The sequence below is a fragment of the Cervus elaphus genome, chromosome 27, assembly GCF_910594005.1.
Source record: "Cervus elaphus chromosome 27, mCerEla1.1, whole genome shotgun sequence".
NCBI classification, from domain to species: Eukaryota; Metazoa; Chordata; class Mammalia; order Artiodactyla; family Cervidae; genus Cervus; species Cervus elaphus.
Window position 1 is genome coordinate 63,895,025 of NC_057841.1, and position 61,097 is coordinate 63,956,121.

The window sequence follows — 61,097 nt, forward strand, 5'->3', positions numbered from 1 at the left end:
ACTTAGATCCATGAAATATTTTCAATATAATTTCATGTTTTACTGAAAGTGTTTGTCCCTGATTTTTCTCATGCGTTAAAATTTATTTTTCTTACTTTTTAATTAGACTTTTAAAAAGCTTTACTGAGAACATATCTTTTCTTTCTGTTTTGACACAAAAAGTATGTTAACAAAAGAAAGCAAGGAATAAAAAAATTTCTCAAGTTGAAATGTACCATAAGTAAGTAAATAGGCTTCAGTCTTCCCTGGACTTTGACATCCTTAAGTTTGCTGTTTAGGATTTAAAGACCTTCATAAGTATTTGATTCATGCTAACTTGAAAATTATAAATTAATTCCATATCTGTGTATTATTTTTATAAGTACTTTTGTAGTTTTAGTGAAATAAAAGATTAATTTAAAGTTAAGTTTCTGTATGATTTAAAAAGAATTTTCCTTCGTTGCTGTATCTGCATAGTGGCATACTGGGGAGCACCATGCTGATACCTTCTTCTGTAGCTTGATGTAATTAATTTTCCTCTTCAGTTTAGTTATTTAACTGGGACCCAAATCATTGGGCATTTGTTGATGGCTTGTTTACATTTAATTATTTTTTTGTGTGTTTAATTTTTTTAAAAAGTTGCTGGAAGAAGAAATTATAGGAGAAAGAAAATCAGTTTTGGTAGCATGCTAATTTTTTAATACTAATTCTATGTCATCTGACAGAAATTTAGGGTGAAAAACAAGTAATTCAGCCATATATATTGGTACTTATTTGCCAGTATGATTCAGTCTTTGTATCAGATGAGAGGAATGAAACTTACTTTCATTGCTGGAAACTACAAAGAACTTGCATAGAGAAAAAAAAAAAAAAGCTGTGATGTGCAGTGGAACATACTTCTTGGCATTTATTTTCATAGAGTATGAACATGTCTGTACGAGAATATTTAACTGTATGTTACCTAGAGCAGTTTATCATTTTAAAAGCTATTGCTTGAGAATGACTAGATCTAAGAAGTTCTTGGCTGATGTTTCTCTGTAATGATTATTTATCTAGTATGGTTTCTCTGCCATAGACTTCACCTAAGCCTTAAAAATATGTACTTAATTGTTTGAATGAACACATTCCTGTGTAGCTTCTCTTCTCTTCAATACGACAACAGTTTTGTGAAAAGTCAAGAGGATGACTAAAAAATTAGAAAATAAAATTTTGTGATTGTTGCTTTTTTAGAAAGTGATTTAAAGAATAATTTTTAAAAACACGAAACGTCTCTTTCTCACCCGGGGGTAAAATAGTAAAAGTTGCATTTATAAAACAACAAGAACAGTTGGGACTTGACTGAGGAAAAATGTACTGAAGAGTGTGTTTTTGTATTTTGGATTATGAAACTACCAAATAGCTTTCAGACCCCCAATGGACCACTCAGGTAGGTCCCCCAACAGGGTTTGTATAAATATGTTAATGTGCCTACAATGCTTTATTAAATGTAATTTCCTCTGTAAATATTTAGAAAGAATTATTATGGTTTTGCTTTTGAAGTTACTATCCTAAGAGTGACTAATTTCATTTCAATACTATGATTTTTTGGCAACCAACATGAAGTGTTGAAAATTATTTGAAGAGAGAGAATGTAACACATAATTTTTCTTCCTGAAATATAGTCCCTTGAATAGACTGTCTAATGTAAAATTTGCTTTACTGTAACAACACTTCTGGGGCTTCCACGGCAGCTCAGTGGCAAAGAACATGCCCGCCAATGCAGGAGACATGGGTTCCAACCCTGGGTTGGGAATATCTCCCAGAGAAGGAAATGGCAGCCCACTCCAGTGTCCTTGCCTGGGAAATCCCATGGACAGAGGAGACTGGCGGGCTACAGCCCAGGGGTTCACAGAGAGTCATACATGACTTAGTGACTGAACAACAACAGCAACACAGCATTTCTGCTATATTTCAACCTAGAAATCTGGAGATTTGAGAAATAGTAGGCCCCATAAATGTGTTTGCTTGGGACTCAAGACAGAATTATCAAAGATCACTGAAGCTGGAAATTCCACCTCCAGGAACAGTGAGACTCTGCCCTGGATGTGAGTATGAGGGCACAGGCAGAAATATGGAAACATCGTGCTAAAGAAGAGCAATGTTTTTTAAAAAAGATACCATAATATTGTTGCCAGAAGAGAGTCTTAGAGCTTTGATAGCAAGAATACTTGGCCAAAAAATTTTTTTCTTTTTGTTGTGAGTTATTTGATAGTTACATCCAAGGTTGAAGAATGAAGCCTCAGATTTAAAAAATTAAAGAATGTAAAAATTATATGTAGACAGCCATGTGTAAAACAGACAGCTAGTGGGAAGCTCCTGGACAGAACGGGAGCTCAGCTTGGTGTCTGGTGATAACCTGGAGGGGTGGGCCAGGGTGGGGGGGAAGGAGACTCAGGAGGGAGGGGATATATGTATACCTACAGCTGATTCAGGGCTTCTCAGGTGGCGCTAGTGGTAAAGAACCCCCCCCCTGCCAATGCAGGAGACATAAGAGACACAGGTTTGATCCCTGGGTCAGGAAGATCCCCTGCAGGAGGGCATGGCAACCCACTCCAGTATTCTTGCCTGGAGAATCCCATGCACAGAGCCTGGCAGGCTACAGTCCATGGGGTCGCAAAGAGTTGGACATGACTGAAATGACTTAGCATGCACTTTATTGTACAGTGGAAACTAACACAACTTTGTAAGGTAAATATACTCTAATTGAAAAAAGAAACTCTGTAATATCCACAGAAAACGTACTTGGAGCTCTTTCTTTTCTCCCTCTCTAGCCTGTACTCCATTTCACCATGGCCTTCCTCGCTGCCGCAGATGCAGACTTTTGCTTCAACCTGTTCAGAGAGATGGACAGCAATCAAGGAAGTGAAAATGTGTTCTTTTCCTCTCTGAGCCTCTTCACTGCCCTGGCCCTGGTTCGTTTGGGTGCAAGGGGTGACTGTGCTTCTCAGATTGATAAGGTCAGTCTTGATTGCATCACCAGCCATGACTTTTGTAATCGATCATCAGGGCGAACAGTTTTTCCCAAGAGAATATTGCACTGCAATGGTCTCATGTAAAGGAAGACCTCTCAGTGGATCCCGTCCAGGGGGATGAAATAACACAGCTTGCAACCCCTGCTCTTTAAGCTGGAACATTTCCAGAACTGCAGCTTTGATCCTGTGCCTTAGTGTGGGTCTTGAAGTGTGTTTCCCATGCCAGCTTCACCTGGAGATATCAGTAGGAATTCAAAATCTTCAGCTCCAACTCAGACCTACTGAATCAGAAACTATGGGGATGGGGCCCAGCACTTGAGCTTTGATGGACATTCCAGGTGCACACGGAAGTAGAGAGCCTCAGCCTGAGTGATGGCGGCTCAGTGGTAAAGAACCTGCTGCCAATGCAGGAGACCCAAGAGACCTGGGTTAATCCCTGGGTCGGGAAGATCCCCTGGAGAACAGAATGGCAACCCACTCCAGTGTTCTTGCCTGGAAAATCACACGGACAGAGGAGCCTGGTGGGCTACAGTCCATGGGGTTGCAAGGAGTCAGACAGGACCAAGTGACTGAGCATGCACGCATACCTGAGTAATATGGATGAGAAGGAAGAGCCAGAAAGAAATGCCAGTGAAGTCCTAGCTTAGGCCCTGGTGACCTGCCCACAAATGACATAATAGTACAGTCTGGATGATGGCAGCCCACCAGGATGCTTGTCACACTGTCGCCAGTATAACCTTCCCCACCACATTTAGAAAGAGCTTATTAACTCACTCCTGTCCACTACCCTGAGTGAGACCACAGGGAAGCGAAAAGGTCATGGTTTCTCTCCCTCCTCTCAGGAACTTGCCTTCGAAATTCAGTGGGTCAGCAGCAGGTGAGATACCAGGGCCGAGCTGCATGTTGAAACTTCGATGCCCAACCTTCTGCCCACTGATTCCTCCCATTATTTTAATTCATAAACCAGTGCAAGAGGGAATGATCCCTGCCGTAACCTTTCACACTTAGGTACGTGTCGAAGGTTATTTGTGCAGTCACGGAAGCTGGAAAGACTTGTTTCACTCTCTGGACTGCTCCACCAGTGACTGATGCTAGGGAATAACCAGAGTCTAAGAATGCTGCTGTCCTAGAGCTGGGGTGGTTTCTAAGCTGGTGTGCTGAGCACGTCATGCTAACGCAATGATAACAGCCAGCTGGGAACGTCATCAGGGTCAGGCTCTGGGATAAGCTCCCCATGCATCTTATTTGATGCTTACAATAACCCTGGAGTTGGCATCATTTCCGCGGTTTTATGCAGGGGTTGTCACACCATCTCTGTGCTAGTAAACTCAGGAAGGTCTTATTCTAAAGCAGTTTTTCAACCTTGGCTCTACTGACCTTCTGGGTCAGAGAATTCTTTGTTGTGAGGGGCTGTTCCGTGCTTTATAGAAGGGTTTGCAGCACTCCCCCGCCCCTTCCTGTTGGATATCATCAGCACACCTCTCCCCCATCGTGAAAATAAAAGGTGTCCCTAGAAGCCACCAAATATCCCCAAGAGGAAGAGCTGTCTGCCCTAAGTCAGCAAACTGAAAGGTAGCTCAAAGTACATTATCATAAAGCTTCAATTATCTTGAAGCCAATATTTTGATAAATACGGGTATTGACTTTGGAAAAATCAATCTAGCAACTAATAAAAAAGATTTCCATTCATTATTTAAAATGCATAATGTTTTAGAAGCAAGTGAGTCTGTTTCTGGTACATCCACATATTCTCAAATAGCTGATCTATCTAGTGGTGATCTTGGGGAATTTTTTTTTTAAAAAACAGCTGCAGGAATTTAAAAAGTTAGTCTGACAGAAATTTTGGTCAAAAAGAAGAGAAGATTCCTTTCTCCTTGCTAAGCTTCAGTTAATTAAGTTAATTACTAGGGTGTTTTTATGAGGTAGTGAGGAAAAGGTTTAGAACTCAGAGGAGCAGACACCATTCAAAATGTTTTTTCACAAAGCCATATATATTTTACTAAAGATAGCATTACATAACAATCAATATGACTTCCAGAGTTTTACCAGCCTTCTCTTGGTTAAATCTTTCTCAAAGATGACAGAAATGGACCCTCCAACTTCCAGGCCTTATTTTAGAAAGGAAATGTGTAATGGGGCCGCCCAAGTTCAAGTTCAGTGAACAAAAGCTGGTTAGTGCTTCCCTCCACTGAGGTGACTGAAGATACAGACTTTTCTTTGCAACTTTTCCTTTTTCAGTTCTGGGGGTACTGAGGGGTAAACTTTTAACATGAATGTTACAAATCAGTAAGAATTAAAAAAACCTCTTCTTGGTGACCCGATGGACTGTAGCCCACCAGGTACTTCTGTACATGGGGATTTTCCAGGCAAAAACACTGGAGTGGGTGGCCTTTCCCTTCTCCAGGGGATCTTCCCAACCCAGGGATCGAATCCAGGTCTCCTGCATTGCAGGCAGATTCGTTACCATCTGAGCCACCAGGGAAGCCCTATAATAACATAATCCAAGTAATACAACTCATGCTTTTGTTTCCTCTCCTTGTGATTACAAAATAAACTCCATGGGAAGGAGGGTCCTTGTTGAACCTTCCTTTCTTAGCGACAAATTAGCAATTTCTTTTTTTTTTTTTTTGAGATTTTTTTTTTGCTTGATGTGGACCTTTTGTAAAGTCTTTATTGAATGTGTTACAATATTGCTTCTATTTTATGTGTTTTGGCCACACAAGAGGCATGTGGGATTGTAGTTTCTGGACCAGGGATGGAATCTGCAGCTCCTGCATTGGAAGGGGGCGTCTTAACCACTGGACAGTTAGGGAAGTCCCTTAAATTAGTAATTTCAGTGTTCTGTTGATGAATCATAGTCACAATGAAACTGACCACAAAACTGTGAGGCAAAATTACGAACCCTGGAATATTCTAGTCAACTTGATCAGCTGGGAAGAGGTAACCACAATATCCTTGAAGGCACTGAAGGATGAGAAAGGGCGTTGATGCTCTTCCTGCTCCACAACTGCCTAGAACTAGGGGAAAATGACACCCAGGCTTCCAGGCATAGTCCTCGATGTCTGCAAAGACCCCATTTGTGCTTTTTTAATTTACAGTAGAATGAATGTATATATCAGATTTGCCTTGTAGACTTTGCCTTGTCTCTCATTCCATCTCATATTATCACCCTAGATTAAGAGGAGGTAGAAATTGAGGTTAGGTTCCAATTCTTTGTGGCATTTAAAGACTAACAATGATACTAATAGTCTTTATAAGTTTTCATATCCCTTTCTGAGCTGTTCCATTCTCCCCAAGCCAATAAGATGGTGCTAGAACTAGGGGTCTGAGGCTTTGAAGTAGAAATCCCTCACAGAGGCCCTGATAGCAACATTGGTTTAGTTAAATTCCCATATGTGTCTCTTTACCCTGCGTCAGAACAGTCCTCCCAACCTTCTCCCTACTCCCACTCCTCACACACGAACACAGCCTGAAAGGTCCCTTAAGGCAAAGCTACATCTTTTTACAGAAAATTCAACCAATGATATTCTGAGTCACAAACTGAGACAATAGAACAAATCCACCATTGCCTGGCAGCTGTTTAGATCTTTCAGATGACTGGTTGGGGGAATATAAGATAAACGCTACTCCCATCGCTGTCCATCCATGCCCAGGAGGCAGGATGCACTCTTCCCCAGACAGCTGCATTAGTGATTCTCATACGCATGGTACATTTTCCTACTTCCTATTAATGGAGCTGTTTTGCATTTCAGATCCCAGAGACAGAGGGCCTGGAAAAAGACAGATAAAGTGTAGTAAGAAATCAAGATGGGCATAGGAGCAATTATTAGAATAATGGGGTTACTGAGAGCCATGCTGAAAAAGGAAAACCCCAAACTGCTCAATTTCAAGTAATTTTTTTGTTTGTTTAGTCACTCAGTCATGTCCAACTCTGTCACTCCATGGACTGTAGCCTTCCAGGCTCTTCTGTCCATGGGATTTCCCAAGCAAGAATATTGGAGTGGGTTGCCATTTCCTTCTCCAGGGTATCTTCCAACCCAGGGATCAAACCCATGTCTCTTATGTCTCCTGTGTTGGCAGGAAGATTCTTTACCACTGAGCCACCAGGGAAGCCTCTCAAATAATTGTAGGTTCAAAAATTATATCTATCAAATCCCAATTTTTCTTCCTATTTAATATTTGCTAGATACTCAGTAACTAGTTTTCCCTTTTATGTCTTAAAAAATTATTTATTAATTGGTGGCACCAGGCCTTAGTTGTGGCACCCGGGATCTAGTTCCTTGATCAGGACTCAAACCTGGGACTCCTGGCATTGGAGGTACAGAGTCTTGGCCACTGGACCACCAGGGAAATCACTTACGTCTTGGTGCATATGTAGTTAGCCCCAATCTTGCCTCCTGTTTCATTAAACAAAGTTTCCATTTTTTTATGAGACTATTTTTGATTCTGGTTCAGGTTTAATCAGTGAGTAATTATTAAATTGATCCCCAAGAATGAGCAAACCAAAATTATTAAACATATTTCACTTTGTAGCCATTTATTTATGAATTCTCCCAGTTTGTGATACTTTCCCCAATGAATAGTCTTGTTCTAAACACATCAATAGGACAGTTGCACAGTTCATTGCCGCCCTATGTGCCAACAAACAAATACACAAACACAACCGCCAACAGTGAAACCTCCACTTGTTTTTATTAGCTCTCTTCTTGTTTGCCACTGCTTGCTGACTGCTTTCCTTGCTGCTCTTTACAGGTGCTTCACTTTAATACCTTCTCAGGACACGGGCACTCTGCTGATACTCAGGTAAAGACAATATGTTCTTCTAGAGAAAGAGACTGTAAGAATCGATTTAGAAAAATCCCCATCTCACTAATATATCATGTGTCATTCAGATTTCTGTATTGTGGGTATTCCAGATACAATTTTTGATAATTTATTTGTAAATTATCAAGTAAGCCAATATTTTACTTACGTGTTAGCTAAAATTTGGCAAGATAGTGTGGAACTAAATGTTTGCGTTTTATCCTTTGATATTCACAGTCAACTTACATTGGTAAAATGAATTATTTAGTACATGCATTAGACAAATTCATTATCTTCTGTTAATAGTTTTATTTTAAGGTTATTTATTTATTTCACTAACTCCTTTAATTAACTTTGATCACAGACACTATTTTGAGAAAGGGTGAAAAATTTTAGATGTATATGACACTGTTTCCTGCTTTAATAAGCATCATTGCTTTAAATTCTTTTATGATAATATTATACATGTTTTATTTCATGTGTAAAAAGAGTAGACATATCTTTGCAGCCCAAGAATAATTTTTTATAAATCTTTTTAACAGCAGCCAGGACTCCAATCTCAACTGAAAGGAGTTCTGTCTGATATAAACACATCCCACAAGGATTATGAACTCAGCATTGCCAATGGACTTTTTGCAGAAAAAGTATTTGATATTCGAAAGGTAAGTGCAGGCTCCTATGTTAGATGGTTATTTCTGTTATGAACCTGAGTCTTGTTCAATTCATCATCTGAATAAAGGCTTGTACCTTTCCATGGGGCCATACCAAGGTGATATTTTTTTTTCCTGTCACTATTAATTAGGTTTCCAGATGCTTCTCAATATTATCACTTTATTTCCAAAGTACAACTTTTCTTCACCTGAGTGATCACATATTCAGGGTCACTAGACTGACATGCTCCAAGACAGAGAGAGCTTGTCCACTGGCAGCCATGTCCGCTGGAGTTAGAATTGGGGTGGGAGGAGCAGACAATGCATTTACGGTTGTCTATGGGCAGCAGAGAAAAAGCCTATCCACCTTTCCTTTGAGTTTTCCATCTTCTAGGACAGTTCTTCATCCCCAGTGCTGAGTTCACCTCCCTTTTTTCCTCAGCTATGCCCTTCCATCTCTCCTCCCAGCAGTTACTTATCTTTTCAATAAGATCACTCATAAAAGGGGGCTTCCCCAATGGCTCAGCTTGGAAGGAATCCACTTACAATGCAGCAGACACAGGAGACATGGGTTCAATCTATGGGTCAGGAAGATCCCTGGAGTAGGGAATGGCTACCCACTGCAATTTTCTTACCTAATCCCATGGACAGAGGAGTCTGGTGGGTACAGACATGGTGTTGCAAAGAGTTGGGCATGACTGAGCACGTGGCACACACTTATAAAAGAGTTCTTGGTAAGAGACATAGTCGTATAAGACTGGCCAATGGTAGAATTGCAGCTAAGACAACACAGGAGGTGAATAACTTGAGGACAGCAGCCTGATTTTTGGTACTACTACATGGTGTTTGAATTACCAATTCACTCATCATGGAATTCTCCTCATTCAAAGACGAGCAAGTCCCAGAACGCACTCTTGCATTCTGGTGTGCCTGACCCATCATTGCTATGACAACCAGAAGCTGGTAGCACTGTTCAAGCAGACAGTGGCCACGATTCTCTGGGGGAAGTCTGTTCTCCCTTTTAATTCTCCACGTCTCACACAACTATAAAAACTCCACCCCGTGACATCTTTGGGCTGGTCTCCGCTTGCATCTTCTCCAGCTCTCTGTGTCCCGCCCAGCCATTAATGCTTCGTGTGTCTGTCACCCACTCAGATTCTTTGCCCTTTCCAGCACCACTCCTGAATTGTCTGGCAACTTGTCAATTATGAAGCATTAGGTCACTCTGCTTTTAATCCTCCCAAAGGTATCCTACACAAGTTTCACAGGAGCCACCGTGATGTTCAGCCCACAGTTTGAGTCTCAGTGCCCACGATGCTGTTGTGTTCCTGAGGGACCCTCAGCCATAGCCTGCATGCTGACGTGTCTATCACGGTGCTGTTTACAGCGGCTTGTGTCCATGTTCCTTTTTCTGACTCTCTTTGCAATGTGCCCAGAAGCACAGGAAAGGTGAGATCTAATCAAGAACAGTGAAAACAAGACAGCCAGTTTTTTTCCTCCCAAACATTTAAAAGTATAATAAGTTATTCTAAAAACTACTTTTGATTTAAATGTACCTATCATCAAATTTCAATCAGATAGATCAGTACAAAGATAGATAATCTCCAAGCTTCTTACATTTCTTCTTATAACACTTTTTAACTCACATTTGAGTATGGGTTCAAATAAGAGGATACATATTCTACTAGAATTGATAAAGATAATATTGTGTAAATAGTCTCTGTGAAAATATGGTATTATAGAAGACCCAACCACTATCTCTGATCCCATGTTCTCCCTCCTCCCCCAATCCTTGCTAAATGTGCCTTGCTTAGGACCGCTGTACATGTTATTCCATGCCTGATTCTGCCACTGTTTCGAATAAACTTAGTGTCCCTATGGATGATTCAGCTTCCACAGTTTCCTGACCTTCTCTTTACACCATTATAGATACCTGAGCCACACCCTGAAACTCATCAGCAACCTGAAGTCCACAACTCCAGTTTCCCAGCATAGTCACACCGTCGCGTGCCTCTCATTCTTTCATCCCCACTCTACCTGTTCTGCAGCTGCACTGAGTCATCCGCTCTCTTGATCTCCCGACTTTCTCTCAGCAAATCAGCTCTCCCGGCCTAGCTTTACTCCTGCACTGAACTACTCTCGGCTATTCCTTCCCTATTCTCTGCCCCCAGCAAAGCCCTGAATCAGGATCAGTGCTGTGACTTCACTCATAGCTGTGCCTGGGCTACAAAAGAATGCGTGTGGGGAGCCTGGACGTGTGCACTTACCACCACCACCGCGACGTGGCGGTCTCCCTGCCGTCCCAGTCAGATGTTCTTCGTGGTGTCCAACAGCCAGCTTTGGTGTTTCATTCCTGACAGCAGTTTCTGAAAACTCTCCTACTTCTCTCAGTTTCCCGACAACCCCTTACTACCACCATCAGTTTCAATTGAAGTTCTTGTCTTCTACTTGACAAAGAGAATAGAGGCAGGACTCATATCCCAACCTATTTGCTGATCTTTCCCCCTCTTTCCATCAATTTCAGAGGGAACAGTTTTCCTAAACGGTCAATTCCTCCACTGCTTTCTTGCCTCCTACACCCTTCCTTGGTGTTATCATTTCATCAATATTCTTTATTGGGCTTTTACTACACTACCTTCTTCTTTCTCATAGCATATAAATATATGTACAAGGTACCTTTTTTTCTAAAGTTTTTCTTTAGAAGCTGCTTAATGATTCTCCTTCCCATCTTATTGTTTCTCACTCTGAAAATGTAAGCTTGAAAAGTCCAGCTTAATGAAAGAATAATATGTACTCTCGGAGTCCATTCCCCCCGCCCCCCTTTTACTCCTCAATCCATTGCAATCTGGCTTCTATGTTAAATGCTCCCCTGAAATCCTTTTTATGAAGTTGACTGCTGCCTTCCATGTGGACACCCAAGCTATGAACACTTTGCAGTTTTTATCTTATTTGCCTCTTCATAGTATTCAACATGAATGATGTTCACTGAAACTCTCCCCTCTCATTGTTTTTATGGTATTGATTTCTCCTGGTTTTCTACTCAGTCTCTTTATTTCATCTCAGTCTCTTTTGTTTATATTTGTTCCTCCAGGCATCCCTAAAGTACTAGTGTTCTTTAAACTTTCTGTCCTCAGCCATCTTCCATTTTCAGTTGACTTTCTTACCCAGGGAGAGATTGCATGTTCAAACAGTGTGTAGTTCTTTAGCCTTGTTCTCCCTGCCTCCTGCCAGTCCTCAGACGGGCACCTCCAGACTCTCATGTGCCATCCCTTCTGTCCTCTGATTTCTCTTTCTTCTGTGTTCTCTCTCAGTGAATTATCCACCAAGTATTTGGGTCAAATTTGTCTTCTCCTTTTCCTTAAGCTTCACAGTCCCTTAGTGAAGAAGACTTATTAGGTCTTCCTTCTACTTTTCAAAAGAAAGGCTATATTGAAATAATCTGAAACTTACAGAAAAGTTGCAAGTATTATAGAGAAGAAAAAATTTTTTTCCTGAACCATTGGAGATCCCTAATCATATTTGAAGTCTTGGTGTAATCCTACAAACAATGAGATTCTCCTACATAAGCACAGTGCAACCATCATAATCAGGAAATTCACACTGTTATATCATTATCAGCTAATCTTTAGATCTGTTTGAATCTAAGCAATCATCACTACATCATCCCATAGCAAAATAGTTTACTTCAGAATCATGCATTGTGTTTTGTTGGTATGTATCTTTAGTATCTTTCAATTTGGAACAGTTTCCTAGCCTTTTTTTGACTTTAAGGATCTTGACACTTTTAATGATTATTCATAATGTCCAGTTTTAGACTAGTTATATTTTAGAATGTCCTTCAGTGTGAATCTGTTTGATGTTTCTTCATAATTAGAGTCATATTTTTTCCAGCTCTATTGAGACATAATTAACATATAACACTGTGTAAGTCTAAGGTGTACAAAAAGTTGATCTGATACTCTTATATGTCATAAAAGTCTTCCCTGGTGCTCAGACAGTAAAAAATCTACCTGCAGTGTGGAAGACTGGTGTTTGATCCCTGGGTCGGGAAGATCCCCTGGAGAAGGGAATGACAACTCACTCCAGTATTCTTGCCTGGAGAATCCCATGGACAGAGGAGCCTGGCGGGCTACAGTCCATGGGGTTGCAAAGAGTTGGACACGACTGAGCAACTAACACACATATGTTGCAAATGGTTATCACCATTTCTTTAGATCACTCCTCCATCTGATTTGATAGAAAACATCACAGGTATTGTTTTATTTTCATCATATTATCCTTATTGCTCCTCTGGCAGGATTTTGATTAATCCTATTGCTGACAGTGTTATCTTTGATCACTTGATTGAGGTGATATCTGCTAGGTTTCTTGAACAGTTTTTCAGTAGAATGAGGATGACACAAACAAGGGGCAAGAGGTAGGAGGCTCCTGAAATATTTACGGTGAGAAAGCAGTGGTGAAGCTGAGGGGGTGCGTATTAGCCATAACCTGTGTTGGTCTCAATGCATTTCAGTGTGCTTGCTATGCAAATTCAACTTCAAGTTCTCTGGTCCTCCCTCCCAGCCATAGTTCTTCACCTTTGAGGCAGGATGTAGTCCTTGAGTAAGGTAGTGGAAATGAGGGGACAATTTCAAATGTATATTTCTTATGGTGCTTAGTTGGTGGTGATTTGTAAGTACAAGAACTATGTTTATTACTTATAAAGCTGCATATCATTTATATTTATAGGACTATATTGAGTGTGCTAAGAAATTATATAATGCCAAAGTGGAAAGAGTTGACTTTACAAATGATGTGGAAGACACCAGATATAAAATTAACAAATGGATTGAAAATGAGACCCATGGTGAGTGCAAAGCCCTGTTTTTCTGCAAGATTGTCAGTTACATGTGACTATTAAGAACTCCCAATGTTAAAGTTGGGAGTCTTTTGTATATATGAGAAACTGTGCCTGCTTATCAGAAGTAATGATTGCTGTTATTTAAAAATTGCTCAAGGTTTTGTCCAGGGAATTCCCAGGTGGCACAATGGTAAAGAATTCACCTGCCAATGCAGGAGACACATCTTCCCTGGGTTGGGAAGATCCCCTGCAGGAGGAGATGGCAACTCATTCCAGTATTCTTGCCAGGAAAATCCCATAAACAGCAGAGCCTGGTCGGCTATAGTCCATGGGTCTCAAAGAATTGGACACAACTGAGCATACACACACATAGGTTTTTATGACACTCTGTTGAAAAAATAAATTTAATTTTAAATTCTCTTCATTTATCAAAATTATATATCTGGCAATGGTGGTTCCTTTCATAAAAAAGAATATTTCTTTATTGACAAGTCTCTTTCCAACTAAAAATGAAATTCAGCTAATGGTCTGGTTTAGTACCAAACAAATAAAGAAATCTATTTATTGTTTTCTTAGTCAATGATTCCAAAGCTTGTCATTTCTTTACCTAAGAAATGGCCTTAATTTATACTCTGAACAATATATATATTTTCTGAGTTTGGTTCCATTTCAAAAATATGAGACATGTAACTTGCACCCTTAAGTACAAACATTCAAAAGCATATAATTATTCCAGAAAGTAAGAATACAGTGGCTCAGTTTTGCTTTTGCTCATTCATTCATCATTACTTCAGTAGAGCTAATTTGACCATTAGCTACCATGTATTTCAAATATACTCTTCATAAATCAAAAAACTATGCAATTAGTTTTCTAATGTTGTTCAGTTGCTCAGTCGTGTCTGACTCTTTGCAACCCTAAAGCATGCCAGGCTTCCTTGTCCTTCACCATCTCCTGGAGTTTGCTCAAATTCATGTCCATTGAGTTGGTGATGCCATCCAACCATCTCATCTTCTGTCATCCCCTTTCCTCTTGCCTTCCGCTTAGTGTTAAAGTATTTTGGCACATCAAATTACTACTACCTTTCTTTATTTGGAGCAGTAATTTATTTTCCCTTCTTCCTTTCTCACGCAAATCTATGTATAATTATTCTCACTGTGATGAGGGCATGGACTCAATACTTATTTAGAGGAACACTTCAAAATGATGTCAATATTCCAATAAACCTACCTTGGTCTTATTAGGTTTTATTCCTCCTCCTCCCACCACCCTCCACTCCCTCTTCAATCCTACACACACTGCCAAAGTCATCCTTTATAAAGGCAAATCTGATCCATCATGACCATGCCCTTTTTCGTGTTTCAGTGAATCTTGAACAATGCTTTTCCATCGCCTTCAAGATAATAAAAAATTCATATCAGACGTTCCAAGCTCAATTATCTGGCTCCTGCCACCAACCTTTCCAATCTTACTCTTCCTATTGAATCAGAATAAGTTAGGATTTTCCCAAATACAGTTAGCTCTCCAAAGCTTCCAAGTTTTGAATAAAGAGTCCCAACGTTTTGGAAATTCTCCCTGGCGCTCACCTTGCCCTCAGCTCAAGCAGGTGGCCTGGCCATAGACACTGTGTTTCCACCCCACACTGAGCACAGGGCTGTGACCCCAGGATGCTGCAACTGCATTAAGGTGGTGCCCCACTACACTGGACTTGTTAATGAACGTTCATGAGGCCAACACACAGTGAAGCCAAACAAACTGAACCATCAGAGTTTGGAAGCAGAGAAAGGTTTACTGCAGGACCAAGTAAGTGGTCCCTGTGGTGGACCCAAAAAGCCCTGAGCTCCTGGAAGAGTTTCAGCAAAGCATTTTTAAAAGCCAGGGGAGGTGGGGAGTTGCAGAGTTTGTGATCAGCTCGTGAAGAATTCTCTGGTTAATGCTGAGGCACCAGGGTGGTGTCACAGAGGTTCACGTTCTCAGTCCTTAGGCTCCAAGAGGCTTGAGGCTATGGGCTCTGGTGTTAGGCAGTTAACATCCTCCATTTGGTACGGGGGAGGTTTTTCATATATGCAAGACAACTCAGGAAATGTGGGAATGCTAAGTCCCTTCAGTTGTGTCTGGCTCTTTGTGACCCCACGGATGGTAGTCCACCAGGCTCCTCTATCCATGGAATTCTCCAGGCAAGAATACTGGAGTGGGTTGCCATTTCCTCCTCCAGGGGAGCTTCCCGACCCAGAGACCGAACCCAGATCTCCTGCATTGCTGGCAGATTCTTCACCATCTGAGCCACTGGGGAAACCCATTATATTCCTGAGTCTCCTGCTTCTCTTACATTGGCAGGCAAATTCTTTGTAACTAGTGCCACCAGCAAATGTGTATCAAATACTATTATCTAGGCACTTCAGAGAGGAGCTAAAGGAGAGGGTATGTGGGAAGGCCTGCACAGGGAAGGCCCCATAGGATCCTGTTCAGTATCCAGAATAGTGCAAGGCATTTAGCAAAAATCTCATGAACATGGAATGTAGGAATTAACCCATTCAATGAAATGGCATTAAACTATACTTGGAATGCTATGGCCTCATCAATGGAATAAATGAAGGCAGTTTGGTGTCTATGAGTAGGGAAGGTCTCTGAGAATTGTCTTCTTGGGCCAGAATCCTGTTTTATGTGACTTTGTACAAATTACTTTTCTATGCCCTAGATTTCTCAGCAGGCAACAGAAATAATAGTAGTGCCTTCCCTACAGGGATTTTGTGAGAATTAAACCAAATATTGCACATAAAGCATTGCACATGGAAAGTGCTGGACAAAATAATTGATCACAGATTATTACTGATATCATGATCATTTAAATTATGTGATAAGAAAAATATTCATCTTGTCTTTAGCTTTTTAAAATTTGCATTTTTTTCTCAATTTATTTTTCAAAAGGCAAAATCAGGGATGTCTTTCATGAAGGTACCATAAGCTCATCTGCTGTGATGGTGCTGGTGAACGCTGTATACTTCAAAGGCAAGTGGGAGTCAGCCTTCACCAAGAGCCAGACACAAAATTGCCATTTCAGATCCCCCAAGGTATGGAATTCTGTTTAATTTAGAAAGGTTTTTGCCAATAATATGCCTTTACAGGGCTTCCCCAGTGACTCAGATAGTAAAGAAACCACCTGCAATGCAGGAGACCTAGGTTCAATCCCTGGATTGGGAAGACCCCCTGGAGAAGGGCACAGCAATCCACTCCAGTATTCTGGCCTGGAGAATCCCATGGACAGAGGAGCCTGGTGGGCTACAGTCCATGGAGTCGCAGAGTTGGACATGACTGAGAGACTAATACTTTCATTTTCACACAATAATCTTAGTAAAGTAGAAACATCAAAGACTTTGTAGTCAGACATGCCACGTTAGGGTCCTTACCTTGCTTCATAGGAGTTACCTTGTCTTAGCACATGAACCTTAAACCCATAGTCTTTCTCACAAGTAAAACCAAGTTATTCCATTAGTTCACCTAGAACATTCCTTTCAATACTTTGGTCACCTGATGCCAAGAGCTGACTCATTGGAAAATACCCTGATGCTGGGAAAGATTGAGGGCAGGAGAAGAGGATTACAGAGGATGAGATGGTTAGATATCATCACCAACTCAATGGACATAAATCTGAGCAAACTCTGGAGATTAAGAAGGACAGGGAAGACTGGACTGTTGCATTCCATGGCGTACAAAGAGCTAGACATGACTTTGTGACTGAACAACAACAACAAGTTCCTTTCAATCCTCAGTCTTTCATGTTGAAGCATAGAAATTCAGATTTAATGTTTAAACATAGTTTTATTTTTAAGTGGAAAATGCTATTGAAACGTTCTTTCTGCACCTTTCTATATCAGAAGTTTTAGACACGAGTGCAGAGAGCTCGTGGAAATCGAAAATGACTGAGGAGTGAGGAGATGGGCAGTAAGAGGTTGCCTAGCAGGCTGTGTCTGTGGGGAGAGGAGCGCTTTGGGAGGACGGAGAAGAAACTTGAGCAGAGTAGATCAGACGCCAGGAGGACTTGGAGTTTGGTGGCCTTTAGCACCTGCATGGAGGCCGGCCAGTCCTGCTGTGTGCCCTTAGCTGCAGGGTCCCAAGGAGAGCCCAACTCAGGAGCAAGTCTATAATGTAGGTGCCTCTATGAGAACATAGAGAGGAGCATAGAAGTATTTTGAAAATCCTAAGTGAAAAAACTGAAACCTAATAAATCCTAGTAAACCATAACTCTGTCTGATAGAGATGTTAGCTGTGTAATTGCAAGATGAAGCATATTAGACAGTCCCAGAATTGTAATGGGGCTTCCCAGGTGGCGCTAGTGGTAAAGAATCCACCTGCCAATGCAGGAGATGCAGGAGACTCAGGTTTGATCCCTGGGTAGGGAAGATCCCCTGGAGGAGAGCATGGCAATCCACACCAGTATTCTTGCCTGGAAAATTCCGTGGACAGAGGAGCCTGGCGGACTACAGTCCATGGGATTGCAAAGAGTTGAACATGACCAAGTGCACACACACAGAATTTTAATGACTGAGGCTGACAGTGTTAATGGTATTTGGAAATGAGCTTTTATTTCCCACTCTTTCCTTCAACTCCTCTGATAGACTGCATTTGTTAACTCATTTCCATAAATGAAAATGAAGCATGACTCTTTCCTGCACTGTCTGTGGGGTTTTGTTTGTTTGTATTTTGCTCCTAAATAATGGCTTATTTAAATAAATATGAGTATGTGCAAATAAAATATCTGTAAGTATTAACATAAAGTATAATAACATTGCTTAAAATAATCTTCCTGACTATATCCCTTATAATAGAGTTCTAATATATAACTCATAATATAACATGCTGTAGAATCTATATCACTTGACAGCTTTGGTTCCATCCAAAACTGGTGAAGTCATCCCTTCGTTAAGAAGTCTGGTTTCCACCTTTCTCCAGCATAACGCAACTGTGGGAATTGTCCCTGCCCTAGCTTGGAAATGAGACTTTGCGGCTCGGCCCCCGTGGTTCCAGAGTCAGGGAGAAGGCACCTGCCTGTCTCACTAGGAAGGCGCCTTCTTTTCTTTACTGCATCACGTGTGCTCTTTCTGGGGTTTGGATTCTTGGTCACAAAGGACAATCTTTCTGGAGGAGGAAGAACCCATGATTCAAGCGTAAGATTTACCCGTCCTCCTCCGTAGGATCTTCTTTCGTAAAGGGAACTTTTATACAAATACTGAAAAACTTGCAGAATCACAATATCTTTTAGAAAGACAGTTTATTATCTCTCTATTATGTTTCTAAATCTAGAAGTGGTATCCTAAAGATAAGAGCTACAGTGTTTCCCTCAAGTTAATTTGTCAAATATTTCGCAGGAATTTAAAAACAGCTTTACAACACCCCATTATTAAATTGTAATTTTTATAACACTTGCCTGTATTTTACTTCTATAGAGAAAAATCTATAGCAATCACTTGAAATTATAATGCTATTTAATAATTATTCATGACATGATATAGACATTTTCAGATAAAACACTAAATGCAAGACAATGTTCCAAGTGCTAGCTATAGTAAGGCACATAATCTTTAAAACAATCCTATGCAATAGAGACTGTGTTTACCTCCATTACAGAGATGAGGTGTAGAGACATAGAGAGGCGAAGTAACTTTCCCAAGGTCACACAGTTGGTGAGTTTTAAGCTCAGGTAGTTACTCTCAAAATCTGTGGTTTTACTCGAGATGTGGACCAATAGGACCACCACTGGCAGCAAGTTGGGGAAAATCCACTGGAAAGAAAAACCTGCAGCACTATTCTCATTGTATTTGGTCAATAAATGAAATAAGGCGGGCTTTAATTTTTGTTTTTTTTTTTATGACTTGACTTTCAGTGTCCTGGGAAAGCAGTGGCCATGATGCATCAAGAACGGAAGTTCAATTTGTCTGTCATTAAAGATCCATCCATGCAGGTTCTTGAGCTCAGATATCATGGTGGTATAAGCATGTACATAATGCTGCCGGATAATGACCTATCCCAAGTAAGTTACCACTGTTGCTCTCACTGCTGGGGAATAAGAAGACATCTAGGACCCTTGATTGTGTTCTTATCTATCAACTTCAAGATTTCAAGTTGTTAGAATTAGTCACTTACCCATTTGTTCATTTATTAATCCAAGATTTGTAAACTATGTTCATATGAAAACTTTTCCTGTTATAAATCTGGAATAATCTATGATCAATTCTCAGTGTTAAGGAGTTGGTGAGTTCAATTTGTGAGTCACTTTGGGGCAGTGGTTTTGGAAAGATATATGTGGCCCCTCACCCTGTCACTAGGGGCTTCCCAGATGGCTCAGTGGTAAAGAATCCACCTGTCAAGAAGGAGACATGGGTTCGATCTCTGGGTCTGGAAGATCCCCTGGAGAAGGAAATGGCTACCCACTCTAGTGTTCTTGCCTGGAGAATTTCATAGACAGAGGAGCCTGGCGGGCTATAGTCCATGTGTTTGCAAAGTCAGACACGACTGGGTACACACACACACACACATGCACTATGTCACTAAGGGTCCTAGCTGTGCACCTTGGGCACATCTCCCTACACTGTCTTGAGCTAGTTGTCACACATGTGGAGTAGGAGGGTCAATTTGTGTCCAAATTTTCCAGTGTGGGCGCCTGCGCTGGGGGATGCTGATCGCACAATTCTGGAGGCTACAGCTCTGACCTCCTTGCTGTTGGCTACCCGGGGTTCCACTGGTTTACTCCTGCATGTTATGCAAATGTTATTTTCCATGTCTTTCATGAGGCAGAAATGGTCAGGAAACACTGATTCAAATGACTGCTGAGTTCCTTTCTCCCTCTCATGATCTCTGATTCCCAAATTCCTTCACTTGCTCACTGTTCCACTTGGTCTATATATGTTAATATGTGGGCAGAGAACGAAATGCCTTGAAATATCAATACAAATAAACCACACCTTGTCATAGCAGAGCAAATTAAACATATGATTCATTCAAGAGTACTTGAACCATTTGTTTTAATCATTTCCCATTTCTAGACTCCCCTGGCACCCTTTCACATACTTACAAGCAAATATCCAGGAGAGAATTGTTAGGGAAAACCATATACCTCTGTAGCTATTGTTTCATCTGTTTCTTAACCATATGGTTCTAAGTTGCCTTGTAACTATTTCTACAGATTGAAAACAAACTGACTTTTCAGAATCTAATGGACTGGACCAATCCAAGAAAAATGAAATCTCAGTATGTCGAAGTGTTTCTACCTCAGTTCAAGATAGAGAAGAATTATGAAATCAAGCACTACTTAGAAGCCCTAGGGCTGAGAGCTATCTTTGATGAATACAGAGCTGATCTCTCTGGTATAGCTGCAGGAGGCCGTCTATATGTATCAAAACTGATGCACAAGTCTTACATAGAGGTCACCGAGGAGGGCACAGAGGCCAGTGCTGTCACAGGGAGCAACATCGTAGAAAAGCAGCTGCCTGAGTCGAGTGTGTTCCGAGCTGATCACCCATTCCTATTTATAATCAGGAAGGATGACATCATCTTGTTCAGTGGCAAAGTCTCTTGCCCTTGAAACTACAATTGGTTTTTATTAGAACAGAAGCAACAACATCAAGGAACCACCACAAGGAAGTAGATTTAAGTTTAATTGGAAGCATGTGATGACTCCTTTAGGTTTACTTCCTTCTAACATTGATCAGCAGAAGATTTGGGTGACTTGACTTGACCTGGTTGATTGTCCTGATCTTGCTCTTAGCATTTCTACCGCCATCAGGCCCACCTCTTTCTAATTTCATTGTCTTTCTATCCACACTGATTTCTACCAGTCTTCACCATGGCCACTTGCACAAAGATCTGGGTATACTATCTGGGAACTGTGGAATGCTCTACCTGTAATGTTAGAGTAGTATGTAGAAGCAGCCCTAGGGGTATTTTTTGAGACTGTAGTTATCACAGATATTCTAGTTTCATTGCAAATATCTAGGAAGAAGATCCAGCTGCTGGAAATAAGTGTCAAGGATAACTTTTCCTGCTGAGCTAAGAAGACATCAGAATTGACTTTTCATATATCTGGTTTGAAATTAGTATCTAATCTAGATGCTAAAAATTATGGATTTAGGATTGGGAACCAGCAAAATATTTCATCAATAATTTTGAGTTGACACCTTTCAGCCTTTCCTTGGTAGAGATTTGATGTGTACATAGCTTTTCAAATATTAAATTAGTGTCTTTTAACTTTTGCCATTTGTTTATAGCATATTATTTCATATGATGTGTAGTTTGTTCTTTTTCTTTATTTATCAGAATAAAGAAATACAAAATAATTATACCTTGTGATTGTTCTTGGACGAATTGTGGGAGTATTGGCACTCTTTTCTAGGCCAAGCAAGCAACTAAAAGAAAGAATGCTTTTTTAATATAAATATGATTTGGTCAATGTTGCTATTTTATTGCACACAAAAGTTACTTTTACAGATACTTACATAAGCAGATCATTTAATTTAAAATTAAATATTAGGATTTAAGTTCATAAGGTTACATAATTTGCATATATCCAGTTCAGTTCAGTTCAGTCGCTCAGTCGTGTCTGACTCTTTGCATCCCCATGAATCGCAGCACACCAGGCCTCCCTGTCCATCACCAACTCCCGGAGTCTACCCAAACCCATGTCCATCGACTCAGTGATGCCGTCCAGCCATCTCATCCTCTGTCATCCCCTTCTCCTCCTGCCCCCAATCCTTCCCAGCATTAGGATCTTTTCCAATGAGTCAACTCTTCGCATGAGGTGGCCAAAGTACTGCAGTTTCAGCGTCAACATCAGTCCTTCTAATGAACATCCAGGACTGATCTCTTCTAGGATGGACCGGTTGGATCTCCTTGCAGTCCAAGGAACTCTCAAGAGTCTTCTCCAACACCACAGTTCAAAAGCATCAATTCTTCGGTGCTCAGCTTTCTTCACTGTCCAACTCTCACATCCATACATGACCACTGGAAAAACCATAGCCTTGACTAGATGGACCTTTGTTGGCAAAGTAATGTCTCTGCTTTTAAATATGCTGTCTAGGTTGGTCATAACTTTCCTTCCAAGGAGTAAGCATCTTTTAATTTCATGGCTGCAATCACCATCTGCAGTGATTTTGGAGCCCCCAAAAATAAAGTCTGACACTGTTTCCACTGTTTCCCCATCTATTTCCCATGAGGTGATGGGACCAGATGCCATGATCTTAGTTTTCTGAATGTTGAGCTTTAAGCCAACTTTTTCACCCTCCTCTTTCACTTTCATCAAGAGGCTTTTTAGTTCCTTTTCACTTTCTGCCATAAGGGTGGTGTCATCTGCATATCTGAGGTTATTGATATTTCTCCCGCAATCTTGATTCCAGCTTGTGCTTCTTCCAGCCCAGCGTTTTTCATGATGTACTCTGCATATAAGTTAAATAAGCAGGGTGACAATATACAGCTTTGACGTACTCCTTTTCCTATTTGGAACCAGCCTGTTGTTCCATGTCCAGTTCTAACTGTTGCTTCCTGACCTGCATATAGGTTTCTCAAGAGACAGGTAAGATGGTCTGGTATTCCCATCTCTTTAAGAATTTTCCACAGTTTAATAAAACTCCTAGAGGAGAACATAGGCAAAACACTCTCCGACATAAATCACAGCAGGATCCTCTATGACCCACCTCCCAGAATATTGGACATAAAAGCAAGAATAAACAAATAGGACCTAATGAAACTTAAAAGCTTTTGCACAACAAAGGAAACTATAAGCAAGGTGAAAAGACAGCCCTCAGAATGGGAGAAAATAATAGCAAACGAAGCAACAGACAAAGGATTAATCTCAAAAATATACAAGCAACCCCTGCAGCTCAATTCCAGAAAAATAAATGACCCAATCAAAAAATGGGTCAAAGAACTAAACTAAACAGACATTTCTCCAAAGAAGACATACAGATGGCTAACAAACACATGAAAAGATGCTCAACATCACTCATTATCAGAGAAACGCAAATCAAAACCACAGTGAGGTACCATTACACGCCAGTCAGGATGGCTGCTATCCAAAAGTCTACAAGCAATAAATGCTGGAGAGGGTGTGGAGAAAAGGAAACCCTCTTACACTGTTGGTGGGAATGCAAACTAGTACAGCCACTATGGAGAACAGTGTGGAGATTTCTAAAAAAACTGGAAATAGAACTGCCATATGACCCAGCAATCCCACTTCTGGGCATACACACTGAGGAAACCAGATCTGAAAGAGGCATGTGCACCCCAATGTTCATCACAGCACTGTTTATAATAGCCAGGACATGGAAGCAACCTAGATGCCCATCAGCAGATGAATGGATAAGGAAGCTCTGGTACATATACACCATGGAATATTACTCAGCCATTAAAAAGAATTCATTTGAATCAGTTCTGAGATGGATGAAACTGGAGCCCATTATACAGAGTGAAGTAAGCCAGAAAGATAAAGACCATTACAGTATACTAATGTATATATATGGAATTTTAAAAGATGGTAACGATAACCTTATATGAAAAACAGAAAAAGAGACACAGACGTACAGAACAAACTTTTGGACTCTGTGGGAGAAGGCGAGGGTGGGATGTTCTGAGAGAATAACATTGAAACAAGTATACTATCAAGGGTGAAACAGATCACCAGCCCAGGTGGGATGCATGAGACAAGTGCTCCGGGCTGGTGCACTGGGAAGACCCAGAGGGATCGGATGGGGAGGGAGGCGGGAGGGGGGATCGGGATGGGGAACACATGTAAATCCGTGGCTGATTCATGTCAATGTATGGCAAAAACCACTACAATATTGTAAAATAATTAGCCTCCAACTAATAAAAATAAATAAAAAAAAAAAAAAAAAGAATTTTCCACAGTTTATTGTGATCCACACAGTCAAAGGTTTTGGCATAGTCAATAATGCCGAAATAGATATTTTTCTGGAATTCTCTTGCTTTTTCGATGATCCAGCAGATGTTGGCAATTTGATCTCTGGTTCCTCTGCCCATTCTAGAACCAGCTTGAACATCTTGGAGTTCACAGTTCAGGTACTGTTCAAGCCTGGCTTGGAGAATTTTGAGCACTACTTTACTAGCGTGTGAGATGAGTGCAATTGTGTGGTAGTTCGAGCATTCTTTGGCATTGCCTTTCTTTGGGATTGGAATGAAAACTGACCTTTTCCAGTCCTGTGGCCACTGCTGAGTCTTCCAAATTTGCTGGCATATTCAGTGCAGCACTTTTACAGCATCATCATTCAGGATTTGAAATAGCTCAACTGGAATTCTATCACCTCCACTAGCTTTGTCTGTAGTGATGCTTTCTAAGGCCCACTTGACTTCACATTTCAGGATGTCTGGCTCTAGGTGAATGATCACACTATTGTGATTATCTGGGTCGTGAAGATCTTTTTTGTACAGTTCTTCTGTGTATTCTTGCCACCTCTTCTTAATATCTTCTGTTTCTGTTAGGTCCATACCATTTCTATCCTTTATCAAGCCCATCTTTGCATGAAATGTTCGCTTATTAACTCATAGTAATTTTATTGTTCAAAACCTGATCACGTTCATGTTCTTCGTGGAGATATCCCCTCAGGTTGACTCACAAAACACATCATATCCACACACACTTGTTTCTACCTCCATCAGTGGCTCCTTGAGAGCATTCTGTGTTCTGCTAAACACATACCAAACCTAAACAAAGGGAAGATGTCTAAGGTGAGGGGAAGAGCATCATTGGAGCTTCTATTTCTAAAGGAGCAGAAAAAAGCTTTCTCTCACAACTTTTAATAGAGAGGAGAAATATCATTATCACCTTCATTATCATCATAATCATAGCTTATTTACTTTACTTTTTTAAGACTTTTTTTGATGTGAACCATCTTTAAAGTCTTTATTGAATTTGTTACAATATTGCATCTGTTGTTTATGTTGTGGTTTTGTGGCCTTGAGGCATTTGGGATCTTAGTTTCCCAACCAGGGATCAAACAATCACCCCCCTACGCTGGAAGGTAAAGTCTTAACCACTGGACCACCAGGGAAGTCCCCCCTGCTTATCATTTATAAAATGATCTCAGACCTCATCTCAATTCTCCTTACAAACCTGTAAGGTGGAAATTATTATTTATTATTGCTATTCTCATTTCATAAGGAAAATAAGTTTCATAGACATTAAGCAACTGCCTGAGATGATTTGTGCTCTGTCACGACATGCCTTGGACTTCACTGCAAACCTCACTGTGCCTTGGCTATGCTGAGTCTTCTCATCTCACACTCTAGCACCTCACATGGCTCACCCCTTCTCTAGCGTGCTTACCGATTGACGCCAAGTGTCTTTGATGACCTCAGGCTTTTCTGGAAGACCACACCCCTTATAAATTTGGGCAAATTCATAATTACATGCTACATGTTCTCATGTTTGGGTCATCTAGACTTTCAGGTGGAGAAGGAAATGGCACCCAGTACTGGCACCCACTCCAGTGCTCTTGCCTGGAAAATCCCATGGATGGAGGAGCCTGGTAGGCTACATTCCACGGGGCCGTGAAGAGTTGGACATGAAAGAGCAACTTCACTTTAACTTTTCACTTTCCTGCCTTGAAGAAGGAAATGGCAACCCACTCCAGTGTTCTTGCCTGGAGAATCCCAGGGACGGTGGAGCCTGGTGGGCTGCTGTCTCCGGGGTCGCACAGAATCGGACACGACTGTGACTCAGCAGCAGCAGCAGCAGCAGGCTTTCAGTTGATTTCATGCGGCTAGGTATTATTTCTTTTAATGATAAGCTTTCCGACAATTTGTACTGTAATAGAAGAATAACATAAACTCTTCTAGTAATATACTCCCCTAAGTACAAGCTCTCTAAGAGAAAGGACAGTGATCTTCTGCTCCCTTTCAAATTTCTCTCCAGTGCATGCTTCACTGACAGATTCTACTCAACAGAGAAAGCATTATGTGTCTTTAATCATCCGGGTATCTCTTGATGCTAATATTTAGTTTCTGTCCCAATAGACAACCTAGAATATGTGAAGACCCATTACTAGAAAAGCATGTGTCTAACAATAAGATAATCCTCACTGTAGATACCGGCAGTACTTTTGAGAAGAGAAAGCACAGGGAACTTACCTAACAAAGCAGATAGCCTGCTGACTTTCAGAACTTAATTGTGTCATGCGACCTTCCTTTGATCCTCTCTGTCTTCTGCTTGTTCCTTGCCTGTGGCTTTGTGAGTCAAGACAAGAACAGCATTGTACTGGATGCAGGATACTTAAGTGAAGCTAGAGTGACTAATCTTTTATAAATATGGAGCTTTATTCTTGGCTTGTAATTTTTTAACATATATATTATTGAAGTATAGTTGACTTACAGTGTTTCCAGTGCACAACAAGGTGATTCATTTATACATATACACATATATTATTTTTGAAATTATTTTCCATTATAGGTTATTATAAGATATTGATTGTAATTCCCTGTACTGTACAGTAAACCTTTGTTACTTGTTGCATATCTATTTTTTTAATTAGAAATCTAGCATTCTATTCATACTAAGTCAAAATGGAATAAAAATGTCATAAATTTTTTAGTTAGCTAAATGTTTAGGCCATGTTTGAAAACAACTGGACTATATGATGATCTTTTATCTAGCTTGTTCCACTTTTCCTATTTCATATTCAGTGTTTCTGTTTCTTTTAGTTTATGTTTTCCAGTTACTCCATCTCTTCTTTTTCTTGAATGTTCTTTAGCAAACTTTTATCAAGTGTAATAGCAAAGCTTACATATACATATATATAAATAATATGCATGCTGGGCTTAGTCACTCAGTCGTGTCCGACTCTTTGCCATCCCATGGACTGTAGCCTGCAGGCTCCTCTGTCCATGGGATTCTCCAGGCAAGAATACTGGAGTGGGTTGCCATGCCTTCCTCTAGGGGATCTTTCCAACCCAGGGATCAAACCCAGGTCTCTCACATTGCAGGCAGATTCTTTACCATCTGAGCAACCAGGGAAGCCCCAAATAATATGTATGACACATATATTTTAGAAAACCTTTGAATTTTTGCCTAATTTGGCTTGTAATTTAAGCAAAGCAATACATGCTCATATGTACTCAGCGAACTGGGAGTGAGAGAGAAGGATGCAGAACGCAGAGGAAAGCATGGAGGAAAGAAAAGATGGACCGAAATGCTTTCACATATTTAAAAAAACAATCCACCTTTAAAGGTGTTTCTTTCCAAGTGCACCTCTTCAGACTAGACTTGTCAGTGCTGCTAAGAGCTTGATTCTTAGACTGGAAAAAGCTGTCACAATGTTCACAAGTTGTAGGCAGTGTGATAAGTCCAATGAATCTTATAATATCCTATAATAATAGAAAAAATCTGAAAAAGAATCCATATTTAATTGAATCATTTTGCTGGACACCTGAAACATTGTAAATCAGCTATATTTCAATTAAAAGAGAATAATTTTAGAGACTTCTCTGGTGGTCTAGTGGTTAAGAATCCATGCTTCCACTGCAGAGGGCACAGGTTCAATCCCTTGTTGGGTAACTAAGATCCTGTGTGCCACATCAGTTCAGTCACTCAGTTGTGTCTGACTCTGTGACCCCACGGACTGCAGCACACCAGGCTTCCTGTCCATCACCAGCTCCTGGAGCCTGCTCAAACTCATGTCCATCGAGTAGGTGATGCCATCCAACCATGTCATCCTCTGTTTTCCCCCTTTCCGCTTGCCTTCAATCTTTCCCAGCATCAGGGTCTTTTCTAATGAGTCAGTTCTTTGCATCAAGTGGTCAAAGTATTTGGAGCTTCAGTTTCAGCATCAGTCCTTCCAATGAACATTCGGGACTGATTTCCTTTAGGACTGACTGGTTGGATCTCCTTGCAGTCCAAGGGACTTTTAAGAGTCTTTTCTAACACACAGTTCAAAAGCATCAATTCTTTAGCAATCAGCTTTCTTTATGGTCCAACTCTCACATCCATACATGACCACTGGAAAAACCATAGCTTTGACTAAACGGACCTTTGTTGTCAAAGTAAAGTCTCTGCCTTTTAATATGCTGTCTAGGTTGGTCATAGCTTTTCTTCCAAGGAGCAAGTGTCTTTTAATTTCATGGCTTCAGTCACCATCTGCCATGATTTTGGAGCCCAAGAAAATATAAAGTCTGTCACTGTTTCCACTGTTTCCCCATCTATTTGCCATGAAGTGATGGGACCGGGTGCCATGATCTTTGTTTTTTGAATGTTGAGTTTTAAGCATGCCACATGGGGTGGCCAGAAAAAGGGACAATTTTAGTAAATAAATGAAAATGAATGTTTGTGAGAATCTAATAAATATCAGGTCATTAAAAAAATCCCTGGAATATATACCTAAATGAGGACATTCTGGGTGGGAACCATTCATTGCAGCACAAAGCAAATGCAAGAGCCAAGGACCACTAGATGGGTGCAAGTTCTGTGGAATTCAGGCTCCAGGGGTGAGCACATACTATGATATGTTCCTTTAAACATCTAGAACAATAGACAGGGACACACACCTTCACTCCTAGCTATTAATCAGAGACTTTATAGGTCAGGGACTTTACAGGCAAGAAAAACCAGCAAGTGTTCTTTGGTTAAGAGAATGTTTACAGGAAATAGTAGCACATAAACTATTGAACAATGCTCCAGACATTTATTCACAAACAATTTACTGGTTCTATGAATAGTTAGCTAGTGAATTATTAACTGCCCCCCCCCAAAATGGCTGTTCTTTGTGTCTCTGGGGGAACAGCATCTATACAGATTAATCAGTCTCTGTGAAGTTCTTTTCTCCCTGTGAACCATCCCTCCCTGCTTTTCCTTCTTGAATCCAAGCTCTCCCCAGGACTGAATATGAGAGATGTAAAGTTCTCTAAATTGGTGGAAGTCTGATTCAAGGTATGTTTCCTTGAGGCTTTAGAGAAGACTTGCATCATTTTGAAGTCCGTTTCTCTCACATGTGTGGGTACTTAGATGTATAGTCGTGTCTGACTCTTTTTGACGCTATGGACTGTAGCCCTCCAGGCTCCTCTCTCCATGGGATTCTCCAGGCAAGAATACTGGAGTGGGTTGCCATTTCCTATTCCAGGGGATCTTCCCAACACAGGGATTAAACCTACACAAATCAGGAGTCATTTCCATTAGGAAATACAAAGGATCTAAATTCTAGCTCTTTTCTTTTTTTTAAATGGCTTTGGATCTTTTTCTTCTATTAATTAGCCTCTTCTTCCTGTGCTTATATTTATAGTTTGGACACTGTTTTTAAAACTAAAAGCATCTATATTTATGTATATATGTGTGTGTGTTTGTGTGTGTGTTGTGTGTGTGCAATTTGATAAGAAGTTTCTAGTACATGAGCCTGGATTTCACTTCAATTTCACCCAGTTAGTGTTAGCTAATAATTTGTTGGAAGGATTCTTCATAAATACATTTAAAAAAACATATGTCTATTTTTAGAAGAAATACTTTAAGGCTTAGTAGTTTTCTGTAACTATGAGTTGTTTTTATTTCATTTAGTTTGTTTTGTTTTTAGATTCCTTCTATGACTGAGATCAACTTTTTGTCTGTCTCTGCTGTTTCACTTAATATAATACTTCCTGCATCCACCCATGTTGCTGCAAATGGCAAGACTTCATTTTTTTACAGTTTAGAATATTCCATTGCATATAAGTAACACATCTTCTCTATCCACTCATCTGTCCATGGACATTTAGGTTGCTGTGATATCTTGGTTGTTGCAAATGATGCTGCAGTGAACATTGGTGTGCATATATCTCTTTGAATTAGAGTAAATACCCAGAAGTGAAATTACTGGGCCATATGGAGGTTCTGCTTTCAATGCTTTGTTTGTGAAATCCTTTGTTCAGTATTGAAGATATATCCTGGGTCACAGGATAAAAATTAGTTCTTAGTAGGGACAGAAAATCTGTGAAAATATGCTCCCTGAGACCTCTTCCTTGCTAACATTCTAAGATACCGTACTGGTCTCTCTCTGAGTTGGAGCTACAGCTGATTTGTCACTCACTTCTTGTGGGAATCCTCCCTATGTTTGTCATGAGGTAGGTTTGAAATTCTTACTCAGTGAGGATTACTCTGTTCTTGGCCACCTCCATGCCAGACAGAAGAGCATTTTCATTCACTATGTCTCATTGTAGGAGTCAGAAAAGAAACTTGATGCCAGTGCTCAAGACAAAATTCCTCCACTCTGGCTTTTAAACACCAAGAAATTGTTGTTGTAGCCAGAGTGTGTGTGTAACATAGACATACACATTATGGCTAATTTAAAAATGCTACTTAATTTATTACATAAAATCCATGCCATTAAATGTTTCATTTTTTCCTATACATTTCTTGGGTCACTCTGTTGACCCAAGGTTGCAGTCTATTTTACAATGCATACGTCAGCTGGCTCACTCTCTACCCTTTTGCATAAATACTTGAAGTCAGTTCACAATGCAAGGAAAATGACTTGTGGAACAAAATTCTGAGAACACAGGAGGAGCAAACTGTGAGTGCTGAGTGCAGTGTAAGTCTCTGCGTTACAGACACAGCTCTGAGCTCACCAAGCAGAACTATAACCAACCTGAAGACAAGGTAAAAATGCAAATACTAAATTGTCTCTTCTTCTTTCTTTGCCATGATTTTTGTAATTGGTGATGACATCTCACAAAGTATAGGGGAAGATTTAGTTGTAATCCTCGTGGACAGAGGATCTTGGTGGGCTACAGTCCATAGGGTTGCAAACAGTCAGAAGTGACTAAGCAACTGATATATACACATGTATATATTGAAATATAGGGTCTTTCTTGGCTGTTCAGTGCTTAAGACTCTGCACTTCCACTCCTGGGTGTGGGTTCAATCCCTGGTTGGGGAACTAAGATCTTGCATGCCACATGGCACCATCAAATTATATATTTATTATATATGTAAGAAAATAGTAATAACATGTATGTGTGTATATACACACACACGTGTGTATGTGTGTGTGTGTGTGTGTGTGGTCAGTTGCGTCCAGCTCTTTGCAACCCCATGGATGCCCATTAGGCTCCTCTCTCCATGGAATTCTCCAGGCAAGAATACTGGAGTGGGCTGCTATGCCCTCCTCCAGGGTTTTTCCTCACCCAGGGATTGAACCGATATCTCCTGCGTCTCCTGCATTGCAGGAGGCTTCTTTACCACCGAGTGACCAGGGAAGCCCATGTATATGTATAATACGCTCCATTACATGTGTTGACGGTGCCATCAACCTATGAAGGGAGGTAAGCACTTTGAGATGTTTTTCTAGTGATGAAGTGGGTTTCGAATGGCGTGCCCCCACTCTCTCACTCAGTCAGTCGCTTTTGTGTACTTTTGACTCAAGTGAGGTTATGTATCCATTGGGATCAATATTATAACCTTGTCCTCTTTGTCATTACTTTAACCGAATGGACTAATCACAGTAACAATGGCAACAGTAATGACCATATTCACTGCCAAATTTGTCCATGTAATATATGCAGTCCCAGATGCTTTACAAACAGTACGTGATTTAATCCTCATGCTAATCCTATAAGGAAACTGTTGTTTAACCACTTTTGCAAAAGAAAAGATAGAAACTAGGAGAATTTAAGTAATTTGCCTAGGGACATAAAGCTAGAACGTGGCAGAGGTGGAAATGTATTTGACTCCAAAATCTGTTTTTTTTTTTTTGTTTGTTTCCATAAAGACCCTATCTGAGGATCTAGGGTTCACAACATTGAAATAATTCTTACTCTCATTAGAGATAAATTGAAATAGCAATGTTTTGACCTACATTTCTGTTGTTGTTGACCTCTGCCTTTGTATTCTAGACCCCAGATAAAGGAATGGACTCACTCAGTGTGGCAAATTCGCGGTTCTGCTTTGATGTATTTAAAGAGCTGAGCTGTGACCACATGGTTGAGAATGTGCTCCTTTCTCCCTTGAGCCTCCTGTCCGCCTTGGCTGTGGTGCTTTTCGGGGCCAGAGGAAACAGTGCATCCCAGATGGAGAAGGTAAGTCACAGACACACTTTCAGCCACGTCTACAGACAGTCAAGGAACAATTTCAAACCCTGACTTGTTATGGAGATTTCGTAGATGCAGCTTCCCGGGTGGCTCAGATGGTAAAGAATCTGCCTGCAATGCAGGAGACCTGGGTTCTATCCCTGGGTCGGGAAGATCCCCTGGAGAAGGGAATGGCAACCCCCTCCAGTACTCTTGCCTGGAGAATCCCATGGACAGAGGAGCCTGGTGGCCTATAGTCCATGGAGTTTGGGAGAGTCGGACATGACTGAGTGACTAACACACACGTAGTTGCCCAATTCTGTAAACAAGCTACTGTTCACCTTCACTTGAGGAGACCTGTCATATTAGCTCTATCAAAAAGACAAACAATAAGATTTCCCATAGCTCTGTTCTAAGAGGCAGGGGATGAGTGGGCTCAGCAGAGGCTGAACAGGGAGAGGCAATGAAGGAGGGCAACCTGGTCCATGGGGACTCCCCACCTCCACCCCCACCCATTTGCATCCTTGTGTCCCCAGGGCCTTCCTGCTGTGAGACACACAAAGAACATTTTGCAAGGATTTACAGACTATGCAATTATCTTCCCAAGGAGATCAGCAGCGCTTTAACTCAACCAATAATTTTGGGTGACTAGAAAAACTATTTCTTTAGTAGACATCTTTCAACATACCTTAATCATCTCTCTGCTTATTACAGAGGGAATGACTGACTCATGGAACAAAGCTTCTCTCCAGTTGGGATTTAAATTGGAAATGAATCTGGAAGGCTGGAGCCAAATCCTGAATTTAATAATATATTTAAACTCAAGAAAAGCTAAATGTAAATGCTCTTGTGTTCAATTTTATTCCATTTCCATGCAATTGGTGAAGAGGTCTCCAGTGTCTTACCCAGAATGTATGCTCAATAAATTCATGTTTGTGGAGAGGGAGAACTAGCTGAGAATGAGGATGATCTGGGAATCTTTACAAATCGTCCTGGGATGAGTACATGTAGATGCACCCCTCCTCTCTCTCTCCCTTCAAAGTGAGAGCATGCCAGCAGGTGACTCTGTCTACACCTGTGCACGTCTGAGGTTTCGCAAGCAGAAAGATGGTGGGGTCATTGTGTTAAGGGCACAAGTTAGGCAGAGATAGAGTCTGGAGTAGAAATACTTCTTTGTCTTTTCTGAGTTAAAAGGGAACCAAATAATTCAAAAAGTTCCCTTGCTGATTTCCATGCAAATGGAGAAAAATTCTCATATTTTCATCCTGTTAACAATTATTTTACAACATTCAAAGACTGAGTCCAGTGCTCAGAATTCTAGGTTCAACCATCACGCTCTCTTTTGATTAGGGTGAGGACCACCACTGCAGCAACATCAGGGACACTATGCATTCCAAGTCCCTAGATTATGGAACAAAATGCCTTCTGATATAGGAGAGCGTGCTTGGGGTCAGTCATGTCTGACTTTTTGTGACATCATGGACTGTAGCCCATCAGGCTCCTTTGTGCATGGAATTTTCCAGGCAAGAATACCGGAATTGGTGGCCAATTCCTGCTCCAGGAAAGAAAGTGAAAATGTTAGTCACTCAGTCATGTCTGACTGTGCGACCCCATGGACTGTAGCCTTCCAGGTTCCCTTGTCCATGGAATTCTCTAGGCAAAAATAATGGAGAGAGTTGCCATTCCCTTCTCCAGGGGGTCTTCCAGACCCAGGGATTGAACTTGGCTCAGGCAGATTACTTACAGTCTGAACCACCAAGGAAGGATTCCTACTCTAGGGGATCTTCCCAACCCAGGGTTTGAACCCACGTCTCTTGTGTCTCCTGCATTGGCAAGCAGACTCTTTACCACTGCACCACCTGGGAAGCCCTATGATTTGGAGATCATCAGGCAATCTCAGAACTGGAAGAAACCATAAATTTCCCACTCTCCACTCTATGATTTAGTCTACACAGGGACCCAGCAGGCAAGAGATTGTGCGAAGTCCTCTGATGAGGCAGAGTTTAATGTGAAGTAGTTTTTTAACAAAGTGAAAGTGAAAGTGAAGTCACCCAGTCGTGTCCTATTCTTTGCAACCCCGTGGACTGTAGCCCACCAGGCTCCTCCATCCATGGGATTCTTCAGGCAAGAATACTGGAGTGGGTTGCCCTTTCCTTCTCCAGGGGATCTTCCTGACCCAGGGATTGAACCCAGGTCTCCTGCACTGTAGGCAGACGCTTTACTGTCTGAGCTACCAGGGAAGTCCCTGATTTTTTTTAACAAAAGAATCAGACAACTCTACATTTTAGAAAGTTCTTTCTAGCCTTGAGTTAAAATTTGCTTTTCTATAAGCATAGCCCCCCATCACTTTTCTGTTCTTAAAAGATACACACACACGCAAATCACGTCCTCTTCCACGTATGTTGAGAAAGCTATACCTGCTGATCCCTGCTGCTTCTTACCCCGTCTTTACTCTTGGGCTCTCTTGCTCTGGATAGTGCTCAGTTGTGTTCAACTTTTTATGACTCCGTGGACTGTAGCCTGACAGGCTCTAGGGAATCACACAAAACAAATTAAATGTACTCACCCTTTAAATGTTTGAAGAGATTGCAATGTTTTATTTCAGTTGTTCTCTGATGAAGGCCTTCCTTAGAAAAGTATAATTATACCTCTTTTAAGTCAATAGGACCATAGCAAACATTAATTCTTAGTGGAGAAAATGATACAAGCTATGAAATCTCAAGGGGATACTGTGAGTGTCAAATAAGATAATGTTTATAAAAATCATTTAAAAATAATTACCTATTATGTGAATTCATCCATTATCTTGTCTGCCCGGTAAGTAAGCAATGCCATTAATTGCCCATGAAGAAATTAAGATTCATTTCTTTATCCATACAACTATTTGTTCTTCATTCAACAAATACTTGTTGGGTTTGTACTATGTTTCACAACTGGGAAGGTAGGGATGAACAAATTAAGTGACAATAGAAATGATTTTGAAACACTCTTCTAAACCTTCAGGTTTCATTCTGCCTCGAAGTTTGCCTTCTACCTACAAAAATGAGTACTAGTCAGTGCCTGTATGTCTTTGACACTTTAATGGTTAGACTTCTGCCTAAGAGCACATGAGTCCTCTTTGACAACTTTTTTTTTTAAAGGCTTCTGCGGTGGCTCAGACAGTAAAGAATCTGCCACGTTCAAACGCTGGGTTGAATAGATCCCCTGGAGAAGGGAATGGCTACCCACTCCCATGTTCTTCCCTGGGAAATCCCATGGACAGAAGAGCTTGGTGGGCTACAGTTCATGGCATTGCCAAGATTTGAACATGACTGCAAGCATGCACCCCTGTGTCATAAGGCATATTGCTTCATGATCTAGGGACTTTTTTTTTAAAAAAATATATAAGGGACTTCCATCTTTTTAAAAAATGAGGAGCAAAACTAATGTACAGATGAGAAGAAAGATGGTGTGAATCACAGAAAGTTCGTAAAAATGTAAGAGCTTAACATTTATAGCAAGAAAGTGATTTGTATATGGGGGGAGGGGCTTCCCAGGTGATGCTAGTGGCAAAGAATTTGCCTGCTAATGCAGGAGATGCAAGAGACACAGGTTCAATAGCAAAGAGTTGGACGTGACTGAGCATACACAGTCATACACACACAGACACACACACACAGACACACACACACACCTGGTCTTATGGAGAGGTATTTGCATACATTTTGACACAGATTCTTTGTTTGCCATTGTAGGTGCTGCACTTGAAAGAGTTAACAAGAACTGCAAATTCTTCGAACACAAGGGTAGATATAATTCTTACTTTCCTTTTTACTTCTCTTATAGCAGTCTCTCTTCAGTCCATGAGGACTAAAGGCTTAAGGCAATAAAACAGAGTATTTATTCCAGACATGTTTGAGCCTTTCACTTTCATGTTGATACAGTCAACCTTCTGGGTTTGCTTTTTTAAAATAATCATGCTGAAATTTTGAAATAAGAGATGAGAAAATGAGAACTGTCAAAAATTTGAGGTAGAGCCCTAGCCTTTAAAGAAAAGCAGCAGAAGAGAGATTATTCTCAAAGAGTTTTCTGGATGGAACCCCCAAGGCGACTCAGGCAATAGAAGTGCTTCAAACTGTGCCTGGCCCAGGGTCAGTGCTCACTAGGAATAAATATATCATTTGGGGGGAAATGGTGGCTCAGACGGTAAACAATCTGCCTGCCAAGCAGGAGATCTGGGCTTGATCCCTGGGTTGGGAAGATCCCCTGCAGAAGGGAATGGCAAACCACTCCAGTATTCTTACCTGGAGAATCCCATGGACAGGGGAGCCTGGTGGGCCACAGTCCATGGGGTCACAAAAAGTCAGACACGACGGAACAACTAAAGCTTTAGCTAAAGATGGTGGTGGTGGTTTAGTCGCTAAGTCATGTCCGACTCTTGCGACCGCATGGACTGTAGCCCACCAGGCTCCTCTGTCCATGGGATTCTCCAGGCATGAATACTGGAGTAGATTGCCATTTCCTTCTCCGTAACATATCTTTATGAGTTTTAGTGTTCGATGTTTTTCCATATTGCTAATTTTTAGGGGAAATTTGTAATGTATACTTTCTGTGTGTTTTAGATGTGACTTTCTCACTAGTATCTATGGTGGGGCTACTAAGACCAAACTTTATTGCTCAGAATTCTCCTTTATTACAAGATACAGAAAATCATTTTTCCTGACACAAACTCTATTAAATATGTCAGCACTGATATGTGTGCTCGGGCCATCTTGTGGAGGAGACAGGGCAAGCTCTGAGCAGGGCAGAGGCCTAGCAGGGCCCTCACACCGGTAGATGACTGTGATGCGTTGTTATCAGATCGTCAGGCCACTCTGCTTGGTGAAAGGCAGACATTTCCATACATCCTAATGGTAGAATTACTCTTTGAATCTGTTTTTGTTCTGCTACAGCATGTCCTGGACTTCCTGGTGGCTCAGACGGTAAAGCATCTGCTTACCCTGTGGGAGACCCAGGTTTGATCCCTGGGTCGGGAAGATCCTCTGGAGAAGGCAATGGCAGCCCACTCCAGTACTCTTGCTGGAAAATCCCATGGATGGAGGAGCATGGTAGGCTACAGTCCATGGGATCGCAAAGAGTCAGACACGACTAAGTGACTTCACTTTTTCACTTTCACGGCATGTCCTAATGCAAACCCAAGAGCCGCTTGTGTAACTTCAGTTGATACTTACGTGTGTGAGAACAGGTCCCTGTTTTCAGTGTTTTTAAACTTCCCTTTAGTGTGAAGATAGAGCAGTCCATTCACTCATTCAAGCACTTCTCTATGAAATCAGCAAGCCCAGCCATAGTCAAGTCCGCATGGCAAGTGGGTTGTTTGCAGAAAAAGCCCATCCATTCCTCCTGGTGAGTTAAAATAAGACCTTTTTCCAAAAGTAGGGTAGAAGTCTTTCCTTTCTGTCTTCATTTAATTTACTCTAGTATTGTTTGTGCTACCACAATGGTGAGAAAGTAGAAAATATATTTATATATATATATATAATTATACAAAATATATATTTATTAATAATAAAAGAAATAATATATATTATGTTATATATATAATGAAGAAGGAAATGTTAACTCACTCCGGTGTTCTTGCCTGGAAATCCCATGGGCAGACGAGCCTGGCAGTATACAGTCTGTGGGGTCACAAAGAGTTGGATACAAGAGTCCAAGCAACTGAGCTTGCACACGTGTATATTATATCTTTTCTTATATTTAGACAGATAGCTGGCAATATATTTTATACATGCATTTCATTTCATGTAGAAAAAATGTGAAAGCTTTAATTTTCAGATGCAAGTTTGTCACATGTTCAGTTGTGTTTCATATGGACCCAGGTGAAGCATAAAGAACACAATTTTATATAATTTATAATTAAAAACAACACTAACAAAATTTTTGTATCAATAAGAAGAGAGGAATTAATATTTTGGAACTCCAAGTTGAGGACTCTAATTATGCAAGTTTGATTATCCTAATCATGCAGTTATAAGTATAAGGTACAATCTCAGAGGCTTAAAAGAAGAGAATTGTTCTTATCGTGAAATAACATCCTGAAGTAATATGTTCATTTTATTTAAACATCTTCTGAAAGCAAGAAAGTTGTATATATATTTTACTAGCTTGGACCTAGACCTACATTACAGTATTTAATATATTTTTCCCCCTTCATATAATTCCTACCATGTATGGTCTAAATGTTTTAAAATCTCAATTTATATGCTATGTCTTATTTTTCTATGCTCATTTTATAGAAATACTTAGACTGTATTAAAAAATTATATAAACTAAGACCTGAAAATCTGGATTTCAAAAATCACTTAGAAGAAGCCAGAATACAGATTAATGCACAGATTGAAAATAAGACAAAAGGTAGGAGATCTATGTCATCTTCTTTCTCTCCACCTTCTTTTTTCTTTTAGGTGTATTTACATTCAGTGACTCATTCAGGTCTTAAAACATTTATTCAGGCAGTTTTGAGAAATGTATATCATGACACAGAGCATTTCCTTTACCCTGAAAATTTCTTCCACATCTGTTCCCGAGCAACCAGTGATTTTATTCTACATCACAGGTTAATTTTACCTATCCTAAAGCTTCAAATAAGTGAAGTATTACAGGATGTACTATTTTGTGTTTTTTCATTCAGTATGTTATTTTTAAGATCATTTATGTATTTGGATATATCAGTGACTCATGCCTTTTTATTTCTGAGAAATATTCCACTGTATTAATATACCAGTTTGTTTATCCTTTTTCTTTTTGTTGGATATCTGGGTCATATCTAGTTTTGGGCTATTATAGATAGTGTTACTATGAACCCTGTTGTAAAAAGCTTTTGCATTCTTTATTTTTCATTTCTCTTGAGTAAATACTCAGCATAAATTCTAAGTCTTAGACCATATGGATGGATGTTTAACTTCTTACGCAACTGCCAAATAGATTTCCAAAGTGGCTGAACGTTTTACATTCTCACCAGGACTGTATGAAAATTCCAGTTACTCCAAATCCTCTCTGATTTTTGGTGTGGTATATATTTTTCTTAACTCTTTTGGTAGATATGTAGTAGTATCTCATTGTGGTCTTTATTTGCATTTCTCTGGTGACTATAAATATTGAGCATCTTTTTCAGTGACTGTTGGTCTTTAGTATATCTTAATTTATGAAGCTCTGTTCAGTTTATTTGCTCATTTTTGATTGCATTATTTACTTTTTATTATTGAGTTGCAAGAATTCTTTATATATTCTGGATACAAATATTTTGTTAGACACCTATGCTGCTAATATTTTCTCTTAGTCTCTGTATTTGTTTTGTTCACTGTATTTTTGATGAGCAGAAGTTTCTAATTTTAAATGAAGTCCACTTTATCAATGGTTTGTGCTTTCTGTGTATTTTCTAAGAAAGTTTTGCTTACTTAAGGTCACAAAGATGTTCTCTGTTTTCTTTTAGTAGATTTATTGCTTTAGTGTTTACATTTAGGTTTATGATGCACCTCAAGCTGACTTTAATGTAGGATGAGAAAGAGGGGGAACGGTTCTTCTTTCTTCCATGTGGATAACTGGTTATTCTAGCACCAGGTGTTAAATATCTCAAGACTCTTTCCATTTCATAAAATGAAAGTTCCTAACAGCTTATCAATTTTACTCTTGAGAAGTGAGGAAGCATAAAAGGTCAAGTCTTTCTTCTGCAACTTTCCCAGTTATTTCTTTTGTTTGATTATTATAGAAAATCACTGGATAACAGAAGTGATCTGTAAAATCATTGACTCAGATAGTCATTGCTTTCAACATAGGATGGTACCAGGAGGAATGTCACAACAAAGTCAAATGTAAATGGTTAATGTATTGGTATTTATAAACCATCTCTTCACTGGGCAACTTAATGTTATATAAATTAATCATGCTTGCTCATTTCCACAACCATGAAGTAGGCAGGTAGGCTATACACTCACTTTACTTTCTATTGCATTCTACATTATCTAATTAATTTAATTTTTGCAAAACCAAATTTTCCTTAAAGCACAAATGCATTACATTTTGCAAACAGGTCCATGACACATGACATGACAGTAAGATAAGATAGCCACTTAAGTCCATGACACCTTCCGGGTGCCGAGAGGGTGGCCCCAGGCCCTTGGACACAATGAATGGGCTCGTTCTAGGGGGTGAAAAGTCAGGCTGAAGTTTAGTGCCTTAAATAACGGCTTCACTTGAGTATCACAGAATTGTCACTATTTAGATATTTACTCAAAAGTCTTCTTGGCTCACCTAAAGATATCAGGTGGTGATTACTAATACAAATTCAAAGATGGGTCAAAATGTAAAGCAAAACCAATGAAACCAATTTCCATTGCATGATCAGTCACATATAATCTCACTGTTTCTCCTCCCAAAGGTGAAGTTAAGGAGCTCTTGTTCCCCAGTAGCCTCACATCCTCCGACCAGTTGGTGCTGGTTAATGCCATCTCCTTCAGAGGGGCCTGGAAGTATGCATTTCAAAAAGACCAGACTGTGGCCATGGCTTTCAGATTGGATGAGGTAGACTCTTGACTTAGTTTGCTTTTTCTCTTAAAGCTGATCCCTGCAAATTTTGCCTTCAGTTCAGTTCAGTCACTCAGCTGTGTCCAACTCTTTGCAACCTCATGAATCGCAGCACGCCAGGCCTCCCTGTTCATCACCAACTCCCAGCGTTTACTCATACCCATGTCCATTGAGTCGGTGATGCCATCCAGCCATCTCATCCTCTGTCGTCTGCTTCTCCTCCTGCTCCCAATCCCTCCCAGCATCAGGGCCTTTTTCAATGAGTCAACTCTTCGCATGAGGTGGCTAAAATACTGGAGTTTCAGCTTCAGCATCAGTCCTTCCAATGAACCAACAAAATTTTGCCTTAAAATATGTTAAATAATTTCTGGCCTTAGATAGGTTAATTTCCAAGTGACTATCCCAAGTACCTAACAGATAAAGTCCAGATTTATTAATAGATTAATGAAACTTTTATTTGATTTCGCTCTGTTTAGCATGACAGTTGTGTAATTGAAAAACTGGAATAAAACATAGACCTTGGACAGGTTTAAGGCAAGTCTGGGCTTTGGACTAAACTTAAACCATTGTTAAGCAATTCCATTTACTGCAAACTGGAAATGAAATCAGGTAGTAGATAATAACTGCAATAGATGCTTACAATGTAGGTCAATTGTAAAGTGGGTGTGAACTTGAGAGGCTAAGCAAAACTGGAGAACAATATTCATAATCAGAATAAATGGTTCCTGGGATTTCCTGGTGGTCCAGTGGCTAAGACTTCATGTTCTCAATGCAGGAGGCCCAAGTTCTAGCCCCGGTCAGGGAACTAGATCCCACACGGCGCAACTAAAAATGCTGTGTGCTGCAAGTAAAACCTGGCACAGCCAAATAAGTAAATAAATATTTTAAAAATAAATAGATAAATAAAAAGTTTCTAGGTAGGCTGTCCTTCTGCTATCCACAATCTCCCCAGCTTCTTTCCTTCTTAATATATTTAAAAATTTTTTAAGTTTTTAATTTTTGGCCATGCTGTGCAGCATGTGGGATCTTAGTTCCCTGATCAGGGATCAAACACTTGCCCCTTGCATTGGAAGTGTCGAGTCCTAACCACTGAACCACCAGGGAAGTCCAACCAACTTTTCTTTGTGTCCTCAACATATCCTAAATGTCAGGCTGTAACGAAAATAATACTTGTTATTTAACAAGAAAGAATGGGTCTGTACATTATAAACAAATTCCTAAACTATCAACTGTATATACTCTATCAAATATATTTCCAAAAATGCTTGCCATTATTGGTCAATTAAGCATTTGTTATAGCCAACTGTAAAATTACAGAGGGTTTGTATTTCTGGATAAGTATATTAGAATACTTATTACATAAATACTTTTTCATGTAAAAGAAATAGCGAATGACTTTAAGGAAAACATAATTCCCTAGTCAAACATATTAGTCACAGCTGGAATTATCCAGTATTATCTTTCCAAACAATATTGTCATCACATATTGTGGTCATTGGACATATAGTGAAATTATATTGCTATTACAAGCTGTAGGTTTTTAAAAAAATTTTAATGCAAATACCAGGGCCACATTCCTGGAGATTCTGATTTGCAAGAAGTGCTTGAGTATTGTACTTTTAAGTAACCCTTGTAGGTCCTTCCAAAGATTAGCCAAGTTTGGGGACCACAGTATAAGGAAAATGGAATGGAGACTTTAATAGGGATCATAGAGAGCTACTTAAAGGGGCAAACATACCCCAAAGCAAGCAGACTTTCTAGGGGAAACAAGTCAGAATCTGACAAGTTAATGTCAAAATCTTTATTTTCACAGGAAAATCTGGTCCATTTGGTTTACATGATGCAGCTATCTTTATGTTATGACTGGCCTTTCAAAGAGAAAAACATAAAATAAGTTATGGTCATAACTAAATTTCTTTAACTGACCTCAGTATGTGGAATTCACTTAGCACATTGCTACGTGCTTTGCTATTAATCTTTTGTAGCTATTTTGTAATTTGCAGCCCAATGCTGTTAATTGGTCCAGATTAGTCATTACTTGAGCTGGAAAGACACTAAATTATGTTCTTCAAAGGACCTGTTCAACTTTTAAAAAATGGTTATCCTGATAAGATCTTATGATGCTTATTTCTCAACTCTTTGAAGTAAATCAACTGCTTCTGGACATCAAAAATGTACAGTTGACTAAAAATAATATATTGAAAGGCATAAACACTTTGCAGTTCAGTAGCTACTTAATTTAGGCTACCTTCTCCCCTTTCAATCAGTACAATAATGACCAATCATTGATATTTCTGTGGCAAGATGGATAGATTTTGGTTTGGTCACTCCTTGTGGGAAACTATGGAGGATAAGCTGTAAATTCCTCATGCTTTAAATGGAAACACAGAAAGGAGCTGGCTTTGTTGTCTCACTGTTGTTGCTTTCATAGTCTCGAAGCAAATCTGTCCAGATGATGCGTCTGCAAGGGCACTTGAAACTGGGCTCCATCACAGAGCCTTCAGGGCAGGTTCTGGAGCTGCCCGATGTGGAGGATCATCTGAGTATGGTCATCATCCTACCCAGCAAGGATGTCGGTCTGGGACAGGTAAACCACTCAGTCTTTGCAGCCACAGACACCAGAAAAGGGTCTGGGCTTGAAAATTACGCATGCAGGAAGCTGGAGATTCCAAATAACTGCTCATGCTTGATGCAGTGCTGTGTGCTTAGTTGCTCAGTCGTGTTCGACGCTCTGTGACCCCATGGACTCTAGCCCTCCAGGCTCCTCTGTCCAGGCTAGAATACTGGAGTGGGTTGCCACGACCTCCTCCAGGGGATCTTCCCGACCCAGGGATTGAATCTGCATCTCTTGTGTCTCCTGCATTGGCATGTGGATTTTCTGCCACTGTGCTACCCCAGAAGCCCCCATACTATGCTTGATTTTAGCCAAAAAGCTAAGAAGTGGCTATGTGCACTTAAAAAGCAAAAGAATCCCCAAATAAAGCACCCACACACTAGGGTATGTTACTTCTAATGGTTTTGGCTTTAAGTTTTGAAAGCACAGTCACGTGCATTCTCTTCCGGTCTTCATGGGTTGTTATTTTACATGTAGTTTTTATATGTTATGTATCAACACCTCTTTTGGACTAAAGGAATTGAGAGATGAATGAGAAAAGGGACAGTAGTTTAGGGAGTATGTTGATTGTATTAAAATATTTAGTTGTCACATGAAAGAAGAAATGGACTAATTTTGCGTAGTTCCCAGAGTGAGAACTAAAACTGATAGGCACCAATTACAGGGAAGCAGATTTATGGTCAAAATGGGAGAGGTCTTTCCTGCAAGCTGAGCTGTGCAGCCACTAAACCAGACTGTTTATGAAGAAGTGGGTGGTCAACGTTGGGACTTCTCAAGCTGATGCTGGTGGGCCCTTCAAGATGCTCCTAGAAGGGCCTCCTCTACGATTGCTTTCACATTTGAGATTATGATCCAGAAATGTTAGTTTGATATAAATTCAGTCTCTGTGGATGTCTGACTAATGAGAATTCCGGTTGGAGTTGAGGTAGAAATTCACACTGGTCAGCCTAGAATTGGGCTTTCCAGATGGCTCAGTGGTAAAGAATCCACCTACCAAAGCAGGAGATGCAGGTTCCATCACTGGGTCAGGAAGATCCCCTGGAGGAGGAAATGGCAACCCATTCTAGTATTCTTGCCTGGGAAATCCCATGGACAGAGGAGCCTGGTGGGCCACAGTCCAAGGGGTCACAAAGAGTCAGATATGACTGAGCAACTAACAACAACAAAAACAGCAGCCTAGAATTACAACTTATGTTGTCAGAATCTGAAGATCTCAGGTTCCAAAGATGCCTTTCAATGTGGCCAAAAGGGAGGATAGGCACATATATAAATTTTATTGTTATAATACATAAATAGTGCAGCTTAGAGAGGGACCATGAGAGAAACAAAAGTAGACTTTCCCTGTGATAAATTATTGCTTTTCCAAGTAACTCTCAGATGGTGTGCCAAGGCATAGATCCCAGGGCTGCATGACTCATATTCAGTTATTGAACATGGTTGCACTTTCCCCACTTATTCTTATAGATTCTGCTTTCCAAACAATGAGAAGTAGCTTTACCTATTTACAGCCTCACATCTAATCCTTAGGATATTTCACATTTTGGTATAATTTTATTTTCTAAATAAAAATGTTCATATTTTTCTTCTTTCTTTCCCATAGGTTACCAAAGAGATCACTCATGAGAAACTCAATAACTGGATAAGCTCAGGCAACATGAAAGACACAGCTGTGGTCCTGCATCTGCCCCAGCTCAGGCTCGAGGGGTACCATGAAGACCTGGCAGCCATACTGACAGCTCTGGGAATGGTGGATGTCTTTGACCGCTCGAGGGCTAACTTGTCTGGCATAATTGCAGGAGGAGGCCTCGGGGTCTCCAAGATAATCCATAAGGCCATGTTGGAGGTTAATGAGAGTGGTTCAGAGTTCACCCTAACCAACCAAACAATCAAAGTGGAAAATCCTGAAATAATCAAGGTGGATCATCCTTTTCTCTTCTTTATCTTACACAAGGAAACTAAGATGATTCTTTTCTATGGCAGAGTCTCCAACCCTTAAGGAAGGGATGGGATTTATAGTCAGCTTTCTGATTCTTGAAATTAGCTTGCAGAAAACTCTCAGTATAAGTACAACTAAAAGGGATACACCACACTTTTTAGCAAAGTTTTGCCTTCGACTATCTCATGTAGAACATCCAACCCATCCTTTCTTGGTTTGGTTGACTTTGACTAAACAAGTTATAGCACACTATTAATTACATTTCTTAAAAAATTATAATCCATACCATTTCTTTTTTTCCTTTTAAAAAAATAATAGCTTTATTGAGATATAATGCACATACTGTAAAATTCCCCATTTATTTATATCTATTTACTTATTTTAACTGAAGTATGGTTGACTTACAATATTATATTGGTTTCAGGAGTACAATATAGTTATTCAATATTTTTATAGGTTATACTCCATATAAAGTCATTATAAAATATTGATTATATTTCCTGTGCTGTACAATGTATATTTGCATTTTGGTTTTTCATACCTAGCAGTGTTACCTCTTCATCCCCTTTCCCTGTTGTGTCCTCAGCTCCCATCACCCACTGGTAACCACTAGTTTGCTGTTTGTATCTGTGAATCTGTTTCTGTTTTGTTATCCATAGCAATTCTATCTTAGGTAGCCTTCAATTCACTCAGAACCTTATTTATAGGATGCTAAAACTCAGAATGCCTTTATCTAAAGAAACGATATTATTCCATGTGATTAGGTTACAAGTTATTTGTTTGCATCACTTGCAGCTGAACTTACTAATGTATTACAAAAGGAGGAAATAGTGGTAATACCATACTATTAAACATTTACAGGTTGCCTGGAGTATTTTGTGTTGTGTAACTTTGCACAACCTGTGCTCCATAGGTGACATGCTAAGTACACATTCCCAGAATTTCTTGCAAATAATCTCCATTGTCTAAGCTGATGTTGGAGTCACCATATTTTCCGAACGTAATACTGCCAGAAGCAGCCAAAGAGGTACAAGAAGAAATTCATGCTGGCCAAGCCAAGGAAGGAAAGCTAAGGAAGGGGTGGGGAAGGACAAAGTAAACACTATGTTGAAACATTTCAACTATGGCTTTTTCACTTTAATGTTGGTCATTTTCTTCTTTTTAATTTTTTACATCTATTCCCCTGATAAGCTATACAGAAAAAAAGAAAAAGAAACAAAAAATATAATTGGGAGAAGAGAGACTCATGGTTTTGTGAACTATTTTCTGTAAAAATAAAGTACTAAGAGTTCAAGCAGAATGCACAGAGGCTGAGTGCTAAACCGCTGTGCCCCTACTGTAGGCAAAATGAGCGAGTGTCCCTCCCCAGCGCATTTCCTTGCCAGGGTGTGTTTCTGGAGGGTGGCACAGCCAGCTCTGCTGATTGGTTCTGCAATGGTCGCCCCTACTCTTTCAGATAAGTAGAATCATGATGCTTAATTGGCCATGGTTTTTTTAGGTAGTGTCTTTGTCTCCAGTGGACTTCCCTGCTGGCTTAGATGGTAAAGAATCTGCCAGCAGTACAGGAGACCCAGGTTCAATCTCTGTGTTAGAGAAGGGAATGACTACCCACTCCAGTATCCCTGCCTGGAAAACCACACGGACAGAGGAGCCTAACAGGCTACAGTCCATGGGGTTACAAAGAGTCAGACATGACTGAACAACTAACAATTTGACTCCAGGCATGAAAAAAATGTTATTGATAAAAAGTAGAGATATTAAATAATTTGGTATTTCTTTCACAAATAAATTTACTAAATTCATGCATTTGTTACTGATTGAATCCATTGATTATACTTCCTGAATTCTACACTGAGTTCTGAATTCTACTGATACTTCAGTTACCTGACTAGGTGCCTTGCTCCATTAGTATTTTTTTTTTTCTTTTCTAAAATTCAAATATTTTGACTTTTTTCTTCCTAGACTTGGGTTTCAATGCTGATGGAAGAGTATGGGGTTGTAACTTCATCTTTCCATACACTCACTATTTTATTTCTCAAATTCTGCTGCCTTCTCCTCCGAAACACATCACTACACCTCTTATGGTCACATATTGCCATCTCTTCACTTCATACCTTCTGTCACTTTCTATGCTTCCATTTTCATTCTTTTAGCTATGTTACTTTTAGCTTCTTCTCTGAGTAAAGAGAGCATTTTCTGGGTCTACTAGAATATCTCTAATTCCTTTACAGACTCACATCCTCAAACTGTGGTATAACTCAATGACACTAAATAATGTCAAACATTATGTGAGACTAAGAAAATTTTCTTTCCATTGTAATGTGTCAGAGCTTAAATCTAATCATAAAATAATTGCTGACTATACAAATAGTTTGATGTCTTTGATTAATAGATTTTGTTTTAAAGAGCATAAGATTCATTTGATAGAAGACAACGCAATGCAGTTGAAATTAGATAGCAATTTCTATTTCCTGAAAATGGGTATGGATAGGTAAAAGTGTTACATACAGGACGTGCCAAGAATCACATAAGCCAACCAACACCCATGAATATATTAAATTTCTTAATATTCAAAGAATGAAATTGTGCATGGAGTTCTGTGAATTTCACCTGCCTAATAAGAACAAGTCAAATAAAAAAGAAGAAAAATATCCATCCATTGAGAGAGAAAGAGAGATGATGAGTAAATGAATCTGTGTAAAAATGAAAAGAACGCAGTGAAAATCAACCATTAAAAAACAAAGAAAATTTGGAAACCTAAATATGATTTAGAATTACTTTTAACAAACACTGATTTCTGAAGATGATTTTTTAAAACTGACAATGGTTTCTGGTAGTGTGAATTAAAGGAAGACATCCTTCAGATCGAGAAGATATATTTGGAAAGAGTCTGAAAAATGTGTGAAATATGCACAGGCAAAACTGACAGTAGTGTTGTATAATAGCATGAGTATTAGGTCTGAAGAAATTCCATATTTCACACTTGGTAAAATATTTCATTTCTATTCATAGAAATTCGCAACTTTGCATGACTCATCTTGTATTTAGCTTCCTCTCTCCTTGGCGTATAGTTGTCTTGGGTCTGTACATGAGTTGATGGGAATATTGTTCATGAGGTTAGTCAGTAAGTCAGTCAGCCACCACCTGGGGCTTGGATATCGGTAGGGAACATGGCACCTCCTGCAAGTTTCCCCACCTACAGCAGAGACACAAGGAAATCCACAGAACTAGAAAATTCAGCTCCTTCACCCAGCCGGCACTCGAGGTGGAAAGCCGAGGGCTGCTCTGTGCGGAACGCTGTTCTAGCAGACATACACTGAGTCATTGTGTCTCTGGCTTAGGAAAAATTTGGCGTAAGATGAAAGATAAAATTTGAAACAAAATATCTTACAAATTAATCTCATTGATCTTGACATTGACAAATTGAAAAAAAGAAAAGGGAAGAAAATCTGCCAAAACAACAAATAAATCCTTAAATAGAACACTTAAAATAAGCTTCCCCTGGACCAAGACACTTAGATGCTAAAGGATCAGGAGTAAACCCCTATAATTAATTTTATGGAGTAATTGAAATTTCAGAGCAGAAAATCATATATTTCATATGGAAATTACTATTTACTCTGAGGTATACAATTTAAATATTTTTCTAAATTGCTGTTTGGAATCTATTTAGAGATTGTTTCCAAAACAGAGAGCCATTACAGCTATGGACTATTGAACCACATGCCTGGCCAACCAGTTCAAATTCTTCAACGAAATAAATTTATCTTCAATTTATTGGATTTAAGGGCTTCCTTTGTGGCTCAGCTGGTAAAAAAAAATCCATCTGCTGTGCAGAATCCAGGGAGACCTGGGTTTGATCCCTGGGTTGGGAAGATCCCCTGGAGAAGGGAAAAGCTACCCACTCCAGTGTTCTGGCCTGGAGAATCCCATGGACTGTATAGTCCGTGCGGTCGCAAAGAGTTCGACACAATTGAGAGACTTTCACACTCACATTGGATTTAAAAGGTTGAAGTTTTCATCAAGCTATTGGACTCTGCCCCCTGCTTTGAAAAATAAACCACTTTTATTTTATTTTATTTTATTTTGGCTACGTGGCACGTAGGATCTGTTTCCTGACCAGGGATCGAACCCACACCCTCTGCACTAGGAGTGTGGGGTTTCAACCACTGGACTGCCAGGGAGGTCCAGGGTTGTCCTATGTTTAATCGTTCTTTCCAAATACCTATTATACAGTAGCATAAAGTGGGCATGGCAACCTATTGACACGATATCAGTCATTCAGTTCAGTTGCTCAGTCATGTGAGACTCTTTGCAAACCCGTGGACTGCAGCACGCCAGGCCTCCCTGCCCATCACAAACTCCTGGAGTTTACTTGAACGCATGTCCACTGAGTCGGTGATGCCATCCAACCATCCCATCCTCTGTCCTCCCCTTTCCCTGCAGCCTTCAATCTTTCCCAGCATCAGGGGCTTTCCCAGTGAGTCAGTTCGTCACATCAGGTGGCCAAGATATTGGAGTTTCAGCTTCAACATCAGTCCTTCCAATGAACACTCAGGACTGATCTCCTTTAAGATGGACTGGTTGGATCTCTTTGCAGTCCAAGGGACTCTCAAGAGTCTTCTCCAACACCACAGTTCAAAAGCAACAATTCTTCATTTCTCAGCTTTCTTTATAGTCCAACTCTCATATCCATACATGATTACTGGGAAAAAACCATAGCTTTGACTAGATGGACCTTTGTTGGCAAAGTAATGTCTCTGCTTTTTAATATGCTGTCTAGGTTGGTCATAGCTTTTCTTTCAAGGAACAAGCATCTTTTAATTTTATGGCTGCAATCACAATCTGCAGTGATTTTGGAGCCCAAACAAATAAAGTCTGTCATTGTTACAATTGTTTCCCCATGTATTTACCATGAAGTGATGGGACCAGATGCCATGATCTTAGTTTTCTGAATGTTTAGTTTTAAGCCAACTTTTTCACTCTCCTCCTTCGCTTTCATCAAGAGGCTCTTTAGTTCTTCACTTTTTGCCATAAGTGTGGTGCCATTTGTATATCTGAGGTTATTGATATTTCTCCCAGCAGTCTTGATTCCAGCTTGTTCTTCATTCAGCCCAGCATTTCTCATGATGTACTCTGCATGTAAGTTAAATAAGCAGGGTGACAATATACAGCCTTGATGTACTCCTTTCCCGATTTGGAACCAGTCTGTTTTTCCACGTCCAGTTCTAACTGTTGCTTCCCGACCTGCACACAGATTTCCCAGGAGGCAGGTCATGTGGTCTGGTATTCCCATCTCTTTAAGAATTTTCCACAGTTTGTTGTGATCCACACAGTCAAAGGCTTTGGCATAGTCAATAAAGAAGAAGTAGATGCTTTTCTGGAACTCTCTTGCAATTTTGATGATCCAACAGATGTTGTCAATTTGATCTCTGGTTCCTCTGCCTTTTCTAAATCCAGCTTGAGCATCTGGAAGTTCATGATTCATGTACTATTGAAGCCTGGCTTGGAGAATTTTGAGCATTACTTTGCTAGTATATGAGATGAGTGCAATTGCGCAATAGTTTGAGCATTCTTTGGCATTGTCTTTCTTTGGGATTGGAATGAAAACTGACCTTTTCCAGTCCTGTGGCCACTGCTGAATTTTCCAAATTTGCTGGCATATCGAGTGCAGCACTTCCACAAACTGTGTTACCAAACCAAAGTTACCAAACCAAAACATGCATCTGTAGAATGGTGGACAGGAATATGAAACTTAGGTGAATCATCTATAGCAGAAAGGACACCCAAGGCACTGTTCTCTATGTTAAAAATACATTTGTCTGTATACTGGAGTCTGTCAAAAGCATATGGAGTTGAAGAAAAATAATTTGCCAGTAATAGTTGCAACGAAAGGTGAACTTTTGCTTTTTCCCCTATTGCCATTGACTGGTGCAAAATTTTCCTTTCTTTTTTTTAAGACAAGTTTCAAAACCATACAATGAATGTATGCACATTCTTTATCCACATTCATCAATGTCAACATTTTGAGACATATGCTATCTGCCTATGTCTATCTATGTTTCCTGAACTATTTAAATATAAGTTGCAAACACCATGACACATTTATCTAAATCCTTTAATATGCATGAGAATAAGGACACTTTCCCTCAAACCACAACACCATATTCACACTGAGAAAATTAACTTTAATTAAATGTATCATATAATGTATGGTAACATTTTGATTTTCTCAAGGTTTTCACCCTGTATTTGGTGGTGTCTCATTAATCTTTTTAATATGGATCTGTCCCTGAATTTTTGTCTTTTTTTGTGTGTGACTTTGATTTTTTTCTGCAGGGTCTAGAGCAATGGTCTTGTTGAAAGTCCCCCATCTTGGTTTTTAAAATTTTTCCTCGCAGTAGATTCAGGCTAAACATTTTGGCACTTTGGCAAGATTATTACATGGGAAACATGCCCATTGTGTAACATTGGCAGCACAAGACGTCCAGTTGTCCACTTGTGGAGCTGAGTGAAGCCTGATCACCATGTGAAAATGCTGACAGACCTCTCTACAGTATTATGCATAACCCACAGGGCGATACTCTGAGACAGTGAGTATACTCTTCCCCAGCATCTAGTGGTTTTAATACTTGTTGAAGATGTTTGTTGGAAACAACTCCATTTAAGATTAAAAATCATAAAACCGTATCCTAAAATTCTACCCTGAGACTTCCCTGACGGTCCAGTGGTTAAGGCTCTGCACACCCACTGCAGGGGGCGTGGGTTCAATCATGTTTGGGGAGCTAAGATTCTGTATGCTGAGAGGCAGGGACAAAAAATATTCTACCTTTCCTCCTAGGTTTATGTAGCTAGCGTTCTTCTAAAAATTGTATTTTTTAAAAAATTTGTACCTTTTAAAAATTAATTTAAGATATTCCATTTGTTAGCTTTTTATCATTTATCATGTAAAAATTGCCCCAAATCTGGCCACTGAAAGCCCTCACAAAGGTGGGGTCCCATGATGTTTTGACAGAGTCAGCAAGATAGCCTAGAGAAGGAAATGGCAACGCACTCCGGTATCCTTGCCTGGGAAATCCCGTGGATGGAGGAATCTGATGGGCTACAGTCCATGGGGTTGCAAAACAGTAGAACATGACTTAGCTACTAACCAAAAACAACATCGTGCTCTGAGGCCCAGTGAATTGTCCTAGGCTTATCCTGGCCTTCCTCGTCACGTTCCTGGAATCATCCAATTCTTTGGGAATCTCTATTTCTGTTCATAGAGAATGATATTTAGAAAACAAGATTTGGGTACCAGGAGTGCTCCTGGCTTTATGGATGCCTTCATTTATAAGACTTTTCAGTAAGCAGAGATAGAAAATCAGTATGATAGGATATATAATACAGTAGATATGATATATTCATGTATTTTCACTGATTCACAACTGAAATCAGCTCCAAAATCACTGCAGAGGGTGACTGCAACCATGAAATTAAAAGATGCTTGCTCCTTGGAAGAAAAGCTATGACCAACCTAGACACCATATTAAAAAGAGGAGACATTACTTTGCCAACAGAGGTCCATTTAGTCAAAGCTATGGTTTTTCCAGTAGTCATGTATGGATGTGAGAATTGGACTATAAAAAAAGCTGAGCGCCAAAGAATTGATGCTTTTGAACTGTGGTGTTGGAGGAGACTCTTGAAAGTCCCTTGGACTGCAAGGATGTCAGGAAGCATTTAACAGAAGGCTTCCTGTGTGCTGTTTTGGATCTGTCATGAATCCTCTGTTCCTTATTAATTCCTGAATATTCAGGAATTAAGAGGAGAGGCAAGCCTCTTCCAGGACTGAGGAATGCACGCATTTCCTTCATTAGTTTTTCCATACGGTGAAAAGTAACTATTTATGACCCTCTTTTGATATGGATCGCCTTTTGGCCTTATGGCCTCTATTGCTCCTTGCTTCCTTGGTAAACTTATAAAGTATGGTCTCTTGATCTTTATTTGAAGAAGCTACCCGTATCTATACTCTTACAGAATTCAATAAATCACCCTTGTTCCATGAGAGCTTGGGTCCCCATGTCTTTCTTTCTTTCTTTCTCTTTCTCTCTTTCTATCTCTCTATTTCTAGCTGATTCCCTGGAGTGCGAAGGCTGGCTGCATAACCCAGGGAATATTAGCCTCTTTTCTTCTTTCACTTTCTCATCGTCGACTCTGGATGACCAGGTCCCGGTCCATTAAAGGACCCCAACACAAGGAGAGCCAACCAGTTCATCCTAAAGGAAATTAGTCCTGAATATTCATTGGAAAGACTGATGTTGATGCTGAAGCTCCGATACTTTAGCCACCTGATTCGAAGAACTGACTTATTTGAAAAGAGCCTGATGCTGGGAAAGATTGAAGGCAGGAGGAGAAGGGGACGACAGAGGATGAGAGGGTTGGATGGCATCACCGACTTGATGGACATGAATTTGAGTAAACCCCAGGAGTTGGTGATGGGCAGGGAGGCCTGGCGTGCTGCGGTTCATGGAGTCGCAGAGTCGGACACGACTGAGCGACTAGACTGACTGACAACTGAAGTGCAGCCTGCAGATGCTTTCCTCACCCTGCCCTCCATCCTATTTGTAGATCCTTCTCCCGCAGTGAAAAGGCCTGTTTCTCAAAAACACCAGTGTTTATTCACTTCCTACAATCCATACAAAAAAATGCTTTAGAATTGATTTGGAACCGTTTTTAACAGGAGGTGACATTCAGTGAGCTCTTAATGACCCCTAGTGTTTTCTTTAATGTTTCTGTAGTTTCTAAATTGTTATTCATAAAAGTGTTGCCTGCTCTAGGTTCGGGCTTTCTCTGCCTCAACACTGCTGATGCTGTGTGCCTGGAGAGTCTTTGCTGTGATGAGCTACACCGTGTGTTAAAAGATGTATGGATGTATACCAGCATCTACTGAAGCTGAAATTCCAATACTTTGGCCACCTGCTGCGAAGACCTGACTCATTGGAAAAGACCCTGATGCTGGGAAAAATCTAAGGCAGGAGGAGAAGGGGTTGACAGAGGATGAAATGGTTGGATGGCATCACTGACTCAGTGGACCTGAGTTTGAGCAAATTCCGGGAGACAGTGAAGGACACGGCAGCCTGGTGTCTTGCAGTCCATGCTGTCTCGAAGAGTCGGACATGAGTTAGCAACTGAACAACAGGATGGAAATCACATTAAAGTGTACCAATTTTTTTATTTGATGTGAGTTAAGAAAACCACAGACACACACATACACACACACACACACACACACACACACACACACACACACACACACCTCAGGCACAGGTTCACTCCAAGAAGATGAACCAATGTGTTTACCAACTTGAATTATTTTTCTGGGGCAAGCCTGACCTCTAGAGGATAGGTATTGTATGTAAAAGAAGCTTTAAAAGCCAATGCCAGGTACTAGTGAGTTACTGGTTCCAAATCAGGAAAGGAGTATGTCAAGGCTGTATATTGTCACCCTGCTTATTTAACTTATATGCAGAGTACATCATGAGAAATGCTGGGCTGGATGAAGCACAAGCTGGAATCAAGATGGCTGGGAGAAATACCAATAACCTCAGATATGCAGATGACACTACCCTTATGGCAGAAAGTGAAGAAAAACTAAAGAGCCTCTTGATGAAAGTGAAAGAGGAGAGTGAAAAAGTTGGCTTAAAACTCAACATTCAGAAAACTAAGATCATGGCATCTGGTCCCATCACTTCATGGCAAATAATGTGGAAACAATGAAAACAGTGACAGACTATTTTTCACTGCAGATGGCGACTGCGGCCATGAAATTAAAAGATGCTTGCTCCTTGGAAGAAAAGTTATGACAAACCTAGACAGCATATTAAAAAGCAGAGACATTACTTTGCCAACAAAGGACTGTCTCGTCAAAGCTATGACTTTTCCAGTAGTCATGTATGGATGTGTGAGTTGGACCATAAAGAAAGCAGAGTGCCAAAGAATTGATGCTTTTAAACTGTGGTGTTGGAGAAGACTCTTGAGAGTTCCTTGGACTGAAAGGAGATCCAACCAGTTCATCCTAAAGGAAATCAGTCCTGAATATTCATTGGAAGAACTGATGCTAAAGCTGAAACTCCAATACTTTGGCCACCTGATGTGAAGAACTGCCTCATTGGAAAAGACCCTGATAAAAGATTGAAGGCAGGAGGAGAAAGGAACAACAGAGGATGAGATGGTTGGATGGCATCACCGACTCAATGGACTTGAGTTTGGGTAAACTCCGGGAGTTGGTGATGGACAGGGAGGCCTGGTGTGCTGCAGTCCACGGGATCGCAAAGAGTTGGACACGACTGAGAGACTGAACTGAACTGAGAACAGTGAGAGGGTGCAGGAAATTAAAAGAGGAAAAAGGCATGGTCCCAGTTATCATGTAGAATCCAATCCAGTGAAGGAAATAACAAAAACACCACCCCCAAAACTAATGTTAAGAACAGTATAATAAATATCACAGTAGAAAGAATAGAATACTTTAAGTCTTCAATCAAGGGGAGAAGAACCAGATAATTGAGTTGAGAAAATCTAAGAAATGCTCTGTGAGGATCCACTATGAAAATATCCTTCTTCCTTAATGAAAATGAAACTTGGCTTCTCCATGCTTGGTGAAAAAAGACAATTCTTGGCTGCTAAACATCCTCTACATTTTAATACTGAGACACAGTCAGGACTGTTTGAAATTGTTTAAAGAGACTTAAATAAAAGTGGTGTGCTAGCTAAATCACATCTGGCTCCTTGTGAACCCATGGACTATGCCTGCCAGGCTCCTCTGTCCACAGGATTCTCCAGGCAAGAATATTGGAGTGGGTTATCATTTCCTACTTCAGGGGGTCTCCTCCACCCAGGGATCAAAACCATTTCTCTTGCATCTTCTGCACTGGCAGGTGGGTTCTTTACCACTAGCACCACCTGGAAAGCCTCCAAAATGAGAGGTGGTGTCAACTAAACAAAGCACCGTGGAGCTAGGTGATGTGTCACACAATGTGCTGCTCTCTGCGATCAGAGGCCCGTCCCATGCTGATCTCGGCCCCTCCCTGCAGTGGGGGTATCTCATAATACCTGCTGTCCCCAAAGCATAAATCCAAAGGCCAAAACATCTTTACTTTGTGCCCAGTTTTGACCCTTGCTAACTGTGTTCAGTTCAGTTCAGTCACTCAGTCGTGTCCAACTCTTTGTGACTCCATGGACTGAAGCATGCCAGGCCACCCTGTCCATCACCAACTCCCAGAGTTTGCTCAAACTCAGTCCATCGAGTCGGTGATGCCATCCAACCATCTCATCCTCTGTCATCCCCTTCTCCTCCTGCCTGCAATCTTTCCCAGCACCAGGGTCTTTTCCAATGAGTCAGTTCTTCACATCAGGTGGCCAAAGTATTGGAGTTTCAGCTATAGCATCAGTCCTTCCAGTGAATATTCAGGACTGATTTCCTTTAGGAAGAACTGGTTTGATCTCTTTACAGTCCAAGGGACGCTCAAGAGTCTTCTCCAACACCACATTTCAAAAGCATCAATTCTTCAGTGCTCAGCCTTCTTTACGGTCCAACTCTCACAACCATACATGACTACTGGAAAAGTCATAGCTTTGACATAGGTAACTGTGTAACCCTCAGTAAATGCCTTAAAATCTTTAAGCTTCAGTTTTCTCCTCTATGAAATGGAGTAGTAACAGTACATATGCCGAAGATTATTGTATACTTTAAATTAGATAATGCATGCAAATTGCTTTGTACAGTGAAAGCACACGGTAGGTACTCAACAACAGTCACTATGATGTATTGTTGTTGTTAATTGAATCAAAGCTTGTGCTTTTTTTACTGAAAAAAGTTTTACAAAACTAGGGGAGCACATATGAGGTGGTTACATTGGCCCAGCATTGACGGAAGAGGGCTGCAGCCTTAGGAAGGAGAAAAGAAGATATGAAATGGTTCCTGGAGAGTGCACAGAGAAGGTGCTGGAACGGAGGTGCAAAAAATGTAGAGGATAGCTTTGGGGAGTAGGAGGGCTTGAGTCAGTATGTTGAAAAATAACTCAATGGAATTGAATTTACTCAGCATTCACTGAAAGCCTGCTTAACTCAAAGCAAAGATAAATCTGTTTTTACTGTAAGGTCATTGCCCAGAGAACAAGACAGACATGTAAATTCATACCTGTTTGAATTTGGAGTGGAGAATCCAGGTGTGTGTGGTGAGGAGTTAGGGGACATTTTCAGCCCAGGAAATGGTATAAAATATCAAAAAGAAGCAGCAGGAAAAACTAGAAGTCAGGTGGGAAAATCTTTATTTAAAAAAAAAAAAAAAACATGAAAAGTGAAATTTAAGAATTGCCAGAGTGAACAAAGGGCGAAAACAAGTATGAAAACTGAGATATAGAACAAGAAACTGGGACTGAGGGAGGTATAAATATGTTTAAACAAGTTAGAACTGGGTGGAGTGGGGTAGGGAGAGGCAAATATTTTACCCAGCAGTTTGTGTTCATGGAAGAACTTAATGACAAATAGCAACACACTTTAAAATTAATACAATATACCTTTTCATTTTAAGTTAACTTTTAAATTTATAACATTTTTATAATTAATTTTATAATGCTTATATTTTAGTGAATAAATTTGATGAAAGATTTATTACTGGATGATTGTTCACAATCTCCCACCCCTGCTTCCTTCTCTTTCTTTGCTTCTGTTTTGTAGGGAGGTTTCTTGCTTGGCTTCCAGGTAGGGAAAGTTGACTAATGCACATCACAAAGAAGAAATGACAAGAAGCCAGAGGGTAAATTAACTGATACAATCAAGGGCTAAGAAAAGAGGGAGAGAGAAAGCAGGATGAATCGCAGAGTGAGGAGTTCCAAAGGTCTGAGGGGAATGTGAATAGAGAGAGACACGAGCAGAAGAGCAAAGCTGAGTGAGAGGGAAATGCTGGGGGCAGGGCCAGTGCTGGGAAGTTTTCAAAGGGGGTTACAAGATGGCGCTATGGGTTCCCAACTGGAGACCCTTTAGTGTTCTTCCAAGAGACAGAAGTAAAGGGTGGGATTGCTTTTTGATTACTTCTGGTTGCTGCCTGTCTGGACAAAAATACACTGTAGGCTACACATGTCTTTTATCCATGTAGAATTCAGATGGGCTTTATCTGGGTGATACTGATAAATGGAATATTTTCTACTGTCAATTCAGTTGCTCAGTTGTGTCTGACTTTTTGTGACCATGGACACCAGGCTTCCGTGTCCATCACCAATTCCCGGAGCTTGCTCAAACTCATGTCTATCGAGTTGGTGATGCCATCCAACCATCTCATATCAGTGAACAAAGAATGTCACACTCATCAATGATTGTAGCTGCCAGAGAAGTTAAGCTGGTGAGCCCTAAGGAAACTCGGAAGGAAAGAGTACCTGCCGTCTAGAAGTCATTAAAGAGCAGCCACTCCCCACAATGAGCCCCGAGGAAACTCGGGATGTGAAAACACAGGATCCAAGCCCCAGATACCTGAGATGCATATTAAAGGAATGATTTCAGTGAGCCCAGACTCTTGCATCTCTCCACACCTAGAAAAGTGCTAAACTCCTTAACTTGGGATATCTGGTTTTCTTTAATTTACAGTAATCTTTTGATATTCAAACTACCTGCCCGTTGTTGCCAAACCTCTATATAATCTGTCCCTCCCCCCAGTGCTTCCTCAGAGCAATTCTTTCTGGGTTAAGTAAGATGCTGCCTCCTGGGCTCAAAGTCCTAAAAATTCCTGCTGAATAAAATGTAACTGTCAACTTTTATGTTGTGAATACTTTTTTTAATTTCACAATACCTTTCACTTTTACTTCCATTTCTTCTTTTGCTATGCAGTCATTTAAAGAAACCATAAAAAACCAGATGTGTAGACATTTACTTCAAAATGGTCCTTGTCAAATAACTTTCCTTAGAATGATTATGCTTCCTACCACGTACACATTTGCTGGGCCTGCATTTCAAAAATGTTGCAAGAATATGTGCACAGCTGGGTTGCCCCACGACACAGCAGCTCCGTGATGTGTTCTCATTACGAATCTGCAGGAAATGCGCTTTGCGTGTGGAGTGGTCTTCCTGTCTTTCCTCATGATCAGAAACATATCATCAGGGAGGAGCTGCTGGGTCAGCACTCAGGGTGGATGTGGCAATGACTGGATGCTCTGAAGCTCTTTCCTGGAGCAGGGCTGGAGGGTGGGAGCAAAGGCACAGGGATGCCGACCACCAAGTCTTCAGCACAGATCTCTGTTAAAGGACTGGGGTCTGGGGACATATGGTGCTGAGCCTTCTGTACCTCCAGAGATCCTCAGCTATCATTTGGGTGGCTACAGGTGAGGAGCCAGTGGACTGGCCCTGCCCAGGCAGTTGCTCATGTAACGGAAGAGCTGATTCTGACTCCATGTTGGATCTGTTTCTTTGACTTTGCGTGCATGTGTGCTAAATTGCTTCAGTAGTGTCTGGCTCTTTGAGACCCTATGGACTGCAGCCCTCCAGGCTCTTCTGTCCATGGGATTCTCCATGCAAGAAATACTGGATTGGGTTGCCATGCCCTCCTCCAGAGGATCTTCCTGACTCAGGGATCAAACTCGTGTCTCTTAGGTCTCCTGCATTGACAAGTGGGTTCTTTACAACTAGTGCCACCTGGGAAGCCCTTCTTTGACTTTAACCTTTGCTTTTGGTTGCTTTTGTTTTTATAATCATACATAATGGCCTGGAGTACCAAAGAATTGATGCTTTCAAAATGTGATGCTGGAGTAGACTGTTGAGTGTCCCTTGGACAGCAAGGAGATCAAACCAATCAATCCTAAAGGAAATCAACCTGAATACTCATTGGAAGGACTGATGCTGAAGCTGAAGCTCCAATACTTTGGCCACCTGATGTGAAGGGCCGACTCATTGGAAAAGATCCTGATGCTGGGAAAGATTCAGGGCAGGAGGAGAAGGGGATGACACAGGATGAGATTGTTGGATGGCATCACCAATTTAATGGATACGAATTTGAGTAAACTGTAGGAGATAGGGAAGATCAGAGAGGCCTAGCGTTCTGCAGTCCATGGTATTTCAAAGAGTTGGACACAACTTAGCAACTGAACAACAAATAACAGCCCACCTCAGAGAAACTTGCCCCTATTCCTGACTGTTAAAGTGGCTTTGTTCAGTTCACAGAGAGACCACCTGATCCTGCCAACCTGTGAATGGCTGCAGGAAAGAAGACATTAATACATCCTCTCCTATTTTGCAAAATAAATGAACTTTATAATTTGTTTCCTCAACCCTCCTCCTATCCCTCTTCTATCTTCCACCCCCTCCTATCTCTGTTCTATAAAAGAAACTGGCATACAGACCCAATAAGCTGGTTATTTTGAGACATGAGTCTGCTGTCTTCTCAGTCTGCCAGCTTTCAGAGTAAAGTCATTATTCCAATTAGTCTGTAGACTTATTGGCCTGATGCATGATAAGCAGAATGAGCTTGGACTTGGTAACATTCAGGTATGTTGAGAGAGGACTCAGGTTTGGCCTGACTGCATCATCAAAAGGGAGATAAGGTTTTTAGGAGCTTCCCTGGTGACTCGGTGGTGAAGAATCCACCTGCCAATGTAGGGGACATGGGTTCAACCCCTGATCTGGGAAGATCCCACAAGCCATGGACCAACTAAACCT

The 61,097-nt window shown here is 40.4% G+C and overlaps 2 protein-coding genes across 9 annotated transcripts in view; both read left to right on the plus strand.

The window, feature by feature from the left end:
- Window positions 1–21,612, plus strand: part of SERPINB7 (serpin family B member 7) — a 37,285-nt gene extending 15,673 nt beyond the window's left edge. For 5 of the 8 annotated variants that reach the window (XM_043889665.1, XM_043889662.1, XM_043889666.1 and 2 more), the window contains 7 exons: window positions 2,790–2,975; window positions 7,743–7,793; window positions 8,336–8,455; window positions 13,172–13,289; window positions 16,210–16,352; window positions 19,163–19,309; window positions 20,462–21,612. In XM_043889665.1, the coding sequence (XP_043745600.1) occupies window positions 2,808–2,975; window positions 7,743–7,793; window positions 8,336–8,455; window positions 13,172–13,289; window positions 16,210–16,352; window positions 19,163–19,309; window positions 20,462–20,860 (1,146 nt within the window). In that variant the 5' untranslated portion in view covers window positions 2,790–2,807 and the 3' untranslated portion in view covers window positions 20,861–21,612. Of the gene's footprint in view, window positions 1–465; window positions 1,406–1,889; window positions 2,064–2,789; window positions 2,976–7,742; window positions 7,794–8,335; window positions 8,456–13,171; window positions 13,290–16,209; window positions 16,353–19,162; window positions 19,310–20,461 lie in introns of those variants that run through there. The other 3 variants (XM_043889664.1, XM_043889667.1, XM_043889668.1) reach the window with 3 other exon arrangements.
- A 10,605-nt stretch (window positions 21,613–32,217) lies between these two features.
- On the plus strand, window positions 32,218–45,479 carry LOC122684759 (serpin B8-like). The gene is made up of 6 exons (XM_043889066.1): window positions 32,218–32,316; window positions 37,239–37,268; window positions 37,567–37,651; window positions 40,724–40,866; window positions 43,301–43,456; window positions 45,084–45,479. Exons 1-6 carry the CDS (start codon window positions 32,218–32,220, stop codon window positions 45,477–45,479), a joined length of 909 nt encoding a protein of 302 aa, XP_043745001.1.
- Window positions 45,480–61,097: the final 15,618 nt, after the last annotated feature.

Coding starts and splice junctions, on each gene's coding strand:
- LOC122684759 (XM_043889066.1), top strand. CDS start 32,218: ATGGTTGAGAATGTGCTCCTTTCTCCCTTGAGCCTCCTGTCCGCCTTG. Junction 37,269..37,566: donor ACTTCCTGGTGGCTCAGACG/GTAAAGCATCTG, acceptor ACTTCCCTTTAG/TGTGAAGATAGAGCAGTCCA. Junction 40,867..43,300: donor TGGCTTTCAGATTGGATGAG/GTAGACTCTTGA, acceptor TTGCTTTCATAG/TCTCGAAGCAAATCTGTCCA.